This window comes from Pongo pygmaeus, chromosome 11 (genome assembly GCF_028885625.2).
Source record: "Pongo pygmaeus isolate AG05252 chromosome 11, NHGRI_mPonPyg2-v2.0_pri, whole genome shotgun sequence".
Lineage (NCBI taxonomy): Eukaryota > Metazoa > Chordata > Mammalia > Primates > Hominidae > Pongo > Pongo pygmaeus.
Genome location: NC_072384.2, coordinates 104,245,967 through 104,318,055, shown reverse-complemented (window position 1 = coordinate 104,318,055; position 72,089 = coordinate 104,245,967). Strand labels below are relative to the sequence as shown.

Genomic DNA, 72,089 nt, shown 5'->3' with positions numbered 1-72,089 from the left:
TGTTCTCGTGGTAGTGAATAAATCTCACAAGATCTGATGGTTTTATAAAGGGTTTCTCTTTTTGCTTGGCTCTCATTCTCTCTTGACTGCTGCCATGTAAGATGTGCCTTTTGCCTTCCACCATGATTGTGAGGCCTCCCCAGCCACGTGGAACTGTGAGTCCATTAAATCTCTTTTTCTTTAAAAATTACCCAGTCTTGGGTATGTCTTTATTAGCAGTATGAAAATGACTAATACACCAAGGATCCCATTACTACCCCATCCTGTACTATATTAGCCCATTCACCTCTGCCTTTTGGACAGTCTGAGGGAATGTAGGCCCTGAAACATTTCAAACATAAACTACCACCATGCGCCAATCTCCCCAGCATCCAGTTAATAATGAAATCAAACAAACAGAAAGCTGATGCTGTTCTGCGTTTCTCCACATCAGCTTCATGATTCTGGGAAATAACGTTAACCTGAATACTTTCTTTTTCAAGTAAAATGGGGCCTTGTCAGGGTTTCATGAAATAACGTAGGTAATATGCTTAGCTCAATGGCTGAGTGACATAGCAAGTGCTCATTGAGGGTTTGCTATTATTAAATACTTTGACAATGAAAAAACGTATATATTTATGTTACTTTTATTTCATATTTTCCTGGGATTAAGCTATATGACAACTGGTGAATAAACCATACAAGAAATAAATGATTTAGATCAGGAGTTGGCAAACTTTTTCTGTAAAGAGCTAGAGAGTAAGCTTTTAGGCTTTGCAGGCAATATCATCTGTGTCACAGCTACTCGATGATGCCTTTGTACAGCAAAATTAGCCACAGGAAACAGTAAGCAAATGGGTATGGCTGTGTCTCAACAGACTTTATTTGCAGAAGCAAGCCACAGGCCAGTGGGCCACAGTTTGCTGAACTCCATTGTAGATAGTTACCTATGACTCTATTTTGACTAGTTGATTAATTAATTTACTAAGTTGACAAATATTCATTCAGAGCCTACTATGTTAAGTGCTGAGGAAACAATGGTAAAACAAATGAATGTAGTTCCTGCTTCACAGAGATGACACCTAAATGGAAGGGTTGGACATTAGTCAAACAAATACCCATATAAATATAAAGTAATAAATGCAGTTAAGGCTATGAAGCAGATATATGGTGCTACGAGACGATTTAACAATGAAGTGTTTGTTTATATGTTGGTTAGAGAGGTTTCTCTACAGAAATGTTACTTGAGCCAGGACCTAAAGACTGAGAGTAAGTTCACCAAGTTGAAGAAGCTGTAGAAAGGTTCCCAAGCAAAGCACATAACATATGCAAAGCATTGTGAAGGGATGAAATAGGGAGTAGCCAAAGAATTGAGACAAGACTGGTGTGGCCAAAGCACATGTAACAGGGATACGCGGTTTAAGATTTGACGGGGGAAGCTGGCAGGGGCCTTGGTAAGGATTATGGTCTTTAGCCTAAGAGCACAGGGAAGACAACAACAAGTTTTAAAGTATGATCAGATTTCCATGTTGAAAAAATTATTCTTTCAGCTAAGGTGTTGAAAATCAAATGGAGAGGGATGTAGACAACATTGCAATGAAAGAAATCTCCAGTTGTGGCTAGATCACTCTTTAGAAAGAAGGAGAATGGGCGATTTGCTAATTTGCAAGTAGGAGTTGCTTTTCTACATCATGGGAAATCACTTAAACTCTTTGTGGCCTATAGAAAATGAAGAAAAAAATGCATAATTTTATTTCATCAGTGCCAACCTTTTCATCTTCTCAATGTTTCTCTTTCAGTGGCAAAATGCAGGTGAATTTGCATAAAAGTCTATTCACACACAGTTCTGGTGACCTACTGACTCAACTTGTTTTTCAACTTGACTTATTTTCCACACATGAAACATTTTGGCTCAGATAGAAGACAGGTTGTAATAAAACATCTCTCTTGTTGTTTGAATCAAAATACAAAGATTCAAAACTATCTGCAAGTAAATTAAGTATTTTCAGAGTTTAAAAACCAATAATCCAAATGGTGAGTTGGTTACCTGTAAAATGAAGTTAAAAAAAGAAAAAAAATTATCTTTTTTAGGTTTTGTAATTTGTCTATGTTTCTTCTAATGGCACCAAAAATATACAAGGTCTAGAACTAAGGTTCTAAACAATGAGTGGTGTTGTCTCCCCAGGGAACATTTTTGGTTGGCACATCTCTTGGGGGAGGTGAAAGGAGCAGGGCTTCTACTGGCATCTAGTGTGGCAAGATCAGGGATGCCATTAACACCTTCCTATACATACAACCCACCTTCCCACTCCCACCAACAGAATTATCCAAACCAATATGCTGACAAGATTGAGAAACCCTGGTCTAGAATAATGTTAGTCTACAAACTCTTCTTGTTCTGGGAGATGTTTCTCTTCCCTTGTTTCCTTCTTTCCTTCCTTCCTTCCTTTCTTCCTTTCTTCCTTCCTTTTCTTTCTTTCTCTTTCTCTTTCCTCATCTTCTTTCTCTTATTTCTCTTTCGCATTTTCCGTAATGTATAATCTAACCCCTGTGAATACCTCTCTTTATACACCTCAGGTACCCCATAGCATTTAATCCTCTTCTTCCATTAAATCTTACCTTTAGGAGAAAGCACGTTAAACTTCAATCTACTAAAATGTTGATTGATAGGTTGATTGATTGATTGATCTGAATAGCTCTTAGAGCTCCTGCTTTGTGCAGAGGTCTACCCAGTCAAGGACAAATCCTAGAACTATCTCTGAAAAGGATCTTAGAACCCAAATGCAGAAATCCCTTCTACCATATCTAGCCAGACAGCCTCTTCTGGAATATTCCAAATGTGTTTAGTTTCTGAGCCTATTTCACTTGGAGGAAGTTCCAACTGTTAAAAAATTCCTCTATATTTTGAGCCAAGATCTGCAGCCCCTATTTTCTATTCAAGCTGCAGCCTTGCTGGTGACTAGTTTGTCTTTTCTGACCTACCTATTGTCCATAATCTGAAGGGAGTCTTCTCAGCTTTTTCAGAAGTTATAGACTACTTCCTGGACACAGGTCACTTCCATTCTGGTATACATAAGAATTCATAAATGATTGGCTCAGCTCTAATCACAGTGACTTGTGTCCTCAGTATATCAATCATTATCTCTCCCTGTGACTCACTCATGTTTCTCCCTGCATTCACTCCTGTACCCCCTCAGCTCCACCAATCTACCTTTCAAACGTATAAATTTAACCTTGTGAGTGTCCAATTTATTTTTTTAAAAAAACTTCAGTGACTTCCCAAGATGCAGTTTAAAATCTGTATTGGCCCGCGAGACTCTGCATAATGTCTCTGTGTGCCACCACCTCCCACTTTTTCCATTTCTTCTTGTGACTTTCCTCCTTGCTCCCACTATGCTGGATTCTCTCCATCCCTTGAGCATGCGGTGCTCTGTTCTGACTCAGACACTCCTTTCAGGCTCTTCCCTCTGCCTGGAATGCTGCTCCCTTTATCTAAACTCCTACTTATTCTTCAAGTTTCAACTTAGTTATAATTTCTCAAGGAAAGATTCCCTAACTCCCAGACTAAGTACATGAAAATCAGAACACTTGAAAATATTTATTTATGTATTATCTTTTATTTAATGTTAATGCTGCCTTTCTCCACCAGACTATAAAGAAAACCATGAGTAGATGGTCAAAAGAAGCTTGCATTTCAGGCTGTTGCAAGCACTTCTGAGCTTTCTTTTGTAACCACATGTCATGGACCCAATGTTCTCTCTAAGAAAAGAGTGCACTTGGGCAGAATTTTCAAATAATTCTGGCATCTCTATAGCACTGCACAATGAGCCACATTTATCAATTCCAATCCAAGATCATTCTGCCTCTACCATTAGCCTTGCTGACTGTAGTAGACATATTTTGTGCCCCATCTCGTGTTCTTCTGTATCACTCTTTCTAGGCACTGTGACAGAAACCAGTTGGTTTGGGGTTAAACCAGGTTTCCTGACCTTATCTGGTCATATATCTCTAGCTTTCAGCCCTGGGACTTTTATGATGTATCATGGAACACCTGAAGGAAACTTCCTGGACTGATGAATGGGCAGGTTTGAAATGCAAGCGATTTAGCACCCGTAGGGCAACTCTTGGTCAATGACTGATAAAACTAGTGTTCTCCCACCAGCCCTGCTGTCTCGGACAGACTAATCTGGAATACCTTCTATGTTTTCTTCAGAAGGTCCTGGCTGAGCTCTAGCTGCCTACACTGATGATGAGGCCAATAATGTGTCCTTGAATTGGCTTTCCCTCCTTTCTTCTTTTCTAAATCCATCATTCATGTTCTCAGAGACCACTTCCAAAATAAACTACCTACATATAAACCCTTGCTCTGGGCTCTTATTGTATAGGAAACCCAGTCTAAGACTGTGATATTGGATATTACAGGAATCTTCAGAAACAGCTATTTAATCACACAGCAAGTGAATTCCACTTAGATCGAGAAGTCCTGAATCCGCCTGTGGTAGGCTAAATGATACCCTCCCTCACCCCAAACCTACCCACATCCTAATCTCTGGAAACAGTTATGTTATCTTAACATGGTAAAACGGACTTTGCAGATGTGACTAAGATAAGGATCTTGAGGTAGGAGGATGATCTTGGATTATCCAAGTAGTCCCTAAATGTAATCACAAGTCCTTATAAAAAGATGAGCCGTAGGGTCAGGGTCAGAGAGAAGGCCACGTGAAGACAGAAGCAGAGGCTGGAGTGATACACTCTGAAGATGGAAAAAGGGGCCACAAGCCGAGGAATTCTGGCCACCACCAGAAACTGGAAAAGGCAAGAAAATTGATTCTCCCCTGAAGCCTATAAAAGAAACATTAGCCTAATGAAACTGACTTTGTATACTTCTGACCTCCAGAACTCTAATAAATTTGTGTTCTTTTTAAAGCACTAAATTTGTGTTATTTTAACAGTAGTAATAGGAAACTAATATACCACCTCTTTCTTGGATGAGTCTTAGCTTTATGTTCACATTACGAGGGCCAGCCCTCCACACTCAATCTAGCTCACACTCAAGAGACACCAGCTGTAGTACAAATGACTCCTTCTTGTCTGCAAGAGAAAATCAAACATGTCATAAAAGACACAGCTGAATGCCTCTGTTAATAAAAATAATATTAAATGCTAATATTTATTTACTTAAAGATGGGGTCTCACTATGTTGCCCGAACTGGAGTGCAGTGGCTATTCACAGGTGTGATCATAGCACACTACAGCCTCAAACTCCTGGGCCCGAGTGACCCTCCCACCCTTACCTCACGAGTAGTTAGGACTACGGGCGTGTGTCACTACCCTCAGCTGTTAAGCCAAGTTCTTACTATGGGTTAAGTTCTGTGCTAATCATGTCTTCTCCATTCTTCCCTAATCTTCACAACTAACCTAAGGTTGATACTTCTACTATCCACCATGGTGGATATCTTCCTTATGACCCTCTAGATTCACTCTCCTCCCTGCCTTGCCCTGCTGTCTGCCATGGGAAGTGGGTCTCTATAGAGTGCCTCAAATGGCTCTCTTGATCTCTGGCTTCCAGTTGGGTTTGGCCAATGGAGGCAACAACAGGAGATGTGGAGGGTGGGAGCAGGGTGAGATCTCCAGCTCTCTCCCTTTCAGGCTATCACAGATTGATCACATCCCTCTTCTGAGGTTGCAGAGCATGTCAGGTAACTCCTACATACAGCTTACTGGAAGGATCCTTGCTCCTGCTATCCCTGAGAATTTTCTGGAATCCTACCCACATTTCTGGAAATAGTCTCTAATTAAACTCTCCTTTAAAGACCTACTTTGCATGTGCCGTCTGATTTCTCCAAGACTGTGCTTGATGTTCTGCACTTCACAGCTAAGGAGGCTGAGGCTCAGAATGGCTAACTCACACATTTCATCTAAGTATAAAATAACCGAAGAATGATAAGAATAACAGATTTCATCTGCTTTTGCTGTGGTAGGGAGAATTGCTGATGTTCTCCCCAAATCTGAAAAAGAAAATCAAATTTATTGTCACTAATCATGGGTCTATCATTCACATGTGCATTTAATTTGCCTGCATTTTTATCAGGGCTGTATCCCTTAAAGGTTGTGTTCTTATTTTGTATGTGCACTGTCTGGTATTTTTTAATAATGTATGCAAATTTTGTGAAAATATATCATTTCCTATCTTGTTTTGATCATCTTGACACCACATTTTCCTGTTATACAAACATTTTAGAGTGTGGTTTGTCCTCAAAGACCATGCCAATTGAGAGGAAATGTTTCTGTGAACTGAGTTATATGTTGCCATTTTTTATGAAGTCTGCAATTCTAACAGCTGTGTCCCAAATTAAGAAGAAGATAGGCATTTCTCCAGAGAAAAACCAATCCATCAAGACTTGATCTTGCACACACTATAAAAATTTAATAATTCAACCCTACTGGGGGCCTGGCCAGGCTGAAACATGTTGTATAAAGAAATGAAGTTTGATGGCTTTGAAATACAAACAAGAACTTGTTCTAGGTAAATAGAATGTGGCCAAACATAGTTCTTAGGGAATCTGCTTGAGTGAACAGCTAAGAAAGATTTATAATTGGTGTATCAATTATGTCTATGGGAGTGGATGTTTTTATGATGCTTGAGGGCGCTTAAAAAGTTTGTTCTCATAAGTAATTTAAACATTCCTCTTGAAATACTGTTTGCACTATTAATTTATTTAGCAAATTAATCATGGAATCATAACATTTCACAGCAGAAAGAGACCTCAGAGAAAATCCAGTGCCAGTCTCTTTTTGCAAACAGTTTCTTGGATCACTCTTAGCTCCATGCTTACAGCACAAGGACCAGCACTCCACATACCTTCTCAATCCAGCTCAAACTTCCAAGACATTAACATAATAGGCTATTTATTCGCAGATTGAAGTCTCTGGCCCAAATTCTCCTGAGCACCTAACTGCCTTCTGAAGTTCCACTGACACTTCAAACTCAATAGATACAAAACAGAGCTATTAGTCCCCTGAAATGTGCTTCCTACCTATGTTTTTCTTTCTGTGAATAGCAGCATCATTCACATAGGTGCCCAAGCCAGAAATATAGGTTGCTAGGTCAGTCTATCAGTGATTTCCCAGTGCTCCTGGAATAAAATCCAAACTTCTTAACATAACATATAAGGGAGGCCCATTGAGATCTGATCACTGCCTATTGCAACAGCTTCCTGTCTTGTAGCTTCTCTCTGTCAGTCCTCACACCCATTCCAGGTACACTGTCCTTCCCATAGTCTTCAGAAGAACACTGGCTCATATCCCAACAGTCAGCTCAAACGTTACCTTCCTTTTCAAACTTTTTCTCCCTGATGTCTCCCTCTCTGGAAGATTCACTCATTCCCTGTGCACCTCCATCTATGACATTTAGGTACACATATTTGTTCTTCAGGTCAGGCACCATGTCTAGTGTGTCTTGATGTCCACTGGATTTAGTTGTTCAAAAGAGCTTATGACAAAACTGACACTAAATGAATGAATAAATGGATGCCTGAATGAATTGGGTATAATTGAAGTTAACACCCTGAGGTTGCCACTATAGGTCTCACTGAGTAAGGCTTTTTTGTTCCTAGAAATACTAACTGTCAGTAGCTTGATAGTGCCAGAATTCACTAGGGGTTGTGGCTGGGCAAGCGCGGAGTAGGGAGAGGAGAGGCAAGGTATGATAACAAAATCAATTTGCTACAGAGAAAGCGTTTTGAAGGTTAAAAAAAAAGTAATGAGAAAAAAGTCTAGAAAGATACTTGGTACCAGATTATGATGAAACTTGAATGCCAGGGCTAAGTGGATGTTGAAGATTCATTCTAGGCTTATAAGCAGAAAAATAACAGGATTCTGTTATTAGTTCATAAATAGCAAGAACAATAGCATAACGAAAATTATATTCCAGGAATTTTAACATAACCTTGTTGTACACGAATTAAAGACCAGAGTCAAGAAGAGTAGATAGGGGTTAATGGACCAATTTAAGCCCTAAGGTAAGATTCTGAATGAGATTATTGTCACTGGGAATAGAAAGAAAAAGAAAGATCCAAGTCAAATGAAGAATCAATAGTGTCAGGGAAATTCAAGTTGTCTCAATTAAGATCAACTATGCTGAGTAGCCAGCTTTAAAAATGGGAGATGTTCAAAACTATTCCCTCCCTGATGCCTCTTTATGCAAGACACTTTCCTGAAAGTGAAATGGCTCTTTGCCTCTGTTTACACAACCTCTCTGTGGTTTCTTTTCTTTGGCTACTGAGTTCTAGAGACTGACATCTTTGTGTGTTACTAATCACAGCCCTGTGAGTAAGGAGTAGGGGAAAGATGAAGATAGGGGAAAAAAAATAAAGAACCCTCATCTACTGTCTTTAATCTATTAAGGCTAGACATGTGGGAAGAAACACACCAAATGACAAAAGATGCCAAGAAATCACAGGTTCAAAAGAGGGGATTTCACAGAACCAACAGCCCAGTGAAGGATGGGGCTGGTGTGATAAAATAGGAGAAAGTATTTGTCTCTGTTCATTTTGTCTACTTAGAGCTGGGATGGAGTCGTCCCTGACCCTTGTGCCCATACTGTCTAGCGAAACATCCAGAGATCAATACAATCTCCAAAGGTTCTGCAAGTCAGTCATACCAGTCTTTGCTTTCTTTCTTTCAAACTACCTTCGACACCTCGAATGACCACACCTACTGATGTCAGAGTTCTGGCAGCAATAACAAATAAACATTGATATGGCATCAGCCCTGACACCGGTCATTCTATGTATACATGTTTATTTCATATTCCGTCCTCTGAGTATTTAAATACGTCATATGGTTTTACCTGACTTTTCTGAACTCCCATGTAAAAATTTATGAAAGCAGGTCTCTCTCTCCTAAAGAGACTTACTATGTGGTTTCTGGATTAGAAATACAAATGTAAGAAAATTCTAAATCTAAACTGGAAAAGCAAACGTCTTAACTGTCATGTTTCCCAGATCAAGTCTTTCATAGATTTATTCCATGAAGTGGCAGGATAAGTGATCTACAGTAGAATCAGCCAAAGCTTTTGGATTTTACTAAGGAGGAAGGAGGAGGCTCTCCAAATGATTAACTTTGTCTGGTTGAATTGAGAATTTCTGAATGATTAAGAAACTGGAACTTGACTAAATCAGAAACCGTGTGGTCTATAACAGAAAACCTTCTAAAGGAAAACAACATAAATTCGCAGATGAAGCAAACAGATGATTTCTGTAACTTCATAACTAGGATGAGAATGCCTGTTTGTCCTCAGCTCTGGATAAAGTCCCTGAACCAAGGCCACTTCAGGACAAGGGGGTCAAATGTGTTTTCAGTGATTTCTTGGAAAAGGAAAAATTATCTATTGAAATTGAGTTATCTGAATTATTTTAATAATGTCTCCATTTCAGTCAGGTGAATGAATGTGAGGGGAGTGAGTTTTGAATTGCCAGCTTTGCTAGTAGAAATGGTTTTTCACTTGTCATATTTTTCTAATGAAAAGGAAAAGAACACAATTCTCACTAGAGAAAGTGGCACTAACATTTTACTGAGTCTACCATGGGCAAGACACTGTAGGGGAGGTCCTTTCATATACATTCGCACTATTAGAAGTAGTAACAATATTGATGAAATCTACTGGCATAGCTACCATGGACTGAGAACTTCCTATGTGCCAGTTAAGGGTTAAGTGTTTCAAACAGATCACTCCATTTTCAAAATTCTCGAGGTTCCTTCACGTTGTAGCATGTGTCAGCACCTCAATCCTTTTTTCATTACCTTAACTTTAGATAAAACAAATTCAAACTTGTTAAAGAAAGCTGCTGTGGCCATTGAATATCCTCTCCCATTGTAGCCTTGATACCTCCTGTAACTACAGTCATGCACCACTTAATGATGTTTCTGGCAAAGACGGCATATATGACGGTGGTCACATAAGATTATAAAGGAGCTGAAAGCTTTCTATCACCTAGTGACATCATAACCATTGTCACATCATAGTGCAATGCATTACTTACGTATTTGTGGTGATGGTGGTGTAAACAAAACTATACAGTCAGTTGTATAAACGCCTAGCACATACAATTATGTACAGTACATAAATACTTGATTATGGTAATAAATGTTACTGGTTTATGTATTTACTATACTTTTTATCATTATTTTAGAGTGTACTCCTACTTATTTGTTTCTAAGTGAACAATAAGAGAGCCTCAGGCAGATCCTTCAAGAGATGTTGCAGATGAAGGCATTGTTATGAGAGGAGATGACAGCTCCATGAGTGTTATTGTTCCTGAAGACCTTCCGGTGGGAAAAGATGTGGAGGTGGAAGACATTGATATTGATTTGATGATCCTGACCCTGTGTTGGCCTAGTCTAATGTGTGTTTCTGTCTTAGTTTTTCACCAAAATAGTTTAAAAAGTAAAAATTAATAAATAAATAAAAATGTTAATCATAGAAAAAAGCGTATGGAATAAGAATATAAAGAAAGAAAATATTCTTATACAGCTGTACCATGTGTTTCTGTTTTAATCTAAGTGTTATTACAATTTTTTTTAATTTAAAGTTTTCTTTTTTTTAATTATACTTTAAGTTCTAGGGTACATGTGCACAACGTGCAGGTTAGTTACATATGTATACATGTGCCATGTTGGTGTGCTGCACCCAGTAAACTCGTCATTTAACATTAGGTATATCTCCAAATGTTATCCCTCCCCTCTCCTCCCACACCACAACAGGCCCCGGTGTGTGATTTTCAAAATAAAAAAGTTATGGTAAGCTAAGGTTAATTTATTATAGAAGAAAGAAAAAATTCATAATGTAGTGTAGCCTGAGTGTACAGTGTTTATAAAGTCTACAGTAGTGTACAGTAATGTCGTAGGCCCTCACCTTCACTCACCACTCACTCACTCACTTACCCAGATCAACTTTCAGTCCTGCAAGCTCCATTGGTGATAAGCACCCATATATAGGTGTACCATTTTTTAATCTTTTATGCCATGTTTTTACTGACCTTTTCGATGTTTAGATATGCAAATACACTGCATTACAGTTACCTACAGTACTCAGTACACTAATAGGCTGTATAGGTTTATAACCTAGGAGCAATAGGCTACACCACATAGCTCAGATGTGTAGTGGGCTACACCATCTAGATTTGTGTAAATACACTCCATGATTTTCACACAACAACGAGATTGCCTAACAACACATTTCTCAGAATGTATCCCCATCATTAAGTGGCGCAGGACTGTAATGATTTCTGTGCAATCTCTTCAGCCCCCATAGGAAGACAACCAATATTGTATATTTTTTAAGAGACACACAGCATTGTGCATCTTCCATTACCTTCCTTTTTGAGTTCTTGGGTCAGTTGACTTGGGAATAGATGACCCATTTTTAAATCAAAGGCAAAAGGACCCAAATATCCCAGGCCTGTCCCAGCTCACATGGGAGGACAGGCCAGATGAGAAGAAATGAGTTTGTTGAAAGTCTGCTGGTCTCTGCACGTTTATCACCACATTGCTTATCTGTTTTACTGCTCCAGGAATGTGGTAATTCCAGTTCATGGGAATTTGGGCTTCCCATGATTTCCCTTATTGATCCTTTCATTTCCATTATCTGATTTTGATGGTATAAAAATTTAGGTTGAACGACCAGATTGCGATTGGGCTCACCATTTCTACCTAACATTTGGATTTTTTCCCATTCCTCCATTATGATCAGAGACAGACTCACAGTGTTGGAAGCAACCTCGGTCAAGATCTTTTTAAGAGGCCTGCCAAGGTCACATAACCAGTTAATAACAAAGCTGCAGTTAGAGCCCAAGGGGGCAGGGTATTTTTCTTGGTGAACAGAAAGTAACATGTATGCACTTGAAAGTCAAAGTATCTAGCTGTGAATCTCCACTCTGCCACTTCCTAGCTGTGGGATCTTGCATAAGCTATTTAACCTCCCCAAGCCATTTTCCTGTGGGGGTGTGAACTTAAATGAGATAAGGTGTCTAAAGTGCCAAACACTGCTTTTGCACGTAGTCTAAATGCTCGTTCAGTGTTCATTGCCATCCTTCCCACGTCAGGGCTCTTTGGCCTTGTACTTCAAGAGGTCCTTCTGCGGTGGTGACCAGAACTCAGAGTTCCTCATTGCCTCCTCCACTTCCAGAGCAGGAAACTGATGGGCACTCGGCTTCCTAGGATTGTGTCCTTTGGTGAATTGTAACCTGGGTGTCCGTTGTCAAATGCCAGAGCAGACCAGGGCACTGTGCCTTTCAAGGACACAAGGCTTCCTCCCGTCCAGGAGATGCTTCATGTGAGCCCTGAGGCCAGTAGTCATCTCAACCACTGTTATCCTTTTCCCACCCTGAGAAGTTCTGGGAATACATCCCACCCTGGGAATTATTTTGAATAGAAAGCAAGTTTATCATTCACACTTTATGGTTCCCAAGGGCAAGAATGAACCCAGAATGTAGCCTGAACTGCCTCTTAGGCCCTAGACGCATTACACTATCGTATGCAACCCACTCCTTGTAATTGAATCATATTATTTATTGTTACAGTTTTCCCATTACAAAATATTGTCTTAATTTTGACTAGCATGCTTACTCCTTAAAATCTAGCTGGAAACTTTCCATGCTACCCAAATAACCTAGCTAAACAAACATATAAGTTCTATCTTGGGTAACTCTTGTTCTAAACTTCCTCCATTTTCATAGGTTATTGACCAAGGGTATTTTATATTTTGCTACATTCCCAGATATGGGTCTAACTGATTCCAAAACAGATTTTCCTCATCTCACAATCTTTTACCGCTCACTGACAGGACTCCTGCTCTGCTGCTGACTCCCTCTAAATCTCCTCAAGGCTGTTCCATAGCTGACCTCAAAACTATCCACCTTCTCAATGTCTTTGCTTCAGTCACTTGGAGAGGGAAAACACCAAGACACATCTCTTGACAATTAATTATTCCATTTTGGGGGTGCCTACTAAGTGTAAAAACTAAACTAGACTTAATCTATAGGTGGCCTAATGCAAATTACTTAACACTTCTAAGCTTTCGTTTCCCCATCTGAAGAATGGAGATAGTCATCGTACCCACGACATAGGGCGGTTTTAGATATTAAGAGAGATAATGAATATCAAGGGCTTGGCAATGTCTAACACACATGAGTGATCAACCAATGTGAGCTGTTGTTCTTGTCATGGTGGTCATTAGACAAAGAGCAACACAAAGATACCTCAGACATATTCCTGCCACCCCAAGGAGCTTGCAAGATACTTGGGGTGATGAGGCATAAGCATTTGATAAGATAATAACATGAAAAGTAGCCTAATAAATATGTGATGATATTACTTGTCAGCTGAGTGAAATACAGATTACTGTAGGCAAAAATATAACCTGGGAAGACTTCAGGGGGAGGATTGGTGGAGAAATAACAAGCTGGACCTTGACTGATGAATTGCACTTAGATAGTGAGGAGAGCTTTCCAGACAGGGGAGATGGCAATAAGCAACACACAGAGATGGCAATGTGCAAGTGTCTAAAAATCACTAGTGACAGGTTAACTGGAGAATTCATGTCAATGCAGGTTGGAGCCAGATTGTGACTGGCATTGAGTATAAATGTACACTGTAGACATTTGAGGGTTTAAGCCACAAAGCGGTGGAAGCTAAATATGGTAGTAGTATATGAAGTGGGCTTAAGAGAGGGAGATTACGACAGAAAGCAAACATATTGTTGCAGTAGTCTCAATTTAAGGTGAAGTGCAGAGATCTGGGTGACTGTCTAGAGGTGGAAAAGGAAGCCGTATCTAAAAGACACTTAGAGGGAAAAAGTGTGTCCTGATTAAGGAAGCAAGACCAAGGGGGAGTGAGGGTGTTATGCCAGAAGAAGGCGGGGGTACAGAATACTCCAAGGTTTTAATAACAGGGAGAAAAGAGAATGGGCTATATGTATCATTAATAAAATAGGAAAATTGTTCATTCAGTCATTTGCTCAATAACATTAACTCTGCATTTTTACCCCCAGATCCTACACAGGGTATTGGAATCCAGAGATGAACACAGCAGTCCCTGCCTTCCAGGAAATAACAATCTAGTCAGAAGGAGAAACTATCTTGGGGAAGAAAGATGAGTATTTACTCATAAGTTAATAGATCTGAAAAAAACTTAAATGTCACCTAGAGTACTACTCACCCTACCCCACCTGAAACAAACTTTAAAGATGAGAAAATGAAGTCCAAAGACAGTAAGTGGTTACCAAAATTCACACCTCCAGTTATTGTCAGTCCAGAAGGTGAGCCCAGAATTCTTGATGTCATAGCATACCACCATCTATGTTTGACACTTGATCATGTATTGCCTGTGACATCATTCATAGAGTATCAAATAAAGGAATGGAAGTCTATGGCAAACTGCAAACCATAAGAGAAGGTAAACTGTGGCTAACTCACTTCTCACGCACTGGTGTCTTTTTACCACCTCGCAAGATTCTAAGTTACATCCAAGGCCCATGCATCCAATGTCTGTGGGAATGAGGATGCCATCCACCATCCAGATGAAAGCCTGCCTCTCCTCTCTCCCCTATTGCCTGTACCCAAAGATTCTTAAAGTCTTGTCACTCTATCTCTTTGATATTGTTCAAATTGATCACCTCATTTGTACCACTGCCACTAGTACCTTAGTCCAGGCCCTCATTCCAGTTGTTGCCTAATTTTTGTCCTGCTCCCCTTCAATCTATCATTTTCACTCTGCCATTAAAGGGCCAAATGTCATTCCTCTACTTCATTGACTACAATGTTTGTTCATTGACTACAGGATAGAGTCCAGTCTCCATAATATGATCATATGTTCTTTTTCTTCCAGAAGAACTTTCTTGCCATTCATTTCCAAGTACCCTATGGCCTCCACAAAAAACTACCCACCATTATCGGAACACCTCAAATTCTTTAATTTCGTATGCCTTTGCATATACTGTGTATTTTGCCTTTTTTTCTCTTCTTACTACTTGAACTTCTACTCATCCTTCAATGCCCATCTCAAAATCATCTTCCTTAAATATAGGTTTCTATTTATTGTATTTATTCATAACACACACCATGACAAAAAATAAGCACAGATAATGTCACATACAGAGATACGCACTATTTAGCAAAGTTAAATATATTCAAGTTGGCAAATTATGGGAAAATAAGATGAAGACAGGAGTGATGTTAGGCTGCAAAGTGTTTATCATACAATCTTATATATTTGCTGGCCTTTCACAGTTCTTCACTTAAGCCTCTGCAACCTTTGTATGTTTATGTGTTTTACTCCTCCCCTAGACCGTGAGTCCATGAGGAAAAGAAACTCATCTTCATGATCTCTGTATCACCAGTTTCTCCAATAATATGTGGCACTTATTAAGCACTCAATACATAGTCACTGGATAAAAGAATAAATGAATGGATAAATGTACAACACACTCATCTTTATACCCCATATATTAAACAACTTATATATAATGTGTGAAGTGATGAAAGGAAATTCTGAGAAATATTCAAGTACCTAGAGATATGGTCATCCCCTTTGGGAATAATAGATTAATCTTTGGGAATACATTAAATATCAAGAAAGAAAATTTAGAATGAAAAGAAATGGGAAAAAGAAGCCAATGAAAAAGAAAAAAGGGAGTGGTCAAATAGGAAGAAGCAGTAAGGAGACAGAAAAGACAGGAAGCATGATGGGTCCATAGCTGTGAATGCTCAGGAGAGGCAAGCCCATCTTGAGTCTAATGTGTATTCTCCATGCCAGGCATAGAGTAGGCGCTAAATAAACATTGTCATGTCAAAAGTTGGAGAGAGAAACTTGAAGGTCCAAAGTCGGGAGCACAGAAAGTTGAGCGACTTCCTTGTCCTCAGATTTAGTCTGGGCCTCCATATGAACACACTGTCACACAATTTGCTATATTTACATTTCCATCAGTTTTAACTCATTTTTGGCTACCTGTTCTTCTAGACTCTAGAGCTCTCAGAAGCAACCCCTTTGTCATTTACTCTCCCTGGTTGTTCACTCTTGGGGGAGTAGGCATTCTTTTCAGATCCCATTTGATTTCTGCATCCGCCTAGGCATTCCTGACTTACTCTTGCCTTAGGTGTAACCCGTGGATCCCCCATCCTGGGGTAGTCCCACCTTACTCTTCAAATGTATAAACACCACCCCTGGTAGTTACATAACTCGGAAACTCTCATCTCCTTCCCTGTTCCAAACCCTGACGCGTCTTGGCCCTAACAGACTTTGAGATTGAAATGCACGTTGTCTCTTGAACTAAGTATATTGTATTTACTCAAAAAGAAGACTAGGTTGTATTGGGTATTTTTCTCTTTTTTTTTTTTTTTTTTTTTGAGACAGGGTCTCACTCTGTCACCCAGGCTGGAGTGTAGCGGCGTGATCTTGGCTCACTGTAGCCTCTGCCTCCCGGGTTCAAGCTATTCTCTCGCCCCAGCCTCCTAAGTAGCTGGGATTACAGGCATGAGCCACTATGCCTGGCTACTTTTTTGCGTTTTTAGTAGAGATGGGGTTTCACCATATTGGCCAGGCTAGCCTCAAACTCCTGACTTCAGGTGATCCACCCACCTCGGCCTCCCAAAGTGCTTGGGATTACAGGCGTGAGCCACTGCACGCGGCCACTCTCTGCCATGTTTTGTGAGAAATTTCATCCAAATGTTTCTGATTTTTAAATTGACACTTATGCCCAGGAAGCAATTTGACTGCCATCTATGAATTTTTTTAAGTTTTTTCGTTTGAAATAACATAAGAGAAGCTTATGTTACATATATTCTTGTTCTAGAAATCTAAGAATTGGGAGGCTACTAATTCAACATGTTCCCCGTGTAGAATTGTCACAAATAAAAATGCTTGTTTACATTTATAAAGTCGTTCCTTCCTATCCATTCTCACAGGGGCAATCCCCTTTACCCCATCTAACTTTCAAAGGAAAAAAAACCGTGAAAGTCACAATATAAAAATACAAAAAAAGGAAAAACAGAAACTCCCAAATTGAAATAAAATCTAAACAGACTATTTCCTCCTAAGCAAGTTGTCAAAGGGTAGAAGATAAAGATAGAAAACATCTTGTGATATGGGTGATTTCCACAGTGACTTTTGAAAAATCTAGGCGTTTCCCAGAAATCAGAGAAGGAAGTTGTGAAATGGTTAAATATGGGGCTCTCAGAAGCAAAACATCATACCCAATTTTTTTTAAAAGATACAAATTCATCTTGCAAACATAATCCATGGTACTTTCGTAAACAGAGGATTGTCCTCATACCCACCTGGGCAGAATAAAGAGCTGAAGGGCATGGCTTTATCAATGAACTAAAACAACACACACTCATATAACCCTCAAAGTTAGCACCCAGTAAAGATTTTAAGGAAATGCTGAAATGTAAATCCTGAGGATTGAGCTAAAGATTTTAAAATGATCGAATAGTAAAACTTCAGAGATAGAAGAGACTTCAGCAACTATTTTTTTAATGAAGTGATGGGGTTCAGGCCACACTATCCCAAAATTTGGCACTTTGGCATTTGAGAAAACAGCAGAAGTGGAAAGGCCACTCTGAATTTCTCCCACTTTTCTCCCCTGAAGTAGGTCATAAGATCCTCATTCAACAGGTACCTCCCTATACCTACAGAGGAAAAAAACATCCATATCTCTGAAGACACAGGACGCAGAGAAGAATCTGAACAGTCCTTGCTAAGTTCCCTAGTTTATTACCACTAGATCAGACTCCCTAGTCTGGGGAGATTTGCTAAGTTCCCCAGTTTATTACCACTAGATCAGGCCAATCACACTTCCCCAACGACTGCCCACTGTTCATCAAACTTAAGCATAAAAATGCACAACTTTCTTCCTTTCTTCAGGTCTTCATTTCTGGAGCCTCTCATGTTGTGTAAAATTGATAATAAATAAATCTGCACTCTTTTTTCTTGTTAATCTTTCTTTTGTTATGGAGGCCTCAGCAATGAGCCCAAGGATGAGTGAGAGAAGAAATCCTTCTCTTCTGCAGAGGAAACTGAGACCTCGGGTATATTTGACTGGCAGTGAAATGACTGAATGTGAGGATACATACACAGACATAAAGTGACATGCTTTTAGAAGTAAGAAAAAGTATATGCAAGGGTTCAAATGAATGGAATTGGCCATAAGTGGGATGAGATGAAGTGGCCTGATCTGCAACACCCCCAAGCTTTAGTCCAGGATCACTTACAGCACACGTCTCACTCTCCCTCCCCAAATACAGAGAGGTTGTGGGATTTGAAGGGCGTAATATATAGAAACTGGAAAGCTCACACCTAGTAATAACTGTGGGAAAGTGAAGAGATGCAAATTGCAAAAGCTGAAAAGTTCATAATTATGAAAATAGAAATTGTACTAATTTTAGCAAATTTTTAGTGAAAATTGTATAACCGCATTGTAAACTTTCTTTAAAGCATGTAATTTAAAAACGTGTCCCAACCTTTTTTTCTAAAGAAGGTGTCATTTTAAAATTCAGGTTTGTCTTTTTTAAAAGATGTTTTTAAAAGATGCATATGTTAATTTGATCTGCTGAAACACTAAGTGCCACTTCTTTACAAGAACAAGTTATACTATGGAAAAAAGTGCTTAGCAAGAGCTGTTTTTTTCTTTGTGGGGGTGGCAGATTTCTAGATTATAGCATCAGAACTCAGTCTTTTTATCGCTTCTCAGCATTATGCTCTACCTTCACTATGCCTCTAAGGAAAAATGGTTTCTAAATGGCCCCTATAGCCAGCTGGGCTTCAAAGCACTTTTTTTGTTTCTTTTTTTTTTAATTTTATTTTTCCAGAAGTTATTGGGGTACAGGTGGTATTTGGTTACATGAGTAAGTTCTTTAGGGGAGATTTGTGAGATCCTGGTGCACCCATCACCCGAGAAGTATACACTGCACCATATTTGTTTTCTTTTATCCCTTGCCCGCCTCCCGCTCTTCTCACCATGTCCCCAAAGTCTATTGTATCATTCTTATGCCTTTGTATCCTCATAGCTTAGCTCCCACAATTCTCAAAAGATACACAAATGGCCAACAAACATATGAAAAATGCTCAACATAACTAATGATCAGGGAAATGCAAATCAACCACAATGCGATACCACCTTACTTCTGCAAGAATAGCCATAATCAAAAAATAAAAAAACAGTAGATGTTGGTGTAGATGCGATGATCAGGGAACACTTCTACACTGCTGGTGGGAATGTAAACTAGTACAGCTGCTATGGAAAACAGTGTGGGGATTCCTTAAAGAACTAAAAGTAGAACTACCATTTGATCCAGCAATCCCACTACCAGGTACCCACCCAGAGGAAAAGAAGTCATTATTCAAAGCACTTTTTAAGGGCACAACAAGGAGAGCTTGAGTTGAGTAGGGTGCTTGAAATTGTAATATTTAGTGCCTCGAGGCACCAGTGTATGCTCTTGATGGTGAAGATAGTTGAAAAGGGGGAAAACCCAAGTGACTTCAAGTAAGCCTATATTCAAAAGTTTACAAAGTCAGGCTGGTAGTCTGAGTTAAAGATCTTTTGTGGGTTGAGCTTGACTTAATACCCCACCCCTTCCTTTACCAACAGTGCATTCAAAAGAGAGAAATTAAAACTATATTTTGGAAATCACATAAAGGAAAGAAATCGGGTCCATTTGGTCTACATAAGAGAAGATGGAGAAGAGGTTTGCTAACTACCTTCCAGGATGAAACATGACATCATGCCAGGGTTGGTGGATCTGTCCTAGTAGGGCTTCAGTAATAGTTGCATGAATTATTTTCATTAACAGCAAAAAGAAGTGGGTTTAAATTCCAACAAGTAAGAGATATATTCTAGTGAGAACTACTAAAAACCTACAGGAAACACCCATCTCTAAGAATGAAGTAGAAGGCAAGAGAATGGATTACATTTCTTCCTGAGGTCATAATGTATTTGAGCACATGAAAGTTCATCTCACATATAATTGGTTTTGTGGTATCTCTAGGATTATTTGGAAGGAAAATTATTGTATTTGTCTATGTGTTCCCAAGCTCCTATCAATATATTTCACATAAGGAAGAGATAAAAGCTTTCTGTAAGTCAAGAGATTGAGAGCAATCTGGCCAACATGGTGAAACCCCATCTCTACTAAAAATACAAAAAATTAGCTGGGCATGATGGCGTGCACCTGTAGTCCCAGTTACTCAGGAGGCTGAGGCAGGAGAATCGTTTGAACCCAGGAAGCCAAGATTGCGCCACTGCACTCCAGTGTGGCAATAGAGAAAGACTCCATGTCAAATAAATAAATGAATAAATAAATAAATAGCTTTCTGTGGCTACAAGTTTTCCTTACTGACCCTATAGGCACCAGAGGATCATGGAAGTGGGATGAGAAGCCTAAGAGAGGGGAGGAAAGGAGAGATGAGAGTGCTCAGAATCACAAAGGGCCTTGGCACCAAGGAAACAAATGACACCTGAATCAAAGCAGAAATCAGGGACTCCACATTCACCAGAGCCCAAGCTGCCCCATCAGAGGAGTAAGGACTGTAGAGAACACTAATTACAAAGTGCAAAATGAAGACAGAAGACAGATTGGTCTATACCAGGCCAACCAAGGCCAAGTTTGTAGAACTCCTGCCTGCTCTCCATCCCAAGGAGATTACCCCTCCCTGTGAAATCCCAAGTCAAGACAGAAAATGTAATTTTTAGGGTTAATTTTCTTATTAAATTGGCAAACAATATATGTTTTTGAAACTTTCCCTCTTTCCCTGAAGTTACCAGACTGTCTGAAACTTAGAAAGAACAATGACATCTGATGAAAATATTCCACTATCAATTCTCTAGAAGACCACCAGAAAAACCTCTTACTCGAGAAAAGCTAAGTTTATTGAACTTGTTGAAGTAAGGGAGAACAGTCTCAAAATAAACAATTGAGGCAGGCTATCTCCAGAGTTTTAGGGTCTAGGCTGGGTGACTTTAAAGTAGATATCACAAAGCAGAAAGCTAGTTGGGATTGGGGAGAATATATGACAAAATACATTGACACAGTGGAGACAGGGAGGCAGGAGCATTAATGCTGGTGTTTCTGGGCAAGCTGTCAGAAGTAAGCCGCTGAGCTGGTGTTACAGGTTGGGTTCTCCATGAAGTCTGCTTGGGGCAGCTTAGTATTCAGGATGGTTATTAGGAAGGCCTTTGAGATCACACCTATGGAACAGATGAGGAGGAAGCTGCATTGGCCAGAGGGAGAATTCAAGCTGAGATGCAGCCTCCACAATGCAGCCTTGCTCCACATTAGCCAGAGGGAGAAGTCAAGCTATGACGCAGTTTTAATCAATGCCCACCCCCAACCCAGGGAGCTCTGGATTTAAAATGACCCATCAGAAATGCCCCACATTGGGCCATGCTATAAGACATAGGCTGCCCCTGAAAGAAAGCGCCTTGAGCAAAGCAGCTTTCTGCAGCTAAGCAACCCCTGAGCGGAATGACGGATACAGGCTTTCTCCCGGTAGCATTCCCAGCAGAGAGGGCAGGAGTCTTTCCCTGAAGAGGGGTCTGGGCAGGGTTGTCCACAGTCTCATCAACCATGAGCATGCATTCCCTGAAAAAGCAGCTATTAGTGTTGCTTGGTCTTAGCATTGTTTAGCAGAGGAATTGGAAACTCTATCTGGTCCTATTATTGTTTAGCACAGGGACAAAGAATTAGGACAGTTTCAGTTTGCAAAACAAGTTTAGCTTTTCTCCTTCCCACATCTAAATTTATCTGGAGCTCAGAGAAAGGGGTACCCTTCCTTTCTATCAATTGCATTTTGCATCCCATTCATCCTCACCCACATTTCTCCATTCTTGCGATCCTTTATCCTATACGTATTGCATTACCCCTCACCACTGATAACCTCTTCTCTACCTAGAAATTTCCTCAAGTGCAGTGAATTTTTTTAATATTATTTATTTTGATTCATAAATCTCTACATAGTCATTCACCTTCTTTTTACCAACAAATGTCTTTACTTAAAAAAAAAAAAAAGTTCCTACTCGTTCCTCTTCTCCTACCAACTAACTCCTCCGGTTCTAACTTTGCTCTTCTATTGAAACTATCCTCTGGTAAGTCACCAATAATTTGCCTTGAAGCGTATAGGATTTGCTTATCTTGACCATCTTCTTAAAACTCACTCTTTGCTTCTTGTATCCTGCAGACTTCCTTCTGCCTTTAAGACATTCATTTTTTAAGTCATGTTCATTGTCTCTTCTTCATTATCTCTCAGAAATGAAGATGATTCCCATTTCTGTCTTCTCCACTCTAGCTATACTTACCTAGTTAATGCTTTCTACTCATGCAAACAACACTGCCATGTGAATAACATATCCCTGACATTCAATATCCAATGGCCAGGAAGAAATCTGTAAATGGTCGATTTGTCAGGATCTCAAACCTGTCATCTCTAAAAATTGACACAACATATCAAGACTTCAAGACTACACTTTTTGTACTTTCTATCTATATCCCTAGGTAGAACCCTATTTTATACAGAATATAGTTCTATATTGATCAGGGTTCAGTCAGGAGAATGAAAACCACACCACTTATTTCAATAGGAAGAATTTAATATGGGGAATAAGTTAAACAGGCATTAGAGGATTGAAAGGGCAAAACAAAGGGAACAGTGAGGTAAACAGTGACTGCAGAAAGCAGCTACCACTCCTAGGGCTAGTGGTCCAGAGGGTAGAGGTCAGGGTTATCAGAACCTAGAAGCTTGGATCTGGGGAGAGGGCACTGCCAAGTTGGTGCTGCTGCCTCAGAAGCTCAGACGAGGAGCCTTGTGATGCCAAGACACAAACCTCTGAGGAGAGGATACCAACCAGCTTGTGTTTCTGAGGCATCTGGATCACAGCTGCATTTCAGGAATGTGAGAACCAACTGGAAATCAGAATGTATTGTGGTGGCCTAGTGCAAAAACCATTGTTGTGGTGATCCTGACAAGAACAGCAAGCAAAACAGGAAGAACTATGCCCGTTCTCCCTGCTCCAGACCTCACACGAAGCAGCTGGCAAAACAGAAACATGGTCTGCAGAGTCTCAGCCACAGCAACCCAGGGCAGGGACTAGAGGGTGAATTTAGAACTCACAGGCAATAATTTAATAACCAGCATCTGTACCATAACCCTCTAAACCAGAGGTTGGCAAATCACAGCCCATAGGCCAGATGTTCTGTTAAATAAAGTTTTATTGACACACAGCCTTGTCATTTGTTTCTGTATTGTCTACTTGTGCTTTCAAGCTACAATGGTAGCATTGAATAATTTCCATAGAGATTGTATGGCTCACAAAACCTAAAATATATATATCTGCCCTTTGCAGAAAAAGTTTGCTTATCCTTGTTTTAAACTGCCAAGGCTGAGCGACTTTATTATGTTGACAATTCTGCTTCCTTCATCCTCAACCGAGAATCATCTGCCAACTTCTATTGGTTACACCTCTACAATATTATCATCCTTTCTTGCCTTTATTTCCTCAGTTGTCTTCTCTCCTATTGACCATCTCCTTTCACCTGTCCTTAGTCAATTTACATCCTGCTGTCAGATTATTCTTTGGAAAACTCATGTCTGGAAATGTTCCTGCCCTGTTGAAACACCTCCAATGCTCCCTCCATTTTATTAAAAAATATTAAACCTAAAGCCTTGACCATTGTCTGGCTGCAAACTACATGTCCTGGCTCATGGCCCACCACTGTCATGCATTCAAGTCCCTGGTCCCTAACAAACCCTACTCCCTATTTTTGTGATTTTGCATTGATTCCTCTGGTTTGAAAGAATCCAAAAAATAACTCTCCTACTCCCTACATGAGCTAAAAACCAGTTGAGAAATAGACTCTCAATGGGAGACATAAAAATGGAGATCAAAATTTTAGATATAATGCTATAAAAGCTAGGATGGAGTATGTGGCTGATCTGTGACTCTATGTCCCCACACAAATCTCATTTTGAATTGTACTCCCATAATTCCCACATGTTATGGGAGGGACCAGTGGGAGATAGTTGAAACAGTCTTTCCCGTGCTGTTCTCATGACGGTGAATAAGTCTCACCAGATCTGATGGCTTTATAAGGTGAAGTTTTCCTGCACAAGCTCTCTTTGTCTGCTACCATCCACATAAGATGTGACTTGCTCCTCCTTGCCTTCCACCATGTTTGTGAGGCTGCCCCAGCCACATGGAACTGTAAGTCCAATTAAACCTCTTTCTTTTGTAAATTGCCCAGTCTCGAATATGTCTTTATCAGCAGCGTGAAAACGGACTAATACAGTGGCTAATTTGTGCAATAAAAAGGGTATACTGATACTCTCTACTATACTACCTCCCATTCATACTCTAGTGAGATCTTAGGAAAGCCCAATGAAGGGAAAAACTTGGATCTGAAAAATCAAACACTATCCAGGATCTCTGCCTCACACTGATAGAGAAAATAATGGAGATTTACATCCCAGTGCTTGGCATTTTGTAATAGACCAGCTCCATCAAACAGATAAACATGGACCGATGGGTGTCTCCTACCGGTCAGAGGGGGTGGGATAAGAAAGAAAATGGGCAAAAGACAAGGGCATTGGCTAAGGACCCTCCTGTCTAAAAAAAAAAACAGATTGACGGGGAGCGGGAAGTGCCCCAATCGTTTCCCCTTTTTTCCTCTTACCCTTTGGAATTAACATTAACCTTGAAGTATATCAACCAAGACTGTGACCCTTCTCTGCAAGGGAGGAGACCAGCTATTCATCAAAACAGTCCTATTCTCACCTTCATGGGCTGCTTCTTCAATACCACCTACTGCTTATTTGGTGTCCTCCTGTGACTACTGATGGGAAACATAAAATTGCTTCCAGAGAGTACATTAATTAGATTAACTCCACATCTGCACTGTATCCAGGGCTGACAATTTTCTCCCTCTTCTATTTCCCATCCCAAATTATGCCCAACTCTGCTGCCCAATATAGCTCACCAGAGGTTATGAAAGATGATTAAATGGCAATACTAATATATTTCACTAATAAATTTCTAACAACATAAAAATTCCCAAAATTTTCATATAAACTCCCTCACATTGTGAAATTCCCAGAAGAAATGGAGGTCTAAAGATTAAATTCTCTTGCAAGTTAAAGTCCAAATAACCTAATGTGCAAAAGCATTAATATCCTTAATTCTTTCTCCCCAAGTTATTATTCCACTTAGGCTCAGCTAAAGGGCTCAGGCTTAGATAGCTGGTGGAGTCTAAATTCCTTCAAACACTGCTGCCTTGGATTTTAGCACTACACTCATAAAATTTAGAAATCAAACAAATCCCAGCCCTTAAAGAGATCATCTCAGACAAAACTGTTTCCTGAACACAATACTTAGTCTAGACCCACATTAACGTGGCCAAGGACCATGGCAGTGAATCAGTGGTACTATGGGAAGAAGGGTAGTCAGAGAGAAGGAAACAACTTTTTCATGTTTGTTGGCTGTATATATATATCTCTCTCTTTTGTGAATTGTATACATACCAGCTGACATCTTCAAATCTTGTGCCCATTTTTAATTGGGATGTTTTTCTTCTAATTATTGAGTTATATCTTCTGGATATAAGTCCCTTGTAAGATATAGGTATTAACAATATTTTCTACCAGTCTACGACTTGTCTTTTTATTTTCTTAATAGTATGTTTCAAAAACAGAAAGTCCAATTTATGAAATCTAAGTTATAATTTTTTCCATAATTTATATTTTGGTTTCCTTCCTAAGAAATCTTTATTTAAGTCATAAAATTTTGTCTTATGCTTCCTTCTAGGAGATTTATAGTTTTGATTATTTTATTTAAGTTTATGATCCATTTTGAGTTATTATTATTGGAGATGGAGTCATACTCTGTCATCCAGGGTGGAGTGCAGTGGCATGATCTCAGCTCACTGTAACCTCCTCCACTTGGGTTCAAGCGATTCTCCTGCCTCAATCTCCCAAGTAGCTGGGATTACAGGCACGTACCACCATGCCCAGCTAATTTTTGTATTTTTAGTAGTGACAAGGTTTCACCATGTTGACCAGGATGGTCTTGAACTCCTGACCTCAGGTGATCCGCCCACCTTGGCCTCCCAAAGTGCTGGGATTACAGGCGTGAGCCACCACACCTGGCCTTGAGTTAATTTTTGAGTATGGTATGAGGTAAGGGACAAAGTTTAATTTTTCCCAACAGATGTCCAATTATTACAGAGCTATTTGCATATAAACTCCCTCACATTGTGCAATTCCCAGAAGAAACTGAACTCTGCCCCTCAGCCCCCTGCTGAATTTTGCTGGTCCCTATCTTAAAAATCAATTGACTGTATATGTGTGATATGTCAATCTCTATGTCTATCCTTATGCCAAAGTCACACTTTCTTGAATTACTATAGCTTTCTAGGAAGTCTTAAATCAGATCATATAAATCTACCAACTTTCCTTTTTTTTTCAGTTTCATTTATTCTATTTCCTTTGCACTTTCATATAAATTTTAGAAGCATCTTGTGAATTTATACCAAAAATCCTGCTAGGATTTTGATTGGCATTTTATTGACTCAATTGGCATCTTCCAATTAATTAGCATGGTTTATATCTCTCAATTTATTCAAGTTTTCTCTAATTTCTCTTTTTGTAGTTTTCAGTGTTTTTTTTTAGTTTTCAGAACACAGGTCTTTCACATCTTTTGCTAATTTTATTCTACGTTTATAATATATTTCACTAATTTTATTTCACTTTAAATTGTTTTTTTATTTTATTTCCCAATTGTTTGCTTTGTGGTGGTATATAAACTTGGTATTGATGTTTGTATATTAACATTTTATTCTGTGACCTTGCTAAACCACTAGTTCTTCAAGCTTTTTATAGATTCCTTATGAATCCCTACATACACGATAATGTAGTCTTGGTATAAAGACAGATTTTTTTCTTCGTTTCTAATCTGCATATATTTTACTTATTTTTCTTGTGTTTTTGCACTAATGAGGACTGTCAGTACAATGTTGAAAAGAAGTGGTGATAGCAGACATCCTTACCTTCTTCCTGTGGTAGAAAGTATGATGCTATCTGTAGGATTTTCTTAAATGGCCCTTATCAAATTGAAGAAGTACCTTTCTATTTCTAGTTTGCTAAGAGTTTGTCAAATGCTTCTTCTGTATATATGATGATCACATATTTTTCACCTTTATTTTATTAATATGGTGAAGCATGTTAATTGATTTTTGGATGTTAAACCAACTTTGCATTCCTGGGACAAAATCAACTTGGTCACAATGCATTCTTCTTTTTATGTATTGCTGGATTAATTTGCCAGGTTTTGTTAAGAATTTTTGCCACTATGTTCAAGAAAGATACTGGTCTAAAGTTTTTTCTTGTCATGTCTCTGTCCAGAGTACTACTGTCCTCATAAAATGAGAAGTGTTCTAACCTCCTCTAATTTTCTGAAAGAGTTTGTGTGGGATTGATGTTGTATCTTCCTTAAATGGTAGACTGCACCCAGTCAAGAAACATCTGGATACAGTTTTCATTTTGAAAAGTTTTTAATTACAAATTCAATGCTTTAAATATGAGGATATTTAGGTATTCTTGAGTCACTTTTAGTAATTTGTCTTTCAAGGGATTTATCTATTTCATCTGTGTTACCAAATTTATTGCCATGATGTTTTTCATAATATACCTGTGATGGTTAATACTGAATGTCAACTTGATTGGATTGAAGGATGCAAAATATTGATCATGGGTGTGTCTATGAGGATGTTGCCAAAGGAAATTAACATTTGAGTCAGTGGGCTGGGAAAGGCAGATGTACCCTTAATCTGGGTGGGCACCATCTAATCAGCTGTCAGCGAAGCTAGAATATAAAACAGGCAGAAAAACATGAAAAGTCTAGACTGGCTTAGCCTCCCAGCCTACATCTTTCTCCTGTGCTGAATGCTTCCTGCCCTTGAACCTCAGACTCCAACTTCTTCAGCTTTGAGACTCAGACTAGCTTCCTTGCTCCTCAGCTTGCAGATGGCCCATTGTGGGACCTTGTGATCTTGTAAGTTAATACTACTTAATAAATACCCCTTTATATATCTATTTCTGTCCTATTAGTTCTGTCCCTCTAGAGAACCCTGACTAGTAAAATACCCTTATTTTATTTTACTTTATTTTATTTTATTTTGGTGTATGAAAGATCTATGTAATGTCTCTCTTTTCATTCCCTATTTTGGTTAAGTTTGTCTTCTTGCCTTTTTCTTGGCAAGTGTACATAAAGAAATAGCTTCTGATTTTCTTTCTATTTTTGACTCTTTTGTGTTTCATTAATTTTATTTTTATTTCCTTTTTTGGAGTACTTTGGATTTCGTTTGTTCCTCTTTCTAGCTTCTTAAGGTGGAAACTTATATTATTGATTTTTAGAACTTTATTCTTTTCTAATTGAAGAATTTAGAATTATAAAATTCCCATTATGCACCACATTGTATGTATGCCACAGATTTTGATATGTTGTATCTTCATTTTCACTTAGTTCAAAATACTTCATAATTTCCTGTAATTTCATCTTTGACCCATGAGTTATTTATAAATAAATTGTTTAATTTCCAAATATTTGCAGCTTTCCACAACCTATGCTGGGAAGGATGGGGGACTGGGGAGTGCCCCAGACAAAGAAACCACCAGCTCACAGTTATTATCAGATGCAGATTCTTCCCAAGTTTGTGTCTACTTTTGCTTACTTTTTGCAAGAGGAATTGCCCAACCTCTTCATGCATCAAAACTGAAAGCCGCTATTTGCTTCCATTCCTTTTCATTTGTTTGTTTGTTTGTTTGTTTATTTACTTATTTATTTATTTACGTTTGAGATGGAGTCTCATTCTGTTGCCCAGGCTAGAGTGCAGTGGCATGATCTCGAATCACTGTAACCTCTGCCTCCTGAGTTTAAACTATTCTCCTGCCTCAGCCTCCTGTGTAGCTTAGACTACAGGCATGAACCACCACGCCCAGCTAATTTTTTGTATTTTTTAGTAGTGATGAGGTTTCACCATGTTGGCCAGGCTGGTCTCAGACTCCTGACCTCAGGTGATCTGCCCACCTCAGCCTCCCAAAGTGCTGGGATTATAGGCGTGAGCCACCGTGCCTGGCCATCCTTTTCATTTGTTTATTAATAAAATGCATCCACCTTTGATGGTCAAAACTTAGCTTGGGCCCCTGAAACCTAGTGTCATAGTCACTGCTTATGAAGTATTATTCTATTTGGTAAGAATTGAGGGCAAGTGATCTAGCACTGCCTCCTCAGACCTAGCACTAAGGTTTTGAAGCTAGACTCTCACACAGTAATATTTTCTGGCACTAGAGAGCTGGATTATTCAAGGTCCTCTAGAGGGACACGATTAATAGGACAGATGTATATAGGAAGGGGGGTTTATTAAGGAGTATTGACTCATACAATCACAAGGAGAAGTCCCACAATAGGCTGTCTGCAAGCTGAGGAGCAAGGAAGCCAGTCCAAGTCCTAAAACCTTGAAAGTAGGGAAGCAGACAGTGCAGCCTTCAGTCTGTGGCCAAAGGCCCGAGAGCCCCTGGCAAACCACTGGTGTAGGTCCAAGAGCCAAAAAGCTGAAGAACTTGGAGTCCAATGTTAGAGGGCAGGAAGCATTCAGCACGCGAGAAAGATGGAGGCCAGAAGACTTAGCCAGTCTAGTCCTCTCACGTTCCTCTGCCTGCTTTTATCCTAGTCGTGCTGGCAGCTATGGTTCCCAGATTGAGGGTGGGTCTGCGTCTCCCAGTTCAGTAACTCAAATGCTAATCTCCTTTGGCATCACCCTCACAGACACACCTAGGAACAATACCTTGCAACCTTCAATCCAATCAAGTTGACACTCAATATTAACTATCACGGGAGTTTCATTGCTGTATTAGTTTCCTGTTGCTGCTGTAATAAATTACCATAAATTTGGCTAAAAACAACACAGATTTATTAACTTCTAGTTCTAGAAGGCAGAAGTCAGAAATAGGCCTCACTGGGCTAAAATCAAGGTGTCAGCAGAGCTGCATTTCTTCTGGAGGCTCCGGGTGTCAGTCCATTTGCTTGCTTTTTCTGACATTGTCTACATTCCTAGCCCCCTTTCAAACATCCCTCCAACCCCTGCTTTCATCATGACATCTCCTTCATGACTTTCCTGCCCCGCTCTTTCCCTTGTAAGGACCCTTGTGATTACACTGGGCCCACTCAGATAATCCAGGTGAACTTCAAGATCCTTAACTTAATCACATCTGCAAAGTCCTTTTGCTGTGTAAGGTAACATACCCACAGGTTCCAGAGATTAGAATGTGGACCTCTGTAGGGCGGCATTATTTTACCTAAAACAGCTGTCTTTGTTATTTAACGTTCTGATCTTCAGCTGGAAGGCCAGCCTAAGAAACACGGTAAAAGCAACAAATACTGACTCACCTACTTTTTCCTAAAATGATGTAATTCTTCAGTCTTACATGAAATATGCCAAGTTGCATCTGAGAAATTAAAGGTCAGGTGAAGCTCCCAGAATTTGCTAAGATCCCCCACCAAAGCTGCAAATATGCAAAGACCCCTGCCTCACAAACTCTAAGACTATATATACTTGCTCCAGTTAACTGTTCTGACAGAGTTGAAGAGCTCCCCTGGCCCAAGGTATTAAAACTTCCCAATCAAGGATCTCAACCTTCATGTATTGTTTTGCTCTAGAAGTGGCCCAATGGCTGTCGCCTGTCATTCAGTTAAAGAAGACTAAGTAATAATGGGTCAAAGACTGGGAACCTTACTCTAATAGAGTGCCCTACTCATCAAATATGAGGAAAGTGAGATAATTATTCTTTTTTTTTTTTTTTGAGACGGAATTTCGCTTTTTGCCCAGGCTGGAGTGCAATGGCATGATCTCGGCTCACTGCAACCTCCGCCTCCTGGGTTCAAGCGATTCTCCTGCCTCAGCCTCCCATGTAGCTGCTCCATGGCCGCCTGCTACAACACCCGGCTAATTTTTTGTATTTTTAGTAGAGATGGGGTTTCACCATGTTGGCCAGGGTGGTCTCGATCTCTTGACCTCGTGATCCACCCACCTCAGCCTCCAAAAGTAGAGTGCAGTGGTCATTCTTAGTTCACTGTAACCTCCACCTCCTGGGTTCAAGCATTTCTCCTGCCTCAGCCTCCAGAGTAGCTAGGATTACAGGAGCCTGCCACCACATCCAACGAATTTTTGTATTTTTAGTAGAGATGGGGTTTCACCATGTTGGCCAGGCTGTTCTCAAACTCCTGACCTCAAGTGATCCACCATCCTCAGCCTCCCACAGTGCTAGGATTACAGGCGTGAGCCACCGTGCCCAGCCAATTATCCTTTCTTACTCTCCTCCACCTGGAATATCCCTTCAACATTTGTACATCCTGATAGTGCCCTATTTCCATCTGTCAAAGTCTTATTCACCCTTTAAGGTTCAATTCACATACAGCTTATTAATTAAAGATTTCTACCTCTCTTATATCTCCCAGCCTATCAATACAATATAACAATTTTCACTTGGCTTAAGTTCTTACTATGTTCAATATTGTCTCTTTTGTCTCTATGAAATTATAGTTCCTTGAAGGCATTAATCAGGATTTGCACTGATCTTGCCAGACAAAGCAAAAAACATCTTTATTTCACAGTGATGGGGACCCATTGACACCAAGGGCAGGGCAGGCTTCTGGCTAAGCAAGGCAATTGGGTCTTTTCTTAACATGGGTTTAAACTGTACTGATGTTTTTATTCCCTGTGGCATCTACTAGAGTGCCTTGCACACTGTAGACTTATTTTTTCCCTAATAAATAAGAAAACGCTAGGTAAAAGTAAGGAAGAAAAGTTTATCATATGGAGGAAAGTTTATTTTGTGTTACTCTACAATGAGAATTAGAACCAAAGAGCAATATCACAAGGAAACGAGCTTCACCTCAACGTAATGAAGAGCTTTCCAACATTTGGAGTTGTTCTAAAGCAGAATGAGTCCCCACGTGAGAGTGAGCTCTGACACTAACTGCACTCAAGCAAAAGCTGAAGGGCCCTTTTCCAGGATTTCTACAGAGACAATTCAGACATTGACTAGGAGGTTAGACTAGACTCAATGACATATACCTTTCCTTGCTCTCTGAATATTTATTGACAGTCACCTGTTGACCACCTAGACTCTTGATTGCCCTAGACTTATGTTGTCCATTTGTGTTATATATTTATTGCTTCAAGCCTGGTATGCCATGAACTGTGCATTGACTGGTCCCTAACTTTCTTCTTCCCATGTATTTTTCAGTTACTCAGACTGACCAAGAATATTTCATCAACAGGTGAACTATAAGCAATCAGACATGAAGCGACAGCTATCAAGAAACAGTAAAGCAGAAGAAATTATGCCATGAGAAAACCTGTTACACATTTTCACCTGGACGAGGAGCCCATCCTAAGCAGGGGCAGGCTCAGAGCTCAAGATGGGCCATACCACAATTGGTGGTTAGGTAAGCAGATTTTACCTGCTGGAGTTGCAGTGTCTGAGTAAAATATAGAGTCTGATAAGATTGAAGTAGGGCTCTGAAACTTTATTGACTGACAAAAAACACTTCTACTCAGAATGCTAGGTGAAGGTTAGTACAGGCACATTCTTTCTTGAGTGGTGATGATGATAATTGTACAACTCTCAGGTCTTAGCCAAAACCATGAGTAGTAGAGCTGCAAATAAACTAACAGGATTTAGCAGGAGTGAAACGATAGGGTCTGGGTCCCAGAACTCAGGGATCTAGTCCTCATTCCCATGAACGCATTCATTGAAGCAACAGTTGTTGGTCAGAGCTTCTCACGTGTGACAAGAACTTGGAGCATGAAGGGCGTTACAGAAGTGTCTCTTGTGTCAGGGGCAGAGTGGGGAGTTGGGAGAACATTGGTCTTGGAGAGCAGACAAGCCTGGAGGTGAAGCAAGTCTTGGAGAAGAGGGAGAAGATTCTCCCACCATTGCCTCTCATCTACTTGCTGACCACCCAGAATCTTTCGCCTGCTTCCCCCTTTATCCTCTTCACAGCCTCCCCCAGTGTGTAGAGGAAGATGAGAGATAAGAGAGGAGAGTGAATATTTAGGGAGTGAACAAAAGGCAGAATAAGTCAGATTGGGTAGAATAAAGCAAGTGGAGAAAGAGATAAGCAAGAGTTTCTGTTCTGCTTCTGACACTGACTAGGAGTATACCCACAGGTAAATCATTGCCCTTCTAGAAACTATCTATGATGTTGGACTGAGGATCCCTGGAGAGTCTGTGGTTGAGGGGCCTGTGTTCTGCTGAGCCTTATAAATAGTTTTCCTTGTGATGAGATTTAATGTCTCAACCCTTGGCTTATTCACATACTGATTATTCCAAACAGTTGAAAATCTGGACAGTTGAATTTCTGTAACATTTTGCTTGAAATCCAGGATTCAACATAATTGTTTCTTTAGAGTGAGAGAGTGGAGTTGGAGAAGAGTGGGAAGGTATTTTGATTATTTTAAATTACTCCTTCGATCCTCATATACTAATAGGATTGACTCTCAAAACCCTGTTTGGGAACTGCTGGGTGGACCCAAGCTTTGACTGGAAGGCAGGCAATGGTTCCTGTATTTCTCATGCTCATTCACTTGTGTTTCTTTATGTGAAAAGAGGAGTGCTTCCCAGAAATAGCCATTTTTGTTGACTGTTGCTAGGAAATAAATTCAGACACCATAGCATTTAACATATACCATGGGATGGAGGAAATTAGAAGATAGCCACCCTGATTTCCATTAGAGGGGAAACTCTGACTCAAAATAATTTAATTTAGGCTAGCCCACTTCTTTCAGGATTTTGGAAAGCTTGCCAGATAAAGCAAAAAAAAAAAAAAAAACCCCACAAAACTTTATTTCACAGCGATGGGGACCCAGTGACACCAGGGGTAGGGCAGGCTCCTGGCTGAGTGAGGCAATTGAGTCTTTTCTCAACATGGGTTTAGACTGTACTGATGCTCAAGTATAGTTTGTTCTTCAGGGCCAGAGTGCTTACTTTGATTGACTCACTAGCAAAGAAACCAATGGGGCTGCAGCTCCTTTTGGTGCAAGTAATGAAAAGGAAACTAGAATTGAAGGAACTGAGTTAACTATTACCCCCAGGACTAACGCCCACACTCCCTGTTTTCCTCTACCCCAGCACCTGCATTACTAAGAGTAATAAGCTTCAGCTGCCCAGTGGGCTGGAGTCTAAAGCTCTGCTCATGACTGTCAGACGCAGACTTGGCATATGGCCCACTAGGCTAATAAAGAAACTAAAAAATCTAGAAATGGGAACTTTCTCGAGAAGGGATATGGAGTTTCAGAACAAGAGGCTTAGAGAAGAAGGTGGGGAATCCTAAATATAGAAACCCAGGTTGGGAGTGGAAGGAAGGGTGCATGGGGGATTCTCCATCCACACCCCACCCAAAGCCTCCATTTCAATGTGACTTTCTCATGAAACTCAAGGTGTAATATAGTAGATAATGTTATTTGCTAGAAATCAAATTCAGGGTGAGAAGTGTAATACTTCCCAGGATGGTCTGGTAAAATGATTGTGCACATTGGAAGCGTGAATGTGTGAGGAAGGTGGCAAGAAGACATTTAGAGGATGCCTTGTGGTTAGGAGACCGTGGTAGGCTGAATAAGGTCCCCCAAAATATATGCAGGTCCTGCAAATAATCGTATATGGCCAAAGGGGCTTTGCAGATGTGATTAGTTAAGGATCTTGAAATGGAATGATCTTGGATTCGTTGATAAATGTAATCACAAATGCGCTTAGAAGAGGATAGCAGAGGGAGATTCGACTACAGAAAAGGAGAAAGCAATGTGACCATGGCAGCAGGGATAAGAGCAATGTGGCCAAAACCAAGGAATGTTGGCAGTCACGCCAATGTGGAAAAGACGAGAAAATGGATTCTTCCCTGGAGCCTCCAGAAGGACTGGCCCTGCCAACATTCTGACTTTAGCCCAGTGGAACTAATTTTAGACTTCTGGCCTTCAGAACTGTAAGAAAATAAATCTGTACTGTTTTAAGCCACCAACTTTTCGTAATTTGTTATAACAACCCTAGATAAACAATACAGGGATGATATAAATGAGGAAGGGAGAGAGCATACTATTTTATCAGCTGCTTCAATTAGGAAAATGTGGAGAAGAGATCAAAGAGATGTTCAGACTGCTAAGATAAAGGCTTTAGGAGAAGTCAAACAAGGAGGTGCTTTTCAAGGGCTACCTCCAGGTATGTAGAGGTATTGATAATGAGAAGAAAGGTTTTTTTAATGAAAATTTGCAGCTGGGCATAGTGACTTATGCCTGTAATCCCAGCACTCTGGGAGGCTGAGATGGGAGGATCACTTGAGGCCAGGAGTTCAAGACCAGCCTGTGCAACATAGCGAAACTCCATCTCTACAAAAAGATTTCAAAAATTAACCAAGTAGGGTGGCATGTGTCTGTGGTCCTAGCTACTCTGGAGGCTGAGGTGGGAGGATCACTTGAGCTCAGGAGCTCAAGACTGCAAGTGAGCTATGATCATGCCACTGCACTCCATCCTGTGCAACAGAGCAAGATCCTGTCTCTATTTTAAAAATAAAAGAAAGAAAGAAAAAAAAGTTTTTGTTTTTCCGTGCTTTTAAAATGAAACTCATACCCATTCTGGCATGTGCTCAAAAGACTAGGAAAAGATAGCCTTCTCAGTTAAAATGTATTTCTGATGGACCATCATTTCTTTGAATGGAACTCCAAGTAAACTCAGAGGTATCTGGATTTTATACCAGGGATTTTGTGCTAATTTATGTGCCATTTTGGAATTCAGCCTCAAGACGGCATTTTCATCATGACTCCAAATAATTGGAAAAATGATGGAAAAGAATGTCACATTCATTAAGCGTCAACTGTAATTGTTTGGGATTATCACCATAAAACCATAAAGACAGAACAGAAATAGATCATATTAAGGAGAAATCACATTTTAGAATTCAGTATTTTTGTCAAAAAAAATCATACTTATATGCTATTATACTATTTATGAACACTGAAGATTAAAACTTCTCCCATATGAAGCTAGAATTTAGTTGTTAACCTGTCTCAACGGAGACTCTTTCTTAAGGAGAAAAGAGGTCGGTGGCACACATCCATGGTTTAGTTGAAGGCTTTGGCCAACTCCACCCCCCAGAGACTAGGTTCCCAGTGAACCTGCCTGACCACAACTTCTAACTTCTTGAAAATGAAAAAACGTATAGCAAGCACTATGAAGGAGCCTAAGTGAGAAAGGATGACTTTTAGTCACAATTAGGGCATGTTCCTGAAATGAGACACAAGAATGGGTAGATTTGGAAAGACTAAAAAAGTGAGAGGATTGGTATTAGGAGTTAGTGACAGATTTGATGATAGCCCACCTCACTGCCTTAGAAATATGGCAAGGCAGTAAAGAGTAATAAGAGTAATAAGCTTCAGCTTATTAAGATTCATATATCGAGTTCCTAAACACTAATCAGCAAGGTAGAAGGGAATAAAACATGGCATAAAGTGAAAAACACCAAAGCATAGCTTGCCTTTTTGTGGTAAAGACTTGGAGAATTCACCATCTTTCTCATTTTACTGAGAACACACACCCTGGAGGAGGGGATTAAATGTTGATAGTAATACATTTATCCTCATAGAAAATTCCAGATTCCTCAGTTCCTCATTTTCATCATATGTTGATTAACAGCTAGGCTGAGTACAGTCTGTCTTCTGTGGCACCAAGAGAAATCTTATCCACCAAGCAAAAAGGAAAACAATGGAGTGAGTTGGAAGTGAGAAGAGGACCTAGAGACACAAAGAAAACGTGGTCCCCTCTTGTGAGGAATGTGGACTTCACGAAGAAAAAGACGTAACAAGGCAGAGAACATTATTTGTCAGAATTCAAGCTGAGACTCCTACAGAACAAGGTGAGTCCATGGGAAGACTTCAGGTCCCAGGGTCCTGATGTAGAATTGGGATGGAGCAGAAGGAGCCAGCCATATTTTGGTACAATTCAGTCAGATTCTCCACAGAAATACATAGTAGTTTAAAAAATTAAGTGAAGAGGGCTAATGAAGGGATTGTTTCAAAAGTGTGGAAGGAGTCAAGAGATAAACAAGGAAGGATGAAGCACCAGGGAACTGTGGAAAACCCTTTATTTCCCCAACGTTTGGAGGGGCAAAGGAGGTGTCTTAATTTGAGCTCTTCTAGAAACAAGCACTGAGACAAGAATTCCAGGGTGAAAAGTTTACATGGCAGGTGAAGAAAACACCAGTAGGAACACGGGAAAGTGAGACAGGGAAGGAACATCTACCAGTAACGTGTATCTAGTCAGTGATCACGGTAGGCAATAGGACTTACCACCACAGCACACTGTGGGAGGTGGTGCAAAGCATAAGCCATAGGATCATCCACCCTAGCCCAAAGATCCACTGTGGCCCTGAGCAGGCCCAGGCACGGTATGGAGAGCATCCTCAAGGAGGAATGACCCAGCCTGGAGTGTTGGAGCCCAAACAGGGTGAAAAGGGAATCCATGGTATGGGAGAGCCCAGCATGGGGAGACACAGCGCCACCTGGGCAAAGTGGGTAACAGGAACAGGCAGCCTGGAATGAGAAGTCAGAGCAGAGGCAGAGAGAGTAGGGAACCACGTGGGGAAGGAGTGAGGAAGAAGATGGGAGGTGAGTTTCATGCTAGGGGATTGATCAAATAAGGAATGTAGTAAGGATCTAAGAGTGAGGTTTCTCACTGTCAGAAGAAGGATAAATAAAAGAAAGGGATAAGTCTAGAATGAATCACCATGTAGTGTTGTATTGGAATTAATGGCTTGGGTGTGAACTCATGGATTTCTAGGTAGGATAGACAAATATATAGGCAGACTAATGTGTATGTGGATGCATATATACACATTTACATCTACTTATACATATTATATAAATATATATTTGTATTCACACATACACATATATGCACACAAATTTACATCTACATTTATATTTATACACATATTTATCTATTTATCTGGATAGATATCTATCCCTAGCTCTGTCCACTGATGGGACCTAGGAGCAGTGAGATTCCAATAGCAATGAGCAGAACTAATGCCTAGGTCTTGGCTTCTACACCCATCTCTCAAAGAAACCAGGGCTCTTGGAGAAGCAGCTGATTCCAGCACTGGGACAGTGAAAGCTCAAGCTGAGGATGGACTAGCTCATTCTGCCAGAAAGCAAGAGTGCTGAAAGGACATTGGGGACATGGTGGAAGAACACAAGACCCAGTTGGAATGGGCTCCTGCTGGCCAAGGATGGGGCAATTTCAGTATCAAAACAGAATAATGATAGTAACAAATTTTTATCTATTGAATAAAGTAGGATGCCATGATGCCATACAGATATAAATGAACAAATAAATAAAATTTTTCACAAGGAACAGAAGATTTGCAAAGTTTCAAAGTACTTTCCCATAAAATCTTTATTAAAATGTAAAGGGGACAAGAATTACTTTGTGGTGGAGAAGGTTGACACCCACCACCTTAGTCAAGTGATGACAATGAACATTATCAGTAATGTAACAAATCAAAACTGTGAGCTGCCTGATAGGATGCAATTAAAAGAGTGCAATGTCACTTCTGTGTTATTTCCACCAAAGACGAAGAACCTGATTTTAATCATGAAGAAACATCAGACTCACCCAAACAAGGGATGTTCTACAAAACAACTGCTTCTAATCTTCAAAAGTGTCAAGGCCATGAAGTCTAGACTGAGAAACTGTCCAGACTGGACACTACAGAAACATATTGTCAGGCCTCTGAGCCCAAGTTAAGCCATCATATCCCCTGTGACCTGCACATACACATCCAGATGGCCGGTTCCTGCCTTAACTGATGATATTGTCTTGTGAAATTCCTTCTCCTGGCTCATCCTGGCTCAAAAGCTCCCCTACTGAGCACCTTGTGACCCTCACTCTGCCTGCCAGAGAACAACTCCCCTTTGACTGTAATTTTCCTTTACCTACCCAAATCCTATAAAACGGCCCCACCCCTATCTCTCTCCACTGACTCTCTTTTCGGACTCAGCCCACCTGCACCCAGGTGAAATAAACAGCTTTATTGCTCACACAAAGCCTGTTTGGTGGTCTCTTCACACGGACACGCGTGAAATTTGGTGCCGTGACTTGGATCGGGGGACCTCCCTTGGGAGATCAATCCCCTGTCCTCCTGTTCTTTGCTCCATGAGAAAGATCCACCTACGACCTCAGGTCCTCAGACTGACCAGCCCAAGAAACATCTCACCAATTTCAAATCCGGTAAGCGGCCTCTTTTTACTCTCTTCTCCAACCTCCCTCACTATCCCTCAACCTCTTTCTCCTTTCAGTCTTGGTGCCACACTTCAATCTCTCCCTTCTTTTAATTTCAATTCCTTTTATTTTCTGGTAGAGACAAAGGAGACACGTTTTATCCGTGGACCCAAAACTCCAGTGCCGGTCACAGACTGGGAATGCAGCCTTCCCTTGGTGTTTAATCATTGCAGGGATGCCTCTCTAATTATTCACCCATGTTTCAGAGGTGTCAGACCACGCAGGGACGCCTGCCTTGGTCCTTCACCCTTAGCGGCAAGTCCTGCTTTTCTGGGGGAGGGGCAAGTACCCCAACCCCTTCTCTCCGTGTCTCTACCCCTTCTCCGCCTTTCTGGGGGGCAAGAAACCCCCAACCCCTTCTCCTTCACCCTTAGCGGCAAGTCCCGCTTTTCTAGGGGAGGGGTAAGTACCCCAACCTCGTATCTCTGCACCCTGATCCCTTATTTCTGCACCCCAATGCCTTATATCTCTGCACCCCGATCCCTTATTTCTGTGCCCCAACCTCTTATATCTCTGTGCCCCAATCCCTTATTTCTGCACCCCAACCTCTTATATCTCTGCTCCCCAATCCCTTATTTCCATGCCCCAACCTCGTATCTCTGTGCCCTGACCCCTTTCCCACTTTTCTGGAGGGTAAGAACCCCCAAACCCCTTCCCTCCCTGTCTCTACTCTCTTTTTTCTCTGGGCTTGCCTCCTTCACTATGGGCAACCTTCCACCCTCCATTCCTCCTTCTTCTCCCTTAGCCTGTGTTCTTAAGAACTTAAAACCTCTTCAACTCTCACCTGACCTAAAATCTAAGCATCTTATTTTCTTCTGCAATGCTGCTTGACCCCAATACAAACTCAACAGTAGTTCCAAATAGCCAGAAAACTGCACTTTCAATTTTTCCATCCTGCAAGATCTAAATAATTCTTGTCATAAAATAGGCAAACGGTCTGAGGTGCCTGACGTCCAGGCATTCTTTTACACATCCGTCCCTTCCTAGTCTCTGTGCCCAGTGCAACTCGTCCCAAATCTTCCTTCTTTCCCTCCCGCCTGTCCCCTCAGTCCCAACCCCAAGCGTCGCTGAGTCTTTCTAATCTTCCTTTTCTACAGACCTATCTGACCTCTCCCCTCCTGGCCAGGCTGAGCTAGGTCCCAATTCTTCCTCAGCCTCCGCTCCTCCACCCTATAATCCTTTTATCACCTCCCCTCCTCACACCCGGTCCAGCTTACGGCTTCGTTCCCTGTCTAGCCCTCCCCCACCTGCCCAGCAATTTACTCTTAAAAAGGTGGCTGAAGCTAAAGGCATAGTCAAGGTTAATGCTCCTTTTTCTTTATCAGACCTCTCCCAAATCAGTGAGCGTTTAGGCTCTTTCATCAAATATGAAAAGCCCAGCCCAGGTCATGACTCGTTTGGCAGCAACCCTGAGACACTTTACAGCCCTAGACCCTAAAAGGTCAAAAGGCCGTCTTATTCTCAAAATACATTTTATTACCCAATCTGCTCCTGACATTAAATAAAACTCCAAAAATTAAATTCCAGCCCTCAAACCCCACAACAGGATTTAATTAACCTCGCCTTCAAGGTGTACAATAATAGAAAAAAGTTGCAATTCCTTGCCTCCACTGTGAGACAAACCCCAGCCACATCTCCAGCACACAAGAACTTCCAAACGCCTGAACCACAGCGGCCAGGCATTCCTCCAGAACCTCCTCCCCCAGGAGCTTGCTACAAGTGCCAGAAATCTGGCCACCAGCCCAGGGAATGCCTGCAGCCCAGGATTCCTCCTAAGCCACATCCCATCTGTGCAGGACCCCACTGGAAATCAGACTGTCCAACTCACCTGGCAGCCACTCCCAGAGCCCCTGGAACTCTGGCCCAAGGCTCTCTGACTCCTTCCTAGATCTTCTTGGCTTAGCAGCTGAAGACTGACTCTGCCCAATCACCTCAGAAGCCCCCTAGACCATCACGGACGCTGAGCTTCGGGTAACTCTCACAGTGGAAAGTAAGTCCATCCCCTTCTTAATCAATACGGAGGCTACCCACTCCAAATTACCTTATTTTCAAGGGCCTGTTTCCCTTGCCTCCATAACTGTTGTGGGTATTGACAGCCAGGCTTCTAAGCCTCTTAAAACTCCCCAACTCTAGTGCCAACTTAGACAATACTCTTTTAAGCACTCCTTTTAGTTATCCCCACCTGCCCAGTTCCCTTATTAGGCTGAGACACTTTAACTAAATTATCTGCTTCCCTGACTATTCCTGGATTACAGCTACATCTCATTACTGCCCTTCTTCCCAATCCAAAGCCTCCTTTGCGTCCTCCTCTTGTATCCCCCAACTTAACCCACAAGTATAAGATACCTCTACTCCCTCCTTGGCGACTGATCATGCACCCCTTACCATCTCATTAAAACCTAATCACCCTTACCCCACTCAACGCCAATATCCCATCCCGCAGCACGCTTTGAAAGGATTAAAGCCTGCTATCACTCACCTGCTACAGCATGGCCTTTTAAAGCCTATAAACTCCTTACAATTCCCCCATTTTACCTGTCCTAAAACCAGACAAGCCTTACAAGTTAGTTCAGGATCTATACCTTATCAACCAAATTGTTTTGCCTATCCAGCCCATGGTGCCAAACCCGTATACTCTCCTATCCTCAATACCTCCCTCCACAATCCATTATTCTGTTCTGGATCTCAAACATGCTTTCTTTACTATTCCTTTGCACCCGTCATCTCAGCCTCTCTTTGTTTTCACTTGGACTGACCCTGACACCCATTAGGCTCAGCAAATTACCTGGGCTGTACTGCCGCAAAGCTTCACAGACAGCCCCATTAATTTAGTCAAGCCCAAACTTCTTCCTTATCTGTTACCTATCTCAGCATAGTTCTCATAAAAACACACGTGCTCTCCCTGCTGATCGTGTCTGATTAATCTCCCAAACCTCAATCCCTTACAAAACAACAACTCCTTTCCTTCCTAGGCATGGTTAGTGCGGTCAGAATTCTTACACAAGAGCCAGGACGGCACCCTGTAGCCTTTCTGTCCAAACAACTTGACCTTATTATTTTAGCCTAGCCATCATGTCTCCTTGCAGCGGCTGCTGACGCCCTAATACTTTTAGAGGCCCTCAAAATCACAAACTATACTCAACTTACTCTCTACCTTTCTCATAACTTCCAAAATCTATTTTCTTCCTCATACCTGATGCATATACCTTCTGTGCCTCGGCTCCTTCAGCTGTACTCACTCTTTGTTAAGTCCCACAATTACCATTGTTCCTGGCCCGGACTTCAATCCGGCCTCCCACATTATTCCTGATACCACACCTGACCCCCATGACTGTATCTCTCTGATCCACCTGACATTCACCCCATTTCCCCACATTTCCTTCTTCCCTGTTTCTCACCCTGATCACACTTAGTTTATTGATGGCAGTTCCACCAGGCCTAATCGCCACACACCAGCAAAGGCAGGCTATGCCACTAGCCCGCCTCTTAGAACCTCTCATTTCCTTTCCATCGTGGAAATCTATCCTCAAGGAAATAACTTCTCAGTGTTCCATCTGCTATTCTACTATTCCTCAGGGATTATTCAGGCCCCCTCCCTTCCCTACACATCAAGCTCGAGGATTTGCCCCACCCAGGACTGGCAAATTAGCTTTACTCAACATGCCCTGAGTCAGATAACTAAAATACCTCTTAGTCTAGGTAGACACTTTCACTGGGTAGGTAGAGTCCTTTCCTACAGGGTCTGAGAAGGCCACTGCAGTCATTTCTTCCCTTCTGTCAGACATAATTCCTCAATTTAGCCTTCCCACCTCTATACAGTCTGATAACAGACCAGCCCTTATTAGTCAGATCAGCCAAGCAGTTTTTCAGGCTCTTAGTATTCAGTGAAATCTTTATATCCCTTACAGTCCTGAGTCTTCAGGAAAAGTAGAACAGACTAATGGTCTTTTAAAAACACACCTCACCAAGCTCAGCCACCAACTTAAAAAGGGCTAGACAATACTTTTACCACTTTCCCTTCTCAGAAGTCAGACCTGTCCTCAGAATGCTACAGGGTACAGCCCATTTGAGCTCCCGTATAGATGCTCCTTTTTATTAGGCCCCAGTCTCATTCCAGACACTAGACCAACTTAGACTGTGCCCCAAAAAACTTGTCATCCCTACCATCTTCTGTCTAGTCATATTCCTATTCACTGTTCTCAACTACTCATACATGCCCTGCTCTTGTTTACACTGCTGGTTTACAGTGTTTCTCCAAGCCATCACAGCTGGTATCTCCTGGTACTATCCCCAAACTGCCATTCTTAACTATTGAAGTAAATAAATAATCTTTGCTGACAGGACTATGCTGAATTTCCTTAGGCACTCTAGTTAGATGTCCTAGGTCCTCCCAATTCTTAGACCTTTAATACCTGTTTTTCTCCTTCTTATTCTGTTTAGTTTTTCAATTCATACAAAACCGTATCCAGGCCATCACCAATAATTCTAAATGAAAAATGTTTCTTCTAACAACCCCACAATATCACTCCTTACCACAAAATCTTCCTTCAGCTTAATCTCTCCCACTCTAGGTTCCCATGCCGCCCCTAATCCCGCTCGAAGCAGCCCTGAGAAACATCGCCCATTATGTCTCCATACCACCCCCAAAAATTTTCAACGTCCCAACACTTTACCACTATTTCGTTTTTTCTTATTAATATAAGAAGACAGGAATGTCAGGCCTCTGAGCCCAAGCTAAGCCATCATATCCCCTGTGACCTGCATGTACACATCCAGATGGCCGGTTCTTGCCTTAACTGATGACATTCCACCACAAAAGAAGTGAAAATGGCCTGTTCCTGCCTTAACTGATGACATTGTCTTGTGAAATTCCTTCTCCTGGCTCATCCTGGCTCAAAAGCTCCCCTACTGAGCACCTTGTGACCCCCACTCTGCCCGCCAGAGAACAACCCCCTTTGACTGTAATTTTCCTTTATCTACCCAAATCCTATAAAATGGCCCCACCCCTATCTCCCTTCACTGACTCTCTTTTCGGACTCAGCCCTCCTGCACCCAGGTGAAATAAACAGCCATGTTGCTCACACAAAGCCTGTTTGGTGGTCTCTTCACACAGACGCGCATGAAACATATCAACTAAATGCACAGGGCTAATGTTGAAGGCGCTCTGAGGATTGGATAGTAGCAATGTATCAATGTTAATTTTCTGAAGGCTATACTATAGTTAGGAAGGACAGTGTTCTTGTTTGTAAAAAATACCATTCAGAGCTGATAGGACATTAGATCAGAAACTTACTCAGGAAATGAACAGTCCTTTTGCTGTGCTTCCAACTGTTTTATAAGTTTGTGGCTATTTCAAAATTTAAAAAAAAAAGAAAATAAAGAAAGCAACTGTTCCAAGCAATGTAACTATCTTCAAATACAATGTCAAATTTGTACATGCTAGCTAAGGTAATCAATTCCCTGCTCCCCCAAAGAAAACACAGTGAGGTATTTTCAGTTACTGAATATCAAATGTTTATTCTTTCCCTTCTTACTACTGCTAAAATCTCTTTGATAAGTGGCTCCTCTTAAAACCGGATTTGATTTCACAGAAATTTTGTCCTTTAATAATTCATCTTGAGGTGTCCCATGCTGGGGATGAGGATGTGTCAAGGCACAGCTTGGACAACCAGGCCAGGTGGGCCACCATGAAGGTTCTCCTCCCCATACCCCACCCCACACACAGAAACCTGCAAACAACTCAGGGAACACCTGTGCAAAGCCCGCCAGGTTGTCCAAGTCAGCTGAAAACAGAACACCATACTAGATTCAAATTACAAGTTCAGTACTGTACTGTACACATCCAGCATTACACATGCTTAAGATAATATAAGTATGCATAATGACACATCGGGTCTCACTTGTAAACTGTAAGCACGCAGTTACAAAATGTTAAACTACAACATAATCCCAATTTACCTAAAGTTACAAATGTTGTTGCATCGACATTGGCTGCTTCAGAAGCCTTGGGCATGCAGACAGGAAGTAGAGAAAATATTCCAGCTAAGAATAATCACATTCCATATATTTAAGAATCTTTCTAGCCAAATCATATTCTAAAGAAGGCTATCTTGAAGGGCCAGGGCCAATTTCCAGGCTGTGTGGCTTTTACGAGAGGGCTCCCCTGAGCACATATGTACTCTTCACAGATCCTGGAATTATGAATGCAGGTAGACCACTGTGATTCCCAGGGTGACTTCAGCCTCTGGGAGCAAGAATACCTAGTGGCCCCTAGCTCAGGGGAGTCTCTCAACCCTGGAATTCCACCCAGGTCTGGAGGGCTGCTCCAGGCTGATGGGGACCATTTTGACCTGTCAAGCCCAGAGGCACCATGGGTATAGTCTGACAGCAACCTATAGTAACTGCAGCTTTCAGGCTAAATGAATATTCTGCTCTACCCCAGGAGAATGCTTGCCCATTAAAGATGATTTTGTTTGCAATTTTAATATGATCTACAAAAAGAGCTAAACTTGTAATTAATAGCACCATGAAAACATAGATAATGGTAGAAAATAGGATAATAAAATAAATTTGTTTTCAATTCCGGGCAATGTTTCTTACCACTAACATAAACAAAGTAAACCATTTTAACTGAATTTGAGAAAAGAACGTGTCTTTCTGGAGCAAAAATATTATTGTAGGGAGAATATAGGCAAATATGTTCATTATGAATTTTATATACATATGTGTGTATATATGTATGCATAGATATATAAAACTATTGAGCAGCAGAGGAAAGAATGTAAGACAGCTCTCTATTGAGAGTGGCTGTTGAGCTGTCAAGCAGTCATGTAGAAGTATTTTTAAAAAGAAAATTGAGGGCACAAGAAAGCATCTAAAGTCTTGGTAAAATGGTCAACTGGGGTTCAGCAATTGAAGGAGAGTACTGCGTATGTACTAACGTACAGTTCACATCAACATCTCAGAAATAAAATAGCTCCAGCTTTGAAGCATCTCCCTTGACTGATTAAAAGAGGAATTCTCATCCCTACAGAAAGAAGAGGTAGTATGACAGTGAAATGCGGACAGATGCTGGTCCTTGGCTGCTCATTTGCTTTGCAGATTCAGTACCCCTGGCATCTTTAAAACATTTTTTTTTTTTTGTAAATGTGTTTGTTTTACTGGCTGGTGCACTGCTAGGAGCAGACGTGGAGACAGGGATTCCACTCCCAGTGAGGTCTATTTGTTGAGCACACAGGAGCTGGTCTTTCTTTAAAGCTGGTTGCAAGAGGGTGTTTGTTTTGAGAGGACTCGGCAGTACCAAGGCAGTCTGTTAAAATCCCCATTGACTGATACAGTCACTCGTCCAGATTGAACAAAACACCAGCAGAAGATGTATGTAGTTAAATCAAGTCAGACTTTCCGTACTCCAGGAAATAAGAGAATCTTGCACTTGAAGTTGTGGAAAACTGGCTGACATGGTTCATGCCTGGGTGCCAGAGGTCCAGATTATATGGTCACATCTGTAACAAAAATTTAGCATAAATTCTCTAAATGCTCTCCATATGCCAGTTCCCTACAAGAAGATTTCCCCTTTCCATTGCCTTTCATACACACACACACACACACACACACACACACACACACCATGCAAACTCATCTTTATGCTTCAAGACCCAGCACCAGTTCCTCATTTCCAGAGAAGTTTAGCTCTCGACTCCTATAACAGATATTATCTAAACTCATCACTTTGAAACTGTCCACCTCTGATTTCAGCTGCTACTGGGGCAGAAAGCGCTGCATGGGCTGACTGTTCTAGCACAACAGCTCCACTGCATTTCACTGCTTTTCTGCCTCCAGACTTTCTCTGAAGACTCATCCCAAGGAGGCTCATCCCAAGTAGAGGCACAGTTCAGAGACGAGGGAAAGCTAATGCCCTCTGCAGGCAACCCCAAATCAGTGAGGATGGAGCCATTGGTTGCCATCCTTCAGGAGTATAATTCTGGGAGGCATCTGTACACTTCTCAGAGGTCCAATGAAGTCAGGCCTCTGTGGCCTGGAGCTGAGACCTTGATAATAATGCGCCCTTCATTTGCTTCTCCTTGTTGGCTGCCTCACTCTCCCTGCCCCCTCACCCCTTCTTCCTGGGATCACCTCCCAAATAAACTACTTGCACCCAAGTCCTTATCTCAGGTTCTGCTTGTGGGTATCCAAACAGACAGAACACATTAAGCAAAGAGATTGAGAGATCATATTTTTTTTAACAGCAAAGTAATGAAACATAAGCTCTTTGCAAGTGTCAAAGCTATGGTATTAACTGTCTAGGGAACCAAAAGAGTCACTGAACACTTTGAGCATCAATTTCTGTCATCTAAAACATGGAATGTGAACTCAAGGATCCTTTTTAGCTCCCATCCCATGCTATAATTCCATGACAACGCAAGCTATGTGTGTCCCCTCTAGACAGTCTGCAGCCACTGAGGGGTGAAAAAATGCAGTGGCTTCTGTCTCATTACACATTGCACATCATTCGAACCTCAAGGGCATAAGACATGAATTTTCCACAATGGAAGCTTCAAACTTTCTGGGTGCTCCTCAAACTTGGCAACTTTCAGTTTTCTAACTCTTAACAAAAAAGGTCAAATTTCCATGTTATTGAGACTTCTAAAGCCATCCAACTTCTCTAAACTTGCACACTCTTTACATCAAAATAACCAAATATCTTCATCAATTTCTCCTTCTTCCCTCTAGCAGCACCAGCACAGATCTCTCTTCCCAATCTCAGTCTAAAATTAGCATATATCTGTCCAAATTCCCCAGAGTGCCTCACTCAGTAACTCACACTTAACTGATGCTCAATAAATGCTTATTGAATGACTGAATGAACGCTTCAACAAAAAACACTTAGAATCATCCCAACTTTTGAAACATCAATTGGAAAATTGCCTTGATACAATGGTGGCTTATGAACTGTTTGTGTGTTTAGTTTCAATAGTGGCTTACAAACCTATTGCTTGTTTGTTTTCAATATACTGCAGAAAATATAAATCTAGTTAAAGTGAGAAACCCAGATTTTCACAGAAAATTCTAGAATTAGGCCTTGGAGATGTTTTCCTTTCCTTTAAAATTTAAAAAAAAAAAAATTAACATTCCAGGCTTACTGTGAAGAAACCTCTTCCCTACCCAAACCCCCAAATGGAGTCATACCTGTGAGTTTAGATTTTTTGGCTGTGTTCACTGCTCTCATGAACATGTATTCACCGTTAGGGTCGTGCACACTGGATGAATACTTCTGAAAGAAAAAGCCAGAAACATGCTGGTCATCTTTTCTTCTCCATCTCTTTGTTTTTTGACTGTTTTCTATTCTTTGTTGAAGTGGTGTGTGACAAAAACATGATAATGTGACTTAGGTTCCTGGCTTTAGGCTAAGTAGAAAAACAATATGAAAAGGGCTTTACATAAAAAGAGCTTTCTACTGAATTTTCTTCCTCGTTTTTGCCTTTATTGTTTCTTTCCCAATAGACTTAGACCATGGGCCCCATCTCATTCTCTTCCTTCTTTATATCTCTTTTCAAATTCCAGTCTCCCACAGATATACACTGGCCAAGGACCACACTGTGGATATACTTGAGTACTAGCATACTCGGGTAATATGCAGAGTGGTGTCAGTTCTTTGATTGAGAACCTGTAATGCAAGAGACCAAAAAGAATATCCCCCAGCACAGAGAGATTTTTGTTGTTGTCATTGTTGTTTATCTTTCTAAATAGCTCCTCAGTGGTTTTCTTTAAAAGCAAGGAGTCTAATAACCTACCATGTAAAGAAGTTGTCAATTTCCTTCTCAGCTACAATTGACACCTTAGAAGGCTTTCTTGCTGACTGTTTTTAACTTACCAGTTAAGCAAAACTTACAACTAATTGTTTCATCTCTGCCCTGCCTCTCAGGAGCCTTAGATTCAAATTTTCAGCCCACGCATAATAATTTTTTAAAAATCAGAGTCATCTATTTTTATGTTTTAACCTTCCTCCTGACCTTTAGTCTTCTCTTGACCTCAATTTCCTCATCTAGTTTGAACAATATTAATAATAATGTAACTCTGTAAGCCATCAAGTCAAGTCCTCTTTGGAATGTGTGGGCTACAAAACAAATAAATAAATTTCTTTTCCAAGTGATTAGTTTAATTAGTAGGTATGTCTTGGGGGGAAGGAATTGTCTCCCTGTTGGTCAAATTACTCTGACAAGAGCCATGTGTACTTTTGATGAGGAAATTATCACTGATGTACATCTGTAAAGCAGACACAAGGAAAGACAGAAATCACTTACCTTTTTTGTAAGCCAGCAAATAAGTATGCATCCCAAAATGCAGACTACAACAAAGGCTGCACATCCTATGGGTAACCAGAACTTCAGTTGGCAACAAAGTTGTGATTCTGGATTGGAAAAAAAGGTATGTTAATGAAAAATTCTGCTGAACCACAAGTTCTCTTACCAAATTTAAAAGAGCTATTTAATCAAATGAAGGTTTTCTTTATTATAGTCATGAAATCCAGTAAGTGGGCAAGTTATTAGACTAACATCATCTCAGTATTATGGCAAGGATCCAGGAACTAAAACTTAAAAGATTATGCATATAATGTATTTACAAATGTGGTTAATAGAAAGGGCTTTTCTGTCTATATTTTTATAAAAGAGGTACTAGTAAAAGTAATGTTATAAAACTATGATTTTCAATCATCATACTTCATTCCACAAACACAGTGCAAAACCAAACCTTAAATCTTAGGTGAATAGAGATAATACCCATTATTAAGCCATGAGTTTAAGTATTTGTCTTAATGTTTTTCCTGATTTTTAATAGCATATGTGTTTAAAAGGCAATATGATCTATTTCTGACTTAGCAGTCTATGGGATTACATTGCATATTGCTGAATAATACTAATTATGATTAATAGTAAATCATCACCTGTATATCTTCATTATAAATGATTGCCATCAACTGCATCTAAGTGAACTCCAACACAAAAGATATTTATTTGTCTAATTGTTTTCATTAGTGCGAAAAGTCGTCAAAACATATATATACTCTTAAGTTTGGAAGATGAAAGCAATGTCTTACCATAAATATGCAAATATCCTCCCGTAAGAGTTACTTTAAAAGGAGGAGGATCAAAAATTGATAGGTTGCAGAAGTAATAGTTGGCATGAGAACGGTCCAAGTTGTATAGAAAAAAAGAGACACTGTTGTTGGATAACTGAGAATGGCAGAATTTCAGCCTCTTAATGGACACTGTGTTTCCACTTCCTTTTGTCTTAGTGAGATCGCAGAGTATTTGCCCCCCTTTCAGCAACTGCATTTTAAATTGCTGGACAATGTCAGGATATTTGCATAAAATTTGTACACCTCCGTTGTGAAATATAAACATCTCATAATTGGCAGAACCATTGATTTCTCCTGCATAAAAAGAAAGAAAACAAAGCAAAAGTGACATTTTATAATGTTGCCCTAATAATTATATTTTAACATAAAAGTAATTTATTCTATGCATAAAGTCATCTCTGTTGCACCAAAATGAAACAGCTTCACATTCTCCCTCCACCCCTCAAGGAAGAACATAAGATAAAACTATGTCCTAGAGAAAAAAAAATCCTAACCAGAAACTTGCTTGTCATATGTGAATATAGAATATACTAAATATTAAATAATATATTTACATAGTATGTATGAATCAAACTGGTATGGTCTCTGTCATTTGTTAGCTTTCGTATTCGAGGCAAGATAGTAAGGGAATAAATATGTAGTAATGCAACATAATTTGTGATAGGAATGGAGTACTATTTAAATAAAGGTGGTAGGGTCAGGTGGGTTATAATTTTGATTATAGAATCAGAAAATGTTGCCTTGAGGAAGTGAGTTTTAAAATTGGAATTAAAGGATTAGTAGCACTTAGCTAAACAGAGAGATATGGGAAAAGTTGAAGTTTAGGAAAAACTTCATTTATTAGTAGGTATGTCTTGGGGAGAAGGAATTGTCTACCTGTTGATCAAACTACTCTGACAAGAACCATGTGTACTTCTGATGAGTAAATAATCACTGATGTACATCAGTAAGGCAGATACGAGGAAAGATAGAAATTGCTCACTTTGTAAAAGTACAAAGTAGTTTAAAAATGAATAATTGTATATATATGTTACATATGTATGTATATTACGTATTATATATTAAAATATATGTATTATATATGTATATTACAATATATAGAGATTATGTGTGTGTATATATACAAACAATTGTATACATATACATACATATATACACACATACATTAGGTCCTCCTGCTAGAGAGTAAAAGAACAGACTAATCATTTTCAAATGACAGAAATGTATTTTCTCCAAAACTCATCCACTGAGAACTGAATCAAGGCCTGATAATAAAGATAAAGCCCCAGATTTTTGTTTACTTTTTCTCTCTCTTTTCTTTCCTTTTCTTTTCAGAGAAAAGGGTTTACTCTGTTTCCCAGGCTACAGTGCAGTGGCATGATCCTAGCCCGTTGTAGCCTCCACTTCCTTGGCTCAAAGGACCCTCCTGCCTCAGCCTCCCAAGCAGCTGGGAATACAGGCACACACCACCATATCTGGCTAATTCTGAAAAAGAAATTTTGTAGAGACAGGTCTTGCTTTGTTGCCCAGGCTGGTCTTGAACTCCTGGCCTCAAGCAATCCTCTTGCCTCAGCCTCTTAAAGTGCTGGGATTACACATGTGAACCACCATGCCCAACCCCACTTTTTCATTTTCTGAAATAAATTTATGCTTACAGGAAGCCAAGTTTGTTTTTGCAAGCTACATGGGAATCACAGAAGGAAAAAACTGAAATCACCTTGGCCTGGTGGTTGCAGATTCTGAGTTATCAGACTATAAATTCAAACTGCTCATTGCCTTCTCTTTCTTTTTGTTTTATTTTCCTTTTTAATATGACAAATTTTCATGCTGAAATTGTTTGGGAAATTATTAGCATGCTGGTTTTTTCCTAAGTTTTGAAATCTTGGTCTTTGTTTTTGAGAAAACTATGTAAGTGTAAAAAAATTTTAAGGAAAAAAATTACCTAGTTCTACAGTGAAATAGAAATACTATTTGTATATTTTTGCTCTTTATCTTGCAAAAACATACTTATTATTTATAGCAAACATGTTATTTTTTGTTCTGCTATTGTTATTTTATGTCATAAACATTTCATTTTTTACATAGTCATCATAATTATCCTTTTTAATGACTATATTATTGGCCAAAATGTTAATCTATCATAATTTGTTAAAACTAAAATACTAATGTTGGATATTGGGATTATTTTCAGTGTTTTGCTTTTATGTAAACATTATGACATTTGGTCAAAATGTTTAAAAGTTATAATACTATGTATTGCCAGTTTGCTTTCTGAAATTTGTAACAGGATTAGCATTATGCAGGAGGGGCTATTTGTCACACCTCTACTTACATTAGTTGCCTTAATTTTATTTCAGATTCACAATTACTTATTTTCTTAATAACCCTAGGCTTCAATTTATATATCCCCTATATGTCTTCAATTTGGGTGATTTGATTGTGAAAATAAGCACAAGTGTTCTAGTCTTCAGTTATAGCAGTCCCTATTATTCAAACTAATTCTCACACCAAAACAACCAAAAATGTTGAACAAATGTCCAAAAATATTATTAAAAGCATTAAAGAGTGACACAAAGGAGGAGAAATTACCAGGCTAAATTTGAAGAGAGAACAAGAACCCCGAGAGACAGGCAAAGCTTGGAAGCTGCTTTTACTCTGAAAGCATTGCTGTTCTTTCAAATTCAAACTTTTGTTTTTATGTCTCAACTCCCAGAATCTGCAGAGTGAGGGATCTGGCAGAAAACCCTCTCCCCAATAAATTGGGATCCCAAAGAGTTACATTCTTAGAGCACAGGTAAAGAAATAAACCAGACCTCATTCAGATTAGATGGTCCAGAAAAATCTTCTGGACCTCAATGGTCTAGAAAACCTCAATCCTTGAATTTTCTTTAAGGAGATTTGCATTATTATTACCCTTCAGCTTTTGAAAGTAAAAATGCAAACTATTACAAGAAGAAAAGGTTTATATCCTAGGCCTCAAAAAATTTCCTACAAATAATATTCACATTCAATGGCAAACACATCATAAAAATAATGAGACATACAAGAAAACAAGGGAACAACAGAAACAACAAACTACAAAAACAAACCCATGATTTATATATTTGAATTATCAGTTTCCCAAAATAAAGTAATTAAGCTTATTATGTTTAAGCAAATAAGAGAAAAACTTGTAATAATATCTGTAGTACACAGGAAAATTTAAGTCAACTAATTTGAAAAAGAACCTACAAGAATCGGCCAAAAAAATGCACTAACTGAGATTTAAAACTCTATAGATAAGTTCAATATATATTAGACAGAGTTAAAGAGAAAATTGGTGAACCAGCAGCTAGGTTGGAAAAATTAGTTAGAACCCGGTCACACTCCACAGATTCAAGAATCCCAACAATTCACAAGCATATTTTTTAAAAGTATGCACACCTAGAGGTATCTTAGTGAAAATCCTAAAAGCAGCCAGAGAAAAGAGACTGATTACCTTCCAAGGAGCAACTATTAGACTGTTTCAGCATCAATAATAAGAGCCCTGATACGGTGGAATTATAACATATACCTCCAATGTGCTAAAAGAAATATCTGTCAATATAGAGCACATTGTCTAGAAAGACAGTGAAGGTATATGTAATTTGAAACTTTTCTAAGTGAAGTATACATGTTGTGATTTCTTCCATAATTACTAAAAAACAGAAATAGTTAATATAATCTGAATTAGTATCACAAAATTCAGCCTAATGGTTTTGTCTAAAGAGGGAGAAAGAGTTGGAATCAGAAGGAAATATGGGTGCTGACAATCTTGTATTTCTTGACCTGTGGTGATTATGAGGGTGAGGTAGTATGCTTTAGCATTATTCATTAAATTATACTTTTTTCACTTTTCTATATGTATGTTTTGTTTTATAATAACAAGTACGTTTAAAAGCTTACAGAAGGAAAATAATACTTGCTTCATTTTAAAAACTGGACGGAACAATATTATCAACAGGCAAAGAAAAAAAAACTGTTGGCATGAGAACAGGTGCAGTCTACATTAGATTAAAACGTAGGGTATTTTGCTTGGGGCTTTATTTGTCTGACAGTAAAATATGTTGCCCCACTGTGGCTTTGATGCATATGTCTCTACCGTCTGCTGCAGAAGATAAAATCAGTGGACGGGTTCTCGGTTCCTTTAGAAATGTTCACAAAAAATTTCCCAGAGACTTTAGAATGGCAGCAAGTAAACCACAAAGATCTTGGAGCCAAAGCGTCTGTGGTCACTATGTATACACAGACATAGACGCATTGTCTTCTACTTCCGAAGATGATTTTGTCAGCAGATTTTTCCCCCATTGTGCCCGCACTGTGGCAAACACAAGAGGACATGAATGGTTGGTGGTGCAGTGTGCTGGAAGTGCATTGCAGTGGATCCCAAGGAAACCAGAGGCAAATTGTGGCTCTGCCACTAGCAAGGCTCTGTGGCTAGGGTACCCCTGTGGAATTCAGCCTCCTCATCCATGAAATGAGGAAGTGAAACAACAACATCTTAATGTTATTTCTAACACTTGCTTTCTCTGGATTCAGGATCAGAATATATCCAGATAAGACTGCAAACAACTGAGAGAGCTAATTCTTTGCTGTTGGGTAAGTCCTCCAAAGGGAAAACAATGTTCCTGTCTCAATATCATAATGGGCTATTCCAGAAAGTCAGAATAAATTAAAATAAAGGAGACTGTCTTTCTTGCCCACAAAAGTATTTAGGTAGGACTAGGAATGCTGTGCCTCAATTTTTCTTAAATGGCATGTTGAGAGTGAGTGCCACTGACACCAGCTGAAGATTTCAAAGTGTCATTTCTATTGGACACTTTTTTTTTTTTTTTTGAGATGGAGTCTTGTTCTGTCACCAGCAGGCTAGAGTGCAGTGATGCAATCTCAGCTCACTGCAACCTCTGCCTCCTAGGTTCAAGCGATTCTCCTGCCTCAGCTTCCCAAGTAGCTGGGACTACAGTCACATGCCACCACACCCAGCTAATTTTTGTATGTTTAGTAGAGACGGGGTTTCACCGTGTTGGCCAGGATGGTCTCGATCTCTTTACCTCGTGATCCGCCCACCTTGGCCTCCCAAAGTGCTGGGATTACAGGTGTGAACCACCGCACCTGGCCTGGACACTCTTAATTACTCATTTTATTATTTTTAACTTAAAAACTACCTGGCTCGACTATTTATTATGAAATGTAGTGATCAGAAGGCTGACTTAGGTTTCCACATATCCAGTGTTTAAACTTTCCATCTGGAACCACTTGACAGCTCTAAGTCTGCAGTTTGAATGTTTTTAACTATAGCATTTAATTAATTACTTCATAACTATTTTGGCAGATATAGAACAGATATGCTTGCTATAGCTTGAATGTTTGTCCCCTCTGACTGACACTCATATTGAAAATTAATCCCCAGTGTAATAGAATTGGGAGGTGGGGCCTTTAAGAGATGATTGGCAGAACTCCCGTGAATAGCTTAATCCAATTCATGGGTTAATGGGTTAACAGATTAATAGGTTATCACAGGAGTGGGTTAATTATCATGAGAGTTAGTATGTTATAAACAGCCAGATTGGCTGTCTCTCAAGAACCTCCTCACCATGTAATCCTCTGCACTGCCTTGGGCTTCTGATGAGTGTCCCCACCAGAAAGAGAAGGCCCTCACCAGATTTTGCCCCTAGGCCTCAGCCTAGACCTAGGCCCCTAGACCCCTAGACTTAGGCCCCAGCCTCCAGAACTGTAAGAAATACATTTCTTTTCTTTATAAATTACCCAGTCTCCGGTATTCAGTGATAGCAACAGAAAATGGACTAAGACAATGCTAAAATGACAAATTACAAATTCTTCTTAGCCTTTGGTAACATTTGAAAATAGTATTAAAGGAGACTGCCCCTTATAACCATGACTAAAGCATTTAATGGATAGACAATTTAAGGAAGATCTGAATACATTAGTTTCTTATAACTGCAAAAGCAGCTAGGATCTTTTCTCCATCCTTCTTGGATGTTCTTATCTCCAAGTCTAATACTCAGCCTGGAATGCTGGTATGATAGCACCACTTTTATAGATAGTGTCTGCTCTGATTGGTAGGGTGTCAAATCTATTTGGCCAATTTTGTTGCCATACCAGTAGTTAAAAATTGTCAGTGTTCCCCTTACCAATCTCTGTCTTCTTGTTCTTTCTTCGTTTTTCTTATGTTTGCCTTTTCTTCCCATACCACCTTTAATATAAAATCTTCTCCAAACATCTTCTCTCACACTATCTTTGATATGCTCCTCATGCTTCCTAACATACCATTTCCATTGCTAATAAATTTCATCAACACTGTTCATGTTTCAGGTATCCTATAAATACCCTCAGCTTTACACTTTTTGTTTCCTGTAACATGATTCAACCTCTTCTCAGCATCATACACAGTCAGACCTGGTGACCTCTTTTGTGTACATACAGACAACTGAAGGCCCAGACAGATTAAATTATTTGCCCAAGGTCACACAGCTTCCTGGGTGCATGAAAGATTTTTGGTTCAATCCACAGTCAAAGTGTCACTAGCAACAATCAACAGAAGTATAATAGAAGCAGGCAACCACAGGAAGCTAGACAGTGGTCACTAACAACTGAGTCTTACAGGACCACTGCTAAAAATCTGTGAGCAGGAAGAACGCCTAATTTCCGGCACCTCTGTTTTATGTCCAACAGAATCGATCCACTTCTCCTCCATCTCAGCTTCAACTGGTCCAAACCATTGTCATCTCTCTCTGGGACTACAAGAGCTTCCTAACTACAAGAGCTTCTGCTGTTACTCTTGCCCATTTACAATCCATTCTCCACAGAGAAACCAGAATGACCTTCTTACATGCATAATCCAATAGAGTCATTGTTCCACTTATAAAACCTCCAGGGGCTTCTCATTTCACTTACAGTAAAATCTAAGTTCTTACCCTGGTTTTCCATGACTTACATGACCTGTCCTACCTCTCCCCATTTTATACCAGTCACAAACTACACCACAGTCACACTGCCCTTCTTTCTGTTCCTCAAACACACAAAGCAGGTTCCCAGGGCTTTTAATTTGTCATTTCTCCACCTAGAGCATTCTCTCTGATTTTCACACGGCTGCTTCTTTGTCATCGTTCAAAAGTAATGACACTTCTTCAGTGACCACTGGCCACCCAATCTAAAGAATATATCCAGGTCATTGTCTAGTATATTAACTGACATAAAGCATTTATCACTGTCTGAAATTAACTGGTTTATCTGATTGTTTTCTTCTTTATTGTCTGGCTACTCCACTCTAATGTAAGCTTTAAAACCAGGGACTCTGTTGGTCTTATTCACAAATCCATCCCAAATATCTACAATAATACCTGGTGTGTTGTAAGCTGCAATCAGTATTTATTGGATGGATGAAAGCATGGTTGGATGGGCGAACAAATGAATATGTAGACGGTGACATTTTAAATCTGAGGAGATGAAGCACAGGATTTATAATATAAGAGCCAAAAGGGCTTCTAGAAATGACAAGTTAAACCTTTCATTTTGCATTTTCCATTTGCATTTATCAAATTAAACTAGAACCAGAAAAAGGTGACTATCTTGCCCAGGATTACATAGCTCATAGCTGGGACATGATCCCAGAGTTAGCTATGCCATGTTGCTTTTCTTCTGGAAACAAGTACATGAAGATACACAATCATGCATACAAGACACTACCCCAACTGAGATGTCATGTTCTAATGGAAATTATCTGTCTGAGCTTTAAAGAAAAACTTTCTTTACCTTCAAATATCCACTGGGCTCATAAATACTTATTTAGATAGTTGATGATTCTCTTGGCTCTTATATGTCTGTGGAGGGCAGGACAACTTTGTTCCATCCAAGTGAGCAACAAACCTGGTTGCTCACTTGGATGTCCCAAAGCGCAGCCATTACATTTGCCCAGTATATGCCAGGACAAGAACCCCTGGACCAATGGTTGTTCTAATATACCAAGATGTTTTATAAACACAGCATGTTAGTGATTTGTGATATAAACATCATCCTATATCTTTTGGCACTTAATACGTTACTAAAAACACAAAAAGGAATGTGTGGTCTTGGATCCTGGTGATGAGTCTTAAAATCTGAATATTAAACATGAGGTTTTGTTTTGCTACCATATCTGTTTCCTTTTTATTGGAAACCCTAGATTATAATCAGTCTAGAGGACAGGTACTATATTTTTTTCATCACATAGAGTACTGTGTCTAACAGGGCATATTCTTCCCAATAGAGGCTCAAGCCTGTTAACTGCTGCTAACAATAATTTTTATAGGCCGGGTGCAGTGACTCATGCCTGTAATCCCAGCACTTTGGGAGGCCGAGGCAGGAGGATCACGAGGTCAAGAGATCGAGACCATCCTGGCCAACATGGTGAAACTCCATCTCTACTAAAAATACAAAAATTAGCTGGGCGTGGTGGCATGTGCCTGTAGTCCCAGCTACTCAGGAGGCTGAGGCAGGAGAATCGCTTGAACCCGGGAGTCGGAGGTTGCAGTGAGCCGAGATCGCACCACTGCACTCCAGCCTGGCAACAGAGCAAGACTCCATCTCAAAAAATAATAATCATAATAATTTTTATAATATTAATGTTGATATCAATAAACTAATGTTTTCAAGAGTAAAATAATCTTTATATTAAGTGATCTCTTTAGGTTTTCAAAATTTATAAAGCACAAGAACATTTTCTTCTTCTTTTGGGGGACTATTAAGAAAATTTCTGAAGAAAAGGTCATTCACCTGAGAATTGCACTATAGTGCAGATGAGTTCATTTGCAAGTTGATGCTTTTAATATCTGAACTACTTCATTTCTCCAGTATAAGACGCTCTTGCCCAGACCCATCCTGCTGGGACTGTTTGCAGGCAGTTGTATTGTTCCTGGTTGAAAATCCTCTGGAGGAAACATTTAAAGAACCCACTCAGTGCAGAGCGTGCAAGATATCAGAAGTGTAATTTTATTTTCTTTAACTCAGACTTCTAACCACAAACCTCCACAAAGGTCTCAGAGTAATGGAAAGATAAGATGTCCTGAGTTTGTAATCATTGATAGTACTTATCAAACACATTTTCTGTAACCAAACAATGATAAGTATTAGCTTAGCACAGCACATGAATGTGACACAAGATGCAAAAGTCTAAAAATTGCAATGTTGATATTAGGTTTTAGTTATATTTGATGTTTTACTAAGAAATTCTGGCATTTAAAAAAAAGTACTTCCTACCACTTTTCTCACCTTTCATAAAAGCAATGTCATGTCTTATGAGTCTACCAGCTAAAACCTTTAGATCCCTGGTTAGTAGATTTTTATATATGCATCATTTCTAAACTTATATTGCTATTCAAAGGCACCCATAATCTAAAGAAGTGATTGAGGCAAGGAAGGGAGGGAGGATAAACAAGACAAACCCAATCTAACCTAAATGCCTAACATTTGGAGAAAAAAAAAGAAAGCAGAAAAAAAAAAAGGGAAGAAGGAAAGTGAGGAGAAAAAGCCAAAAGAGTGCTCATGAACACACACACAATGTGTGCATTGTTTTACTCTCCAAGGAACTCCACAGGGGGTACAAAACAACCCTTTGGTTCTCTAAGTGTGTATAATAAGAAAAATGAAAGATTGATTTTCTCCTAGTTAAAACTGATTTCTTCATGAAAAATGAAAAGATCCCAGTGGTATTATAAAACTTTGTAGCAATATTCACAAAGCAATTAATTTACAAACAAGTTATTTTGTTAGTTACTTCATTGCCTTTGATTTGAAACTATTGTACTAGGGAAATCATATGAGATTAAATGAACCCAACTCTCTTCCACAGAGTGGGAGGGAGAGAGGATTTTATCCACACCTCTGAATACCCCACATTGCTTGCCATTGCTCAGCTACTGTGCAAAACTCCTTGGGCACATGGACAGGGTGTTCACTGCCTGAACTCATCTGCACCTATGGCTCCAGCTCTCATGTCTACCCCCAGGAGCCCACATTTTCTCTCCAGCCCAAACTTCTAGTTCCTTGTTTCCAAATTCCCTTCAACATCACTATCTTGTTTTACCCTAACACATCAAGTATAACCTTTCCAAACTGAGCTCAGTACAGTCATGCGCTGCATAAATGACATGTCGGTCAACAATGGACTGTATATATGGTGGCGGTCCCATAAGATTATAATACAGAAATTTTTAATGTCCCTTTTATGTGTTTAGTTACACAAATATTTACCATTGTGCTACCATGGCCTGCGGTATTCAGTACAGTAACATGCTGTACAGCTTTGTAGCCTAGAAGCAATAGGCTACTCCACATAGCCTAGGTAGTGCGGTAGCCTCTGCCATCTAGTAGACATCATTGTGTCAGTAAGCTCGATGATGTTCACACAACAAAATCACTAAGGACACATTTCTCAGAATGTATTCCCATCATCAAGTGGCACATGACTGTATTCATTCACCAAACCCAAACCCTGTCTTTTCAGGGAGTCACTAGTCTGACCCTAGGAACCTCAGAGTCTTCCTCATTTCTTCCTCTCTGATTTTCATCATCCAATTGGTCACCAAGTCCAGTTGACTCCAGCTCATGAATATCTATTAAATTCAATTCTTTTTCTCCATTCGCATTGCCAATCCACACCTTTTTCATGTCTTCCCTTATCTGTGGAAGCATCCTCTTGACTGGCCTTCTCAATACTGATCTCTCTCCTCCCCATCCCTCCTCCATGCTGCTCTCAAAATTATCTTTCAGAAGAGCATTTCCCTCCCCAGTTTAAAAGTCTCTATTAGTGTTCTATTGCTTATAAGGTATTTTAAAATACATATATCTGGCTTGACACAAAATGCTTTCACAATCTCATAGGCCATCTATTGAAGCCACACTGAACTTTTTGGCCATTTCTTTCACACTTCTGTTCTTGACTATTAGAATATGCTTCACACTTCATTATTTCTGTTACCATAAACTAAAATATCTGATTACCCCTTAATCTGAGAAGAAATTCTCATTCATTTTTCAAGAACCATTTTAAATGTCAACTTCTCTCTTGAGATATTTCCAAGACCACCAGACAAAGACTCGTATTTCTATGCTCCCAATAATACTTTGTTTAGGCCAGTATATTTTAGTGCATAGCATCTTGGATCATAATTATTTTTCTCTGTCTTCCTCATTTAACCAAGAGCTCCACAAAGATAAGGACTGCATTACAGTTGCCTAAATAATCCCAGGACCTTGAACATAGTGGAAAGCTCAATCATATTAAATAAAAGAATTAATATTAATAGAAGAATATAAAGTCTAAGCATGTTTGGTAAATATCTTTGTAATGGGCCAAGAAGAGGAGTGGGAAAAGGAGAGCAAAGATCCTATTTACTGAAGATTGGGTGATACTTATTTCCTAGTCAAAAAAAAAGACTCATGGGAAAGGGAGACCCTCCTCTCCCAAACACACACTCTGACTGGAGAAGCTGAAGGTCTGTTTGTGGAGAAATTTTCCGACTTTATCTGGAGGTGAGTCAAGTTAGAGAGCCAAACGGAGCAAAATACAGGGGTAGAGGAAGCTGCAGAAAGGCTCTGGGAGCTCAATGGGTCCCCAAGCAGCCCATTCTTGCCAGGCACCACAGGGATCCATCTGGAGGGTGGCCAGAGGAGCAGGGTATAAAACTCCACAGGGAGAAGGAATTCTCTAGCTGAACTTTGTAACTATTTGAACAGGGCAAAAAGTCTCCTGGCCTGAACTCGGGGGGAGGCCGTGAATCCAGCATGCAGATTTCACATGCAGGGGAAGAACTAAAGCCCTTTTCTTTCACAGCTGGGAGGCAGAAAGCCTTGGGCAAGTTTTCAAGCCAGTCTCGCCCTTTGCCTGGAAACAGACTTGGGGCTGTGAGAGGAGGCATGGTTAGAGTGAGACCAGCCCTTTGGTTTGCATGGAATCTGGATGAGACCTGTGACTGCCGGATTTCCCCCACTTCCCTGACAACCTGCATGACTCAGCAGAGGCAGCCATAATCCTCCTAGGTACACAACTCCAGTGACCTGGGAATCTCACCCACATCCCCCACAGCAGCCACAGCAAGACCTGCCCAAGAAGAGTCTGAGCTCAGACATGCCTAGCCCTGCCCTTCCCTACCCACCCTGGTTAGCAGAACACAAAGGGCGTATAATCTTGGGAGTTCTAGGGCCCCACCCACCACCAGACCCTCTCTATACTATTACAGCTGATGCTTTCTGGAAAGCACCACCTCCTGGCAGGAGGCCAACCAGCACAAAAATAGAGCATTAAACCACCAAAGCTAAAGACCCTCATGGAGTCCATTGCACCCTTCGCCACCTCAACCAGAACAGCACTGGTATCCATGGCTGAGAGACCCATAGATGGTTCACATCACAGGAATCTGTGCAGACAACCCCCAGTACCAGCCCAGAGCCGGGTAGACTCGCTGAGTGGCTAGACCCAGAAGAGAGACAACAATCACTGCAGTTTGGCTCACTGGAAGCTACATACATAGGAAAAGGGGAGAGTACGACATCAAGGGAACACTCCATGGGACAAAAAAAAATCTGAAGAACAGCCTTCAGCCCTAGACCTTCCCTCTGACAGCGCCTACCCAAATGAGAAGGAACCAGAAAACCAATTCTGGTAATATGACAAAACAAGGCTCTTCATCACCCCCAAAAAATCACACTAGTTCACCAGCAATGGATCCAAACCAAGAAGAAATTCTTCATCTACCTGAAGAAGAATTCAGGAGGCTAGTTATTAAGCTAATCAGGGAGGGACCAGAGAAAGGTGAAGCCCAATGCAAGGAAATCCAAAAAATGATACAAGAAGTGAAGGGAGAAATGTTCAAGGAAATGGATAGCTTAAAGAAAAAACAATAAAAATTTCAGGAAACTTTGGACACACTTTTAGAAAGGTGAAATGCTCTGGAAAGTCTCAGCAATAGAATTGAACAACTAGAAGAAAGAAATTCAGAGCTTGAAGACAAGGTCTTCGAATTAACCCAGTCCAACAAAAACAAAGAAAAAAAGAATAAGATAATTTGACACCAGGGTCCACACACTTACTTAATCTCTTCACCTAGTAATCTAGTCCAAACCCCTCATTGTACAGAAACTAAAGCATCAGAGCTAAAGAGATTTGCTAAGAAATAAAAAAACAAAAAGAAGCTTTTAACATTAAGCTAGATATGAAAATGAATTTCAGGTATTTATTTTCCTTCTAGGTATATTGGATATATTATCACCCCTAATACTTAAAGTAGTATTCACATTGGTGCCACATATGTGTTCTGTGATTGAAAGGGTTATTATACATCAAAAAATTATTTTAAAGTGACTTAGATATGAAATTACATTGTACCTAACACACTCATTTCCCTAGACATTTTCATTCATCAGCCATCATGTATTAAGCTGGGCTGTCATTGTACCTGGGTTCTTCTCGGATGAAGTCTAAATTCTTAATGATTTTCCCATCACTCATCCGCCTGTAGAAATGTACAGAAATGGATTCACATATAGAAGTAACTTTCATCATAATTAAATAAGTGCAAATAGGCACATCTATGAGATTTTTGCATTAGTCCTAGATAGTGCAAAGTAAACAGAACTTTAATCGTGAGTGCGGTAGAGAGCTTGTTGTTGTTGTTGTTGTTTTTGCATGTACAGATTCTTTGATGCAAAGTCCTAGGAGAACACAAACATAGGCTGTAAAAAAAATTTATTTATCAAAGTCAAAAAAGTTACCTTTAAATGATCATTAATTGCTTATTGAAAGCGCTGTGTCTGTGTCCACATGGCTCAAATAAACAGACCCTAACAACACTCGTGGTCAACTGGATGGACACTCCTGAGTCTATCACCCTATTTGTGGACAACCTGTTTCTTTTTTTTCCTCAAGCAAAGTAGATACAAGCATCATATGTTATACATGAACCAGAATGAAGTTCATATCCCCCGTTTCTGACTCTCTAAACTTGCAAATCTTTACCTGTTTTGGTCAACCTTACAGGCCAAACTATTGAAAAAAAAAAATCATTTCTTGACTAACACTTTCAATTTGTGTGACATATCCCCTACATACTTAAGTTCCACTTTCCAAAATATAATTGTGAATTTTTATAAGAAGGTTTCAAATGCCATGTTTCTTTTTTCACTTTGAATGACCAAAAAGTGCCATTTGACAGACCTAGTTTATTAGAACAGCAGTAGTACTGAGATGCCATTTACAGAGAAATTGTGACCTTTTCTTCAGTTATTGCAAGCTACAAATGATTTTAAAATACATTTTTAAAAATTTGCAAAGCCCAGTAAGTCATTTTGCATATAAAACTCAATATTCTTAGAGTAGGGAAGCAGTATATGTTGTACATTTTGCTGTTTACAACTGTGAATACTGGGATGAATTTTTTTAAGCCAAATAATGCTATGAATCTTACAGTGAGTAAAGACAAGAATTTCAGTCCCCCCTACATGCCTGCATTTTGTTTCTACCAAGAAATGGGAATATGCTACTAGTAACTTAAAACTGAAATATCCATTTCATCTGAAGGAGTTGTGGTTAACAAGCAACAGCAAGTTGTGACAGCCATTTTGTTCACAAATGATGACAAAAATAAGGGACTCAAGATCTTACATAAGAATAAGAGACATTTCTAGAAAGAGTGGGGAAAAACAGCATAAGGTATGATTAAACAAATACTAGGAAAAAATGACTGAAATGAAGAATAAACTTGAGTCTAGAGATTGAAAACTTTCACCCAGTCTTAAAAAATAAAAATAAAAAATGAATAGAAGGGCCGGGTGCGGTGGCTCACGCGTGTAATCCCAGCACTTTGCGAGGCGGAGGCGGAGGCAGAGGTGGGCGGATCACGAGGTCAGCAGATTGAGACCATCTGGCTAACACAGTGAAACCCGGTCTCTACGAAAAATACAAAAAAATTAGCCAGGCGTGGTGGCGGGCGCCTGTAGTCTCAACTACTTGGGAGGCTGAGGCAGGAGAATCGCTTCAACCCAGGAGGTGGAGGTTGCAGTGAGCCGAGATTGCGCCACTGTATTCTAGCCTGGGCGACAGAGTGAGACTCCGCCTCAAAAAAAAAAAAAAAAAAAAAAAATTAATAGAAACACACGGAAAGAGAAACAGAGGGAGAGAGTTACACATATCCTGGAGGAATTCCTGAATTCCAATACTGAAGTAAATAGCTTTCAAGATTATGAAATTCTAGAGTTTTTTTTTTTTTACAAAGGAATGAGAATTAGACTACCATCAAACTCTTCACCCACAAGCCTAGAAGCCAACAGACAGTGCAGGAATATGTGCAACCACTAAGAAGAAAGGCTGCCATCCAGGACTCCTCGTCCCAGGAAAGATATCAGTCACTCATCAAGGTAAAAGGAAGACACCCTTACCTGTACTGGAATTCAGAGAGGTGGGGGGTATTTAACGAAAGTAAGAGAAGTTTTCTGATCATTAGATTAGAACAGAGATCACAAAACAGGAGCAGGTGTCCAACATGATGTTGTCACTGAACGTATGTGATGTAAGTGTTAAGAAAGGATTCTTGAAACAGAAGAGAAATACTGTAAGAGGAAACCTAGCAATGATCTGCAACTATAAGTTTTAAATTATTTCCACAAACCCCACGTATGGAGCAGGGTGCACTGTCTGGGGGACGTGTGAGAGTGGGAAAGGAAGAACATTCTTAAGTTCTCATATCAGCGCAGGGGATTGGGACTAGGCACATCAGACAAAGGCATTTTCATTATTTTCATACAATGATAAACAAGTAGACATTCAATTAAGATTCTTTGAACATGATCATTACTTAATAAATTAAGAACTGTAGTCGACCTTCCAAATTAACCGGAGGCAAAGAGGAGAGTCAAAAGAAATTTCATCACACCAACAAAAATAAAAGAGAAAAAGAGGATACAACAAAGAAAAATAAGTAGTAAATAAACATAGAAATAAAATCAAGTAGAGGCTTATGCTGACTGGAAATGGCCTGAATTCATCTATCAAAAGAAAAAATTGACAACTGGGATTTTTGTTAAATCTAACAAGAACACCCTGAAAGGGGGTGCTGCCAGGAGATGACATTTACTCAGTCGTGGAGAGGCTAAGAGGGGCTCCAAGGTCAGCCATCTTCACAGACTTCTCTCAGACGCTGGAGACACTGAGGGGCTATTTTCCCCAGTGGAATTGAGGAATCACTAATGCAATGCCTCAGTGACAAAGGAAGGCTCAAAGTGGCCTTGAGGGCTATCCTCCCAGCTTCCTCACAGAACACATCATAATACATGCACGTTTATTAGACACCCTCTGCCATCAGCCTTTCCCACTCTGGCGTATTATCCACACTGCTTTTAAAGTAGTCTTTCTAAAACCAGAATTCGTCCCATCACTCATATGGTCCCTGTTGCCTATAAGGTCTACAAAGAGGGTCTTCAAAATGTAGTTAGACATTCACATTTTTCCTAGATATTTTTATAATTAAAAGCATCCTATTGTTCCAAATTCATTTTAAAAAAAAAGACTTTGTTAAATTCTACATTGAGATCCATCAAAGACTGGAAATCAACAAGATTCCCATCCTTCTTAATTCACAACCAAATAACAAAGGTGATCAGAATCATTGAGATTTATGTTCCTATAGATTTATGTTACACCTCCACTACTTCAACACAGTTTAGAAAGAATGTAGATGTTGGAGTCACATTAGACTTCTAATTTTGGTTCTGCCACCAATTACTGTGTAACAAACCATTTAGCCTTTCCTGGTTGGAAATTCTTCAAACACTGACTAAAGGTAAGAATGCCTACATCTTCATGGCATGAGAAAGCCTATGTAAGTTAGGAGGATTGAAAATACGACAGAGGACAAGCAAGTGCTTAGTTTACTTGAGTTTGGCTCTTTTTGTTTAGAGCTTTTACATGGCGGTTTCTGGATACATGCATTGTGGAGATATTTTAAATAGGATCATTGCTAGCAGATTTATCGTTACCATTTAGCCACTTGTGCCTCAGGTTTGCCACATGCCAAACAGCATGCCACATCACATGGTTTTCTTTATAATGAGAGTGAACATTGGTTGTATTCATTTAGAATCTATGATGAATATTGTTCCAGAATACAAATTATTCATCAGCTTAATCTGGAAACTTAAAATAATCCTACCTAAGGCTGGATCTCACCTTCCACAGAATTGACACCAATGCTACTTTAATTCTCCTGAGCATAATACCACAACCAGAACTGCCCAAATTGGTTTGGCCTAGTTGAATGATTTTTATCAGTACAAACAAACCCTTCCACGAATGGTACCAACGTTCTTGGAAGAATATCCAAAATCTGGAACATAGACCATATGGTCTGAATGGTCTGGCCTCTGCTTTCCTTTCCAGCCTCATCTTGGACCAACTTGGACCAGTTTGTCATCTTGGACCAAGCTCAGCCTCTTCCCTCTTTGTGCTCAGGCACATCTGTCTGCTTTCTTCTAGTTCCCTAACCTTACCTCATTCCTTCCTGCCACAGGCTCTTTGCACTTGTTCCTTCCATGGTATGGAATGTTCTTCCCTACCTTCATACCGTTCTCCCCATTGATTGCTACCTTGTCCTTGAAATCTCCACTTAAGTGCCACTTGCACAGGAAAGACTTCAATGAACCCTGCTCCTCAGCTACACCTCCACACCCACCCAATCCAGTCAAGCTCCTTGTTACATTCCCTCATATAATTGAGTTTTGCCTGTAATTATCATTAATCAATGGGATTATTTGATTAATATATCTCTCTCTACCATGCAGTTACCTTCCGAAGAACAGGGGTTGACCTGGTTTTGCTCATCCTTGTACATACACCATCTGGCACAGTACCTGCTACCAGGCAGGTGCTCAACGCTACATGAGTAAATGGATGAATGAAGAATGAATACGAATTCCAAAGCTGCTCATGTCATTCACGCCACTAAAGGACTTCATGAGATTCTAGAAAAGGCATAAACCAGCAAGTAGCCCAAAACTGTCCTTGTGCTCATTCTACATTCCTCAGTCCTCTTAACAGCACTTAACTCACTTTGAGCCAGCACAAGGTGAAACATTTGATCAATTTGATTTCATTTTTTTTAATTTTTTGTAAGAACAGTAAAGTCTATTTTTTTACCACTGAAAAAATGTATACCTAGATGGGATCATACCTACTAAAAGTTCTGCCTTCACTTTTAGTTCATTTGATTATTTAAGTTATTTAATATTACTTAACTTTCCTTTTTTCAACCTCAAGAATAGGGCTCAGTGTGAAAGAGAAAACAAAAGTAGTACAAATTATATACAGTAAAAAGCAGCAGAAACACGTGTATTAACTTACATTGTATGTAGCATTATTTAAATTGTCCATATAGAGTCTGCTATATGCCATTCAAGAGAAGGAATCAGGGACTCCAGAATGATTTTTTTTGTAAGGTCTACAGGGGCTAAGAAGTATTTTTACATTATCCTTTCCTCCTTGGCTTTTTAGGGTGAACTCTGATACTTAGTGTCAATAAAAACTCTGTGGTGCCCTGGACATTTCAGATAACAGATCATCCAGGTAAGATTAAAATTAAAATCCTTCTTTTCAAAGCCTTCCCATTTTATTTTCTACCACAGAAAGAATTCCCAGTCCAAATGCCAGAGCTATTTAATTTTCATTCTGTTGACACAAGTCATTTTGCCTTTCATCTTTCTCTAAGAACAGTAAGCCACTCTGCTACTTTATCCACTGACAGGTAACTCCAAGCAGGTAATTTAAAAATTTAATGGTCTGATGAAACATTTTTTTCATCTCAAGACACAGTATCAAAGGCAGCAATGCAAACTCAATGCCATCCACAGTGACTTGAGTGACATGGTGCCCTTGGCCATATCCTGAAACTATTCCTACTTTCAAAAACCAAAACCACTTTCTTTTGGGTGCATAATTTTTCTACCTTTGCTTTTTCTTAATGTTTACTTGAATTATAACTTAATAAGAAATATTCAATACACCACTTACCTGTTAAAACTTTAATGTGCAAGCAGAAGAGAAATAAATACCAGAGGCCTGACTTCATGTTTGCCAGAAACAGTTAACAGTCCTCGCGTTCAGTGTTCAAAGCTGACAGTGAATTCAGGCTCTCGGTTGTTTTCTATTTGCTGGAAAGGAAGTGGGTTTTCTGGGAGTTTATGTAGTGTCACGCTTACCATCAAATGAAGGGGGTGTCTCTTCTTTGATGCCAATGGCTATATGAAAGGCATTATTGCTTATGACATGACTTTAAAAATGCATGGATTATTGATCATTTTGAAGACAGAGGAAAACATTACCCTTATTCTGGTTCCTATAAAACAAGTTAAAGAGATTATGCCTGTATTTTTCAGAACCACCCTACTTCTCTGAATCAATAGTTATGGGGGATAACAGGACCTAAAAATACTCACACAATGAATAAAACATATATTTTGACACATTTCTATCTTATGCTAGGTGCTCCAGAGATAAGAAAGCCTTTGAAATAGGACAAGAAACAAATAAAATTATTATAGAAATTGAAGTGAAAAGATCTGAAAGAAGAGCATCATAGGAATCTGAGAAATGATATTTATGTGGCATTCATTGCAGATTGCAATGTTTCAAATGATGGGGTCAGTTTTAAACTAACTTAAACCCTGCTCCTCATATTACAGCAGAGTCTGTAGGAACCAGGGATTCCTCACCTAGGGCTCAGTGAGACCAAGAATGTTTAAAAGCCTGCCGTGGTCTCTCTATCCCTGCAGGGAGGTAAAGTAGACAATAACAACAATAACAATAATAATTACATAGATAATTATATGTATATATACTTAAATGTTTTATATGAAATAATATATCTTAATGCAAAATGTAAAAAATTAAATGTAAAATAATATATTTTATATATAAAATATACCTATTTTTATATATGAATATAGCTAATATTACATTTATATTATGTTTTATATGCATGTAAATGGTTACTGTTTGTATATATATTTACATTATAACTATAGTTTATACATATATTAACTCATTTAATCTTCTTAATCATCCCAATGGTGACCACTAATCTCCCATTTTACAGATGAGGGAAACTGAGGCATAGAGAGGTAAAGAACCTGGCCAAAGTCATATAGTAAGTGTCAGTGCTAGGATTTGGAGAGTCTGGCTCCAGAGTCCTCACTCTTAACCGAAGCAGGTAGAACCACCCATACCAAGGCCTGCTGATCCCTCCATCCAGAGGTCTGAACGGGCTTCCAGGATGCTAGATCCAGGCTGGACTTCCCTTAGCCTGCAGAGATGACATTTAGATGAGAAGCTGAAATCAGCTGGCCAGGGAAACCAAGGTGTGAGTCCAAAAGGTCCAGGCTCTGAAACAGATTCCAGGTTTGGGGCTTTAGGCCAGCCACTAGGAATGCCAGACCACAGCCAAGGGGTCTGCAAGGTAAGGAGGAGGCTGATCCTGCAGGGATCCCCCTTGCTGCTGAAGCTTCTCCTAGCTACCTTCTGTAGGGCTCCTGGGTCTCAGCAGTGGGTGTGAAGGAAGCTGTTTGAGGGACTGAGCTAGCCTGAGCAGTAGAGCCTGGGCTGCCAGGACCCCTGGGACCTTGCTACCCCAATCTCCTCCCTTTTCACTGTACTCCCTGTAGCATCATGAGGAAAGGCTTCCAGCCCCACTGGCACTGTGCTGGAGTCCTTTTCCAGCACACAGGCAGGCAGTGGAGAACAACTGACTTCTTCCAACCTAGTTGAGGCGTAGCTCTGTAACTGAGTATGGGGAGCTTTAACTTCACTTGAGAAAAGCTGTCATAAGTTCTAGAGCTCAGGGCTGTTGCACAGAGAAAAATACAAAGCAGAAACCTAATAATAACCATGCAATGAGGACATAGTGTGTGCCAGACACCAGGCTCCACGTGCATTGTCTGATTCCATTCTCAAACAACTCAACGAGGGAGAGTCTGTTATTTATTCTCATTTCATAGATGAGGAAACTGAGAGTTAAGAGAGATTCAGTCATTTGCCCGGAGTCACAGAGCTGATGAGCAATGGAGCCTGTTCAAATCCAGACGGTGAAACTCTGGATTCCAAATTCTTAACTACCCCACCACACTCACACTCTTATCCTCACTTATTTGGCTAGAAATGACTGGAAGCATTACTTTTTTTGGTCTCCTATGTTCATGGTGGAAGGATACTTAGGTCCTAGGGGAAATTCCAAGATAATTTGAATGCAAAAAAAGATGTCCTGGTCAATTGGAGGTGTAATGTTTCTACCTCAAGGGGAGAAAAGTCACACAAGTTATGGTTAAATTCAGCTTTAGTTCAACTGGCTATGTGTAGTTTTGTTTGATATGTATCTGTTTGCTTTTTCCCAACCCTCTCGCTTCTCAGTTTGTCAGACACTGGGTGGTAAATTGATCTGATAGTGGAGAAGAGCTCACTTCTATGTAAACAATGTTTTATGTCAAAGTCCTGTTT

At 40.0% G+C, this 72,089-nt stretch overlaps 1 protein-coding gene across 2 annotated transcripts; it reads right to left on the bottom strand.

The window, feature by feature from the left end:
• Positions 1-44,872: 44,872 nt before the first annotated feature.
• On the bottom strand, positions 44,873-69,734 carry ICOS (inducible T cell costimulator). 2 transcript variants are annotated; one of them, XM_054479082.2, is made up of 5 exons: positions 69,612-69,734; positions 50,501-50,836; positions 49,707-49,813; positions 48,592-48,676; positions 44,873-46,907 (listed from the first exon to the last, which is right to left on the bottom strand). In XM_054479082.2, the coding sequence occupies exons 1-5, from the start codon at positions 69,667-69,669 to the stop codon at positions 46,894-46,896; spliced, it is 600 nt and encodes a 199-aa protein (XP_054335057.1). In that variant the 5' UTR covers positions 69,670-69,734; the 3' UTR covers positions 44,873-46,893. The 2 variants fall into 2 exon arrangements, with proteins under 2 accessions (XP_054335057.1, XP_054335058.1); XM_054479083.2 differs by lacking the exon at positions 69,612-69,734 and adding an exon at positions 64,012-64,039 and having other exon boundaries at positions 44,879-46,907.
• Between the last annotated feature and the right edge of the window lie 2,355 nt (positions 69,735-72,089).

What these genes read in the sequence shown, in the direction of transcription:
- ICOS (XM_054479082.2), bottom strand. Translation starts at nt 69,669, where the DNA reads ATGAAGTCAGGCCTCTGGTATTTATTTCTCTTCTGCTTGCACATTAAA. An exon ending in AGGATATTTGCATATTTATG is followed by an intron (nt 49,814 to 50,500) that starts GTAAGACATTGC and finishes TTTCCAATCCAG; the next exon opens with AATCACAACTTTGTTGCCAA. An exon ending in TTTGCTGGCTTACAAAAAAG is followed by an intron (nt 48,677 to 49,706) that starts GTAAGTGATTTC and finishes TTTTTCTTTCAG; the next exon opens with AAGTATTCATCCAGTGTGCA.